The 71,312-nt window shown below is 36.2% G+C and overlaps 5 protein-coding genes and 2 pseudogenes across 7 annotated transcripts; 6 read left to right on the top strand and 1 right to left on the bottom strand.

Moving 5' to 3' along the window:
- The first annotated feature begins 11,105 nt into the window (after positions 1-11,105).
- On the top strand, positions 11,106-16,554 carry LOC137742477 (uncharacterized). 2 transcript variants are annotated; one of them, XM_068482362.1, is made up of 6 exons: positions 11,106-11,254; positions 11,336-11,428; positions 11,885-12,020; positions 14,289-14,426; positions 14,526-14,647; positions 16,253-16,554. In XM_068482362.1, exons 2-6 carry the CDS (start codon positions 11,385-11,387, stop codon positions 16,410-16,412), a joined length of 600 nt encoding a protein of 199 aa, XP_068338463.1. In that variant the 5' UTR covers positions 11,106-11,254; positions 11,336-11,384; the 3' UTR covers positions 16,413-16,554. The 2 variants fall into 2 exon arrangements, with proteins under 2 accessions (XP_068338463.1, XP_068338470.1); XM_068482369.1 differs by having other exon boundaries at positions 11,112-11,216.
- A 6,557-nt stretch (positions 16,555-23,111) lies between these two features.
- LOC137708006 (uncharacterized) lies at positions 23,112-28,969 on the top strand (annotated as a pseudogene).
- A 1,069-nt stretch (positions 28,970-30,038) lies between these two features.
- Positions 30,039-34,683, top strand: LOC137716855 (uncharacterized). Of its 2 annotated transcripts, none has more exons than XM_068456221.1 (14): positions 30,039-30,160; positions 30,272-30,328; positions 30,979-31,098; positions 31,207-31,326; positions 31,623-31,764; positions 31,923-32,093; positions 32,265-32,420; positions 32,722-32,828; positions 32,960-33,050; positions 33,139-33,280; positions 33,394-33,550; positions 33,747-33,863; positions 34,023-34,149; positions 34,431-34,683. In XM_068456221.1, the coding sequence occupies exons 1-14, from the start codon at positions 30,042-30,044 to the stop codon at positions 34,680-34,682; spliced, it is 1,878 nt and encodes a 625-aa protein (XP_068312322.1). In that variant the 5' UTR covers positions 30,039-30,041; the 3' UTR covers position 34,683. The 2 variants fall into 2 exon arrangements, with proteins under 2 accessions (XP_068312322.1, XP_068312329.1); XM_068456228.1 differs by having other exon boundaries at positions 30,045-30,160; positions 33,139-33,350; positions 33,386-33,550.
- A 9,998-nt stretch (positions 34,684-44,681) lies between these two features.
- On the top strand, positions 44,682-51,057 carry LOC137717711 (uncharacterized; annotated as a pseudogene).
- Positions 51,058-51,573: 516 nt separating this feature from the next.
- LOC137709844 (E3 ubiquitin-protein ligase BRE1-like 2) lies at positions 51,574-59,226 on the bottom strand. The gene is made up of 19 exons (XM_068448828.1): positions 58,863-59,226; positions 58,259-58,420; positions 58,063-58,150; positions 57,724-57,954; positions 57,412-57,579; positions 56,958-57,151; positions 56,771-56,854; positions 56,551-56,670; positions 56,287-56,473; positions 56,043-56,203; positions 55,549-55,620; positions 54,789-54,865; positions 54,245-54,439; positions 53,316-53,388; positions 53,097-53,183; positions 52,864-53,001; positions 52,587-52,789; positions 52,120-52,282; positions 51,574-51,998 (listed from the first exon to the last, which is right to left on the bottom strand). Exons 1-19 carry the CDS (start codon positions 58,968-58,970, stop codon positions 51,867-51,869), a joined length of 2,643 nt encoding a protein of 880 aa, XP_068304929.1. The 5' UTR covers positions 58,971-59,226; the 3' UTR covers positions 51,574-51,866.
- Positions 59,227-60,161: 935 nt separating this feature from the next.
- Positions 60,162-62,977, top strand: LOC137714570 (uncharacterized). Its single transcript, XM_068453760.1, has 8 exons — positions 60,162-60,310; positions 60,395-60,482; positions 60,820-60,999; positions 61,098-61,286; positions 61,378-61,551; positions 61,638-61,792; positions 61,901-62,027; positions 62,701-62,977. The coding sequence occupies exons 1-8, from the start codon at positions 60,261-60,263 to the stop codon at positions 62,710-62,712; spliced, it is 975 nt and encodes a 324-aa protein (XP_068309861.1). The 5' UTR covers positions 60,162-60,260; the 3' UTR covers positions 62,713-62,977.
- A 918-nt stretch (positions 62,978-63,895) lies between these two features.
- LOC137711869 (kinesin-like protein KIN-14R) lies at positions 63,896-70,352 on the top strand. The gene is made up of 19 exons (XM_068451029.1): positions 63,896-64,172; positions 64,320-64,618; positions 64,741-64,912; positions 65,011-65,081; positions 65,166-65,349; positions 65,492-65,601; positions 65,689-65,788; positions 65,859-65,945; positions 66,015-66,191; positions 66,319-66,592; positions 66,850-67,011; positions 67,145-67,360; positions 67,440-67,477; positions 67,770-67,933; positions 68,054-68,305; positions 68,399-68,464; positions 68,904-68,978; positions 69,566-69,628; positions 69,718-70,352. The coding sequence occupies exons 1-19, from the start codon at positions 63,977-63,979 to the stop codon at positions 70,192-70,194; spliced, it is 3,183 nt and encodes a 1,060-aa protein (XP_068307130.1). The 5' UTR covers positions 63,896-63,976; the 3' UTR covers positions 70,195-70,352.
- Positions 70,353-71,312: the final 960 nt, after the last annotated feature.

The following is a 71,312-nucleotide window of genomic DNA, read 5'->3' as shown; positions in this document are numbered from 1 at the left end:
AGTAATAGTTGCACACTTGATCGCTACATTGTACCTAAAATACCAAGTGTTAGAGATGCGGAATGAAATAGCAAAATAAAAATTCCAAATGAAACTTTTCAAATATGGACCTCCGACTTTATCTATAAGCATAGCTCATAAATATATGTTTCTTACAATCTCTGTATCATACAGACAATCGAAGAAGACAAGGCGACATCTTTCACTCCTTGCTCGTATACTGCTTCTGTTAAGGAAGTAGGACCGAAAACTTTATCTGCAAACAGAAGAAACCAATGAACCAATTACTTAATGTGAACCATCACATCTAAGAAAACTACAACGCATATAATTTCTATATAAAGAAGAAGAATTTGAGGGGAGCAGATTCTTCCCGTGCCTTTTTTAGTTTGACTTTGCCTCTCCTTAACCTCCTGGTTTTTCCTTTACAATTAGATATTAATCCTCATCCGAACTACAATAATAACTCTCGCTATCCTCACTACTATCATTTTCGGATTTCCATTCGTCCTCATCTTCGTTTGCCTCTTCCGGTGCATTGTATCGTGGCAAATCACCAAGGTCAATTGATATTTCAAATTCGGGAACTCCAGCTACTTCAAATGGTTCTTGGACAACATTAGTATCCCGGAGTGTTTCTTCACCAAATTCTATCAAAGATGAAAACTGTTGGTCAGCGACGTTGTCGTCGTTGTCATCATGATCTAGTTCTGGAATATCATATAACCCTCTTCGATCAATCTTCTGAACAACTTTCCAACCATTGCCGGCTTTAGGGTCGTCTAGATAGAATATTTGTTTCGCCATAGTTGCCAAAATGTATGGGTCTTCATCGTACCAACATCTGGTAGTGTTTACTGATAGTAAACCATGATCTCGCCTAACACTCGTTCGGTTATGTGGGTTTGTATCAAACCAAACACACTTAAACAATATCACTTGACACCTGTCTTTGTAAAGCAATTGTACTACACTAGTTAGTTTGCCATAAAAATCAATGTCTTCACTATCGCCAGCACCCGGGACGTGGACACCACTATTTTGAGTAGACAACTTGTCATCACGTGTTGCCCCTAAGAACTTGATCCCATTGACATGACAACCTGAGAACAATTCAACGTGAAGCGGTCCTCTCGCCAAGTTATATAATTCTTCATCGTAAGAGGGTGAATTCAATTCCTTCAATTTGTTCATCTAATATAACATATACAAAAAGTTAACCTATTAGTGTAACCAAATTTAAAGACGGGCATGAACAATTTAGAAAATATGCTCAATTCAAAACATATACAACTTACATGTTCGTGAAACCACGAAGGAAATAATTCACGGTGCTTCTTGGCATATAAATGCGAAGGATGTTCTCGCTTCATCAACTGTTCATGTTGTTCAAGGTATGGCAAAACCTCGTCACAATTGTTGAGTATAAACCAATGTGCTACCTCCATGTCATTTTTAGTAAACGATTCGCCTTTTACAGAATTGCCAAATGGTCGCGCAATTTGGGCAAAAACAGACAATTTCTCTTTTCTGACACCACCGTCATTATTGCGTTGAGGACGATTGAAAGCTGTCTCAACATCTTGAAGATACATTGCACAAAAAGTAAGTGACTCATATGCGACCCATGCTTCCACAAGTGATCCTTCGGGCTTTGCCCTATTTCGAACACACTTTTTCAACTCACCAAGATATCTGCACAAATAAAAGGGTAGATACAAATTATTCAAAGTGTTCATTGATCATGAATCTGTTATATATATATATATATAGATGCTTAATTAAGTACCTTTCTATTGGATACATCCATCGACAATTGACTGGTCCGGCAAGCAATGCCTCATCTGGCAAGTGAATCATCACGTGAATCATACTTGTAAAGAAAGCTGGAGGAAATATCTGTTCGAACTTGCATAAGACGTTCACAATGTCGTCTTGCAATTGTTTAATATCCGACTTCCGCAAACACCTTGCAGTTAACTGTGAAAAAAATCTCGACAACAACACTATTGGTTTCACCACATCAAGAGGCAATAAGTGTCGAATACCAACCGGTAGAAGGCGTTGGAGTATCACATGACAGTCATGACTCTTCATGTTTGAAAATTTACACCCACTTACGTTCACGCAACGCGAGATATTGGAAGCATACCCATCTGGAAACTTTACAGAAGAAATAAAGTTGAAAAACTCTTTCTTCCCATTCGGCTTAACTGTAAAAAAAGGATGGCCTTTCTTCAATGTACCACCAACTTTCTTCATCCACAAGGATGACCTAATGCCCATTCGTTCCAAATCAAGGCGAGCTTGGACCGTGTCCTTCGTTTTTCCTTCAATGTCTAGAATTGTCCCGACCAAAGTATCAAACACATTTTTCTCAATATGCATAACATCGAGGTTGTGTCTCAATTTTAACTTTGACCAGTACGGGAGCTCAAATAACATACTCTTGTGTGTCCAGTTTAGATGTGTAGTTGGTCTAGGCTTACTGACCCCTTTGCCAAAATGACCAAATTCCAAATGGTTTAACTGATCCAAAATCTCATCTCCGGACCATTCTCTTGGTCTTGGCTGAGTCTCTTTTGTGCCGTGGAAGGCTTTATCATTCTGACGCCACTCGTTGTCCCAAGAGAGCCATCTACGATGACCAAGATAACAAACTTTTCTCGCATGCCAAGACGATGTTACATTCTCCTTGCATATTGGACATGCCAAATAACCCTTAGTCATCCACCCTGAAACCATTGCATACGCTGGAAAATCATTTACTGTCCACATCACTGCTGCTCGCATGGTGAACATCTGCCCAGTAGACTTATCGTATGTACGAACACCGTTTTCCCATAAATCTTTTAGCTCATCAACCAATGGTCGCAAATAAACATCAATGGAATTTCTTGGATCTTCGGTAATTAATAGAGTCAACATCATGTATTCTTTTTTCATGCACTTCCAAGGTGGCAGATTATAAGGAAACATAACGACCGGCCAAGTGCTGTGGATTTGGTTTAGAACCCCGAACGGATTAAATCCGTCGGTGGCAAGTCCCAATCTTATGTTTCGCGGGTCAGCTGCAAAATCAGGGTACATCCGATCGAATTCTTTCCATGCCTCTCCATCTGCAGGATGCCTCATCACATCGTCATTTACCCGTCTTTCTTTATGCCATCTCATATCGGTTGCAGTATGCATCGACATGTACAATCGCTGCAACCTAGGCTTTAATGGAAGATAACGCATTACTTTTTGTGGAATCTTCGTCTTTCTATTCTGTGATGTCATTTTAAACCTCGGCTCATTGCATACAGGGCATTTATCCAACTGTATGTTCTCCTTATAGAACAATATACAATTATTTACACATGCGTGAATTTTTTCATACCCCAATCCAAGACCCTTCAACACTTTTTGGGCACTTTTATGATCTTCAGGTAAACAATTGTCCTTTGGAAGCATCCTCTTGATAACTCCCAAAAAGTAATCAAAACACTTGTTTGACAAACGAAACTTCATCTTGCCATGCATCAACTCCACAATTGCCGTGAGCACCGAAAAGTTCTCGCAACCCGGATATAATTCTTGCTTGGCATTTTTCAATAGTTTTTCATAGTTTTTGAATGCCTCACTGTCCATAGTTGGATGACCGTCATCTCCCCCTTCCTCATTGGTGGTGGTCGAGGTGTATGGATAAACGTCATTTAGAATATCCATAACTTGTTCATTAGGATCCACATTAGATTCAACAGTCTCCACTCGTGTCATGTATGAAGACGAAGCTTGGTCTAATCGTTCTCCATGATGATACCAAGTAGTATAGGTCTCCATCATCCCATTTCTTATTAAATGAAATCGAACATTTTCGAATGTCTCCCTCATTGAGTTGTTACACCTCCTACACGGACATCGGATATGAGTTGAACCTACGTTGTGTCTAGTTGCGAAATCAACGAACTCTTCTATTCCATCCAAGTACTCAACAGCACATCTATTATGATTCTGTATCCACTGTTTGTCCATTTTGTCTGCAATCCTAATAAAAGAACAAGAATTACAACAACTTCAACTATTGTCTTGTCACCTTATTCCTTCGGTAAGGGCCCTATCCCATTCAGGAATGCATAATTATGTGCCGTAATTTATGATTCCAATGGATGAAATTTCGACGCGTGCAAATTTCGGCAGCATTTCCTTACAGTTCTTCAAGTGAACGTCATAGATACATAATATCTACCGTGTACTCGAAGAACATCAGAAAATGTTACCAAAATTTCCACTATCAAAACCTAATCCATGAACCACAAACTACAACACATAACTATGCATTCCCAAACTGTCCAAAAAATGGGACAATTCAAGAATTAATTGGACCACAGTCATGCTTTCGCATCCATGCATGAAATCCAACTAATTCTCAAACGGGAAACTAAGTTTGTCTTGAAAAAAGTATACAAAGTTAAGTAGTATTAACTTCGTACAACACAAAACAATTTTGTACATGATGTACAAAAATTAATAAAGTTTATTTTAACAAAGAAAATACCTTCAATTTCGTTCTTCAATGATACTCGTATACAAAAATCCTGTACAAAAAAAATTTAGTTATTTTAATTTGAATTCTCAATTCAAAGTTACATATACAAAATCAAATCGCTTATTGAATAGGGATAGATCGAGGAAGAGAGAGGAAATGGAGAAGAAGAGAGATGAAAATTTATTGTGTGTGTGTGGTGGGGGAGCTAGATTTTAGTTGGGTAGACTACATAATCATTACTAATTTCAGATGGCCAAGAAAAGGGGTAAATATTGTATATGATCAGTGCGTCGTTCTGCTTTCTTTGTCATGGAAATTGTTTGCTTCTGAATGATTAACGAAGTTGGACAATGCAAAATTACAATTATTAGATGCTAATTGAAGTATTTGTATGCGGGTGCGCGCGCACGTGTGGGGTTCAGCTGAAGGGGGTATGGACTGTGTTGTATGTTCATGGTGAGTAGGCTAGATAGCAAAGCATATAACTCAGACTTTTCGACTGCCAAGAAGATAAGCTGAATATTGTGTAGGATAAAATGGTTATTTGGTTCATTTATAGTGGAATTTGTATACTTAAATTACAGTTCTCATATGTCAATTGAAATGTTTCTACAAATGTTATCTAATTTTTTAGACGGTATAGTTGTTTTGACCAGATAGAACTCAAGTAAAAAATCAGGGACTGGTTAATACAAGCTGAAATCATAAGTATATCGACCAAAAGTTTGTCTATTTCTTGAGTGATGGTTATAATACATATTTTGCAAAATTTCAAGTGTTAATATATGCTTTATGTATCATTTTCCCGTGTTAATATATGCCTTATGTATCATTTTCCCATGTTGATTTTCGCGTTATCAGTGCTTCCCAAAATTGCTTCATATGACAATTTACTTGTACTTGTTTCCTTAGGCCAGAGACAAGATATGCAGGGCAATTCATTATGGTTCTAAATTCTTGAGTAATGGAGAACCTGGAACAACCCAAAACGTGGACAAATCCACTAGAATGTAGGGCAATACATTATACCTTTAAAATTGAGATTGCCTACTTCAATGAATTGACATCCTTTAAACTTGGTAAGCAAACATTTGATGAACATGAAATCAAATTAAACACCTAAAAATTATAAACACAGCATCAAAATTCAAAATTTGGTGGAGGAATAAAACAACTCTTAAGATGAACATGCTAAGGTGATGCTTTTTCATCGATTAGTTATCTGACAGTACAAGATTTTCCATCCTCTCATATGAAAATAATTCATTACTAGCTGTCCTTACCTTTGATGAAGTTCGTTCCATAGCATTTTCTATGGATCCTAATAGTGCTCCTGGTTGGGATGGTTTTGGTGGGCATTTTTTTCGTGCCGCTTGGGATTTTGTTGGTGTTGATGTTGTGAGAGCAGTTCACTCATATTTTTTCTGTCTAGTTATATTTTCCCTGATTTCAATTCTAATTTTGTGGCTTTCATTTCGAAATCACCAGAGGCTAATATTATCTCACAGTTCCATCCAATTGCTTTGGCTAATTTTTCTTTTAAAATTATTACCAAGATACTTGCTAGTCGTCTTGCTCCTATTGCTGCCCGAATTATTATGCCAAACCAGTTTGCTTTTCTCAAAGACAGGAATATTTCAGATTGTATCTTATTAGCTTCAGAAGGTATTAATTTGCTTGATAATAGGAATTATGGTGGGAAAGTGGCCTTGAAAATTTCAGTACCTGATTGAAGATCCAACGTTTGTGCCAAGACAAAGGAAATATTGATGCCAGCTACAGCAAAGGGATATTCCCACTCAGCTCTCGTTCCATCTTGCTTGTGCAACAATCTATGGAATGATTCCTGCAAGAGGATGAAATCAGAAACTTATTACAATAATACTTTGAGAAGAAAATAATACTTTCACACCCATACCCATTAAAGCAGTGAAAGGAAATGTTTGTATGCATTCGCACATGGATGAAATCCAAACAAAATTAGCACCAGTGCCTCTGTAATGTATGCAATAAGCTAGCTACAAGGTTTGAAACAGGTTTACAGGTGTAAAAGTCGTCCACTTTGCGCGACGAACGTGACGTCACGCAAAATAGTTTTGCGCGACGAATAATAGATTCGTCACGCAAAGGTAGTTTGCGCGACACAATTGTACGTCCCGCAAGATTTTGGCGCCAAACCAAGGATAGTTACCGCTTTTTTCCCAACAACGCGTGACAAAGGTCTATGTACGTTGCGTACAACTTTGCGCGATGAAGCATAACGTCGCGCAAAACTGTTTTGCGCGACGAAGAAATACCTTCGTCGCGCAAAACAGTTTTGCGTGACGTTTGATCCTATTTGTCACGCAAATCAGTTTTGCGTGACGAAGTATAACGTCACGCAAAGTTTCGTCACGCAAAGAAGTTTTGCGTGACGCTTTGTTGCCTCCGTCGCGCAAACAAACTTTGCGCGACAAAATTTGCTTCGTCGGGCAAGTTTCCGTCACGCAAAACAGATTTTGTACTAGTGCCAACAATTGAAACTGTGGCTATAATTCTAACCTCTGAACTAAGGTGCAACTAGGGATAGGAGTCATAAGACATTCAAAAGTCTAACCCTGAAGCTAAACTGTATATAAAGTCTGACCTAAACAAATACTTAAATCAAAGTATGATTCAGAATTTAAGATCGATTACCACCCAAACAAATACTCGGCGCCTCAGTGCCTCACGATAGTAGCATTAGCAGTAGCACTGTTCTCTCATCACCCTTATATATATTAGGGTTTAGGGTGTGTACTGTGCGGGTCAGAAGTCAGAACAGACAACGTGGGAAATCGGAAGTGGTATGAAAGACTACGTTTTTTTTCTACAAGGTTACCGAAACAGGAAAGTTGCCAAGACTTCACTTCAGATCACTTTGTTGATGTTGCCAAAGCACCTGAGTGACTTTGATCCCTCTTCCAAATCTGAAATGTGTCCCTCACATGAGGAAACAAGTTCCAAAGTGGGTAGCAACAACTATTTACATTGACCCACATGCACTTTCAGGCCTACCAAATAATCAACACAGTCAACGTTCTTTTTTTGGCCAACCACATTCAACACATTTTTTTTACAAACGATATTATCTACATATTTAACACATTATATATACGACTTATCCATAAGTGCCAAGAATAATGGCTATTTTCTACCACTTAAAATGACCAAGCGTGTAACATATGCATGTGCACATGTATGGTCTACATTTTACTTAATGACATAACGATAAAGGAGCTGTCAGTATCTCTTATCGACTCATTATAAATATAATAATAACTAATTGGCAAATATAATTATCTATAAAGAATTTTCTTTATTGAATCTATTGTCAACATGGCCCCGATAAAAAATTTCTTCAAGAAGCCTAAGGCGTCGCGTTGAGCTTTAATAAGTGAGGCTCACTAGTATGCAACGCATTCTTGATCATGGTAATTAATCATTACAAGATTCATATAAAACCCTAAGAATATGTCTGACATATGAAAAAGTTCTTCCAAAAAAATGCTGAAATGATTTTTGAAATGCCAGAAGTTGGAACCAATCAATCAAAATCTAGAACAAAGACGTGTTCCCGTGTAGAGAAATCCAATTCCAATTATTCCCTTAAACATGCATCTCTCTATCTTGCAGAAGCATACTGTTAGAATGGCCTCAAAATGGATGGATCGAAAAGAATGATTTCTTGCTTCTATATATGAACTTATCAAAGACATTAAAAGTAACTTTTGATGGACGATGGATGGGGATTAATTAGTCAGCATCAAACTAGACGTACCACTACTTTTTCATCTGTCGATCAGGATCTCCAACCTATATTTGTCTTTTTATGTCAAATCTAACTTATGCTTATCAAAGAACATGAAAGGACGTCGAAAAAGCTTCAACCTATAAGGAAAAAGGAGGATATAGAAGGTAATTAAAAGAAGCAAACGAAAAATATGAGTGATTATTACAATTGAAACAAACTTAACCAACTAAGAGCAAACTCCTCTGAAATTCAAAGTATATGTTCAAGGATTTGATCTCACCATGTAACTGAACATGCACAAAACACAATTCTAGGATTGCTACAAAACAAAAACGTAGAGTTGAAAGAAAAAAAAAACAATATATATATATATATATATATATATATATATATATAATTGAAATCCAAAATTGCTATTTTTGTTGTAGCCTATTTTATCTGACAAGGGGAAGCGGGCCGGTGGTAAAGAGAGAGAATAGAAAGAGATGTGTTTGTAGAATTGTGTAGAAGAATGTATACGTTATTCCCACCTACGTAGTGCCTTTATTTATATAAGAGTAGTGAAGTGAAGAAAACCAACATCCGAGTGATAGATAAATTTATGGCAGAAATGAATGACACTTGTCAAGAGATTACATAGTCTGTTATAAGGTAGTTAGGCAGTTAGTTCTTAGCTTAGTGAGAAAGCTAAAAAAAAATTTGGAATGATAAAGAAAGAGTATCACGGTCTAAAAGGGGAAATGGGCCATAAATGACTAATAAATATATAAATTAATCACACCCTATACTCTATACTCTTTTTAATAAATTGTAAATAAAAAAAAGTAAATATATAAATTATAATTATAATTAAAAATAAAATAAATTATTATTATATCATCATACTCTTTTTTATTATATCATTTTTAGTCATTTAACATATTCACAGCACTTTGGTATAAAGGTTTACCAAACATTTAGACATTGGTTTCTTTTTTAAAAAAAAACACTTTTACAAAAACTTTACCAAACAGTGAACTGCTTAATTTTATAGCTGCTTTCACAGCACATCAGAATCAGTTTTTTTTTTTAAAACACAACAATACCAAACTAACCCTAAACCTCACAATTAGTTGTCAATTGTGGTTCAAATTCGCTTTTGGCAAGAATCGAACCTAAGATCTTTCACTTATTTTCATAGCACAGTAGAAGCAGTTTTTTTTTTTTTTTTTTTTTTTTTTTTTTTTTTTTTTTTTTTTTTTTTTTTTTTAAAAAGCACATCAATACCAAACTAGCCATAAACCTCACAATTGGCTGGCAATTGTAGTTCAAATTCGCTTTTGACGAGAATCGAACCTAAGACCTCTCACTTACATGTGAATAAGAATAGCACTGGACCATAGTACTAAATGGTTGATAGGTTATTTTTACCTTCTCACGTTTTCCTTCATTTATTGTTTGTGTATATTCATGTAGTACTGATTGGTACATAACCAATTATAATTATTCTAATCTAAGCGTTTCTCTCGTGCTTTCGATCACAAAAATAACAAGCATTTCGGAGACATCCACCTAGATAAATTTGGCATGCATATCCATATCGGCTAGGTTTATGCCGATTTGAATTAATTGTTTTCACTGGCCTGTTTGGGTTTTGGGCTTACAAATTAGTCTTTAATAGGTTGTTATGGTTATTGAGTTTGGACTTAAATAACAACCTATTTAGTTGTCATGGCCACTTAGTAGATATTGTTAGCTAATTAGGTTTTATCTGATTAAACTTGAAGCTCATTTGGTGCCTCTCGCATGCTGAGAAAAACGTGGTGATAATTTTCTATTCGTATTTCATCTTAATCTTGTAAATTTTTTAGTCATTCTGAAATCTTCTACTGCAACATATATAGATGCATTAGAGTAGGGTTTTTGCTGCCGTTGCCGCGTGCATTGGAATTACACATTCTACTTTTCATTTGCCGTCGTATGCATGCACTGCTAAAAAGAGATTTTTACAGCTTCCTTATGATGTTACATGTTAGTCGACAACCATGCATTAGGAAGAAAAGGAAATCATGTTTCCTTCATTGTCCATTCAAAGACCATCTGCTGCATGCTCTAGTTTTCCACAAGTCTGTATCAGACCTTAGCTTGTCTGTATCAAACCTTCACTCTTCGTTTTTCTCTTATGCTGCATATTCAAGTTTTGTTTCATTATTATATATATTGTTGTATTTTACCTTAGTGTTTGTCTCTTGCATTGAATATATATAGTGCACTTTGCATTTGCTATAATATATTTGCATGCGATATTTTAGCAGCTGAGTGAGGGTTTTAAGACAGTCGGGAGTAGCATGTGTTTTTAAGGGGAAATTCATATTTTTCATGCGTTGTGATTTTCGTAATTAGTTGATTTTCCAAAGATTATTTCATCATACATACATTTTGCACGATCGCATTAGTATCCTGCAAAGAAAGTGATTGATGGCTGCATTAGTGTCGTGCCACTCATTTCGTCACTTGTAATTGAGAGTTTTTATATTCAAATTTCTTGATTTAAGAGTTCGATACCAATTTATTCTTTCTATTTGTTAAGTGTAAATATCTCGTAGTATTGAAAAATTAAAATCAGATCCGCTAGTGTAGAAATATTTCTATTTTATATGATCTCAAAGTCTCGGCGGCCCAGTAGGCTTCAAACGGAGTAAACCCATGCCAGAAGGCCCAACCCGGTTCGATACCGACGATGTCCAGCCAGCTGAGCCCTCTCTCAAATCCCCATAGTCAATACTCATTCTGTTTTATTAGGTTGCAAAAGTTCATTATTTATTTTCCTTCAAACAAAAAATAGTGAAACCGGCTTGTTAGACTTAGACTTTTGCCTCATATATTACTCTTCTGCTCCTTCCCTTTCGTTTGATCAAAAAATTAACAATAATTGTAAGTCTGCCGAAACCCAGAAGCTCTTTTTGCTTTCGGTAATTTTCATCCAACAAATTCTCCTTCTTTTCTCCCCCCAATAATTTCATGTGATTTGTTGCCTAATTTGCTTCCTGCAGATATCTGGTTTCGTTTTTCAAGATATAAGGCTTAATTTTCTGAATCGATATGGCTGTTGCATCTGGAGAAGCAACCACAATATGCAATCACTGGTAATTAATCTTTTTTGGGAGTTTCTGTCTTTGAATTTTGTAATTCTGGTACTATGTTTATGCATGATTTGAGAAATCTGGGGGACTCCAATTAGAGAAAACCATGATTTTAACATAATTATGAAGTGGGTTCTTGTGTTTTTTAATTATTTAGCAGTTGGTCTGAACTTTCTGAGATACCCAATTGATTGATGCCGAAGTTGTTAAAAATTGACATAGTTGGGTGTTTTCTTACCTTGAGCTGAGATCATTTAGGCATTGAGGCAATCCAGCTTGCTTTCCCTCTACAATCTCTTGAATGCGTTACTGTGTGTTCGATTTTACAAGAACGAACACACTCCTTATATGTTCTATGCCTCAAAGTTGTTTACTTTGCTTAATGGTTTGTAAACATCCAGATGCTTCATGACACTAACTGTACTCTCCTAATGGACATATTTTTGTTTTTGTTTCCAGTGACAGAGCTATCCCCTCATCAAATATTGACTTGCACTCTGTTCATTGCTTCCGCAATCTAGAAAAATGTAAAGTCTGTGGTGATATGGTTCCAAAAAAATATGCTGAGGAACATTACTCGAACACCCATGCTCCGGTATGTGTGTTTCCATATTTGCTTTTCTTCCTAGTGCAGTTCATCAAACTTTAAACAAAAGGCAGTTTCTCCTGTTAGTTTTAAGTTAAAACCTACGATTGCCCTGCTTTTGTTTGGCATAAACTTTTCCAGTTTTTACGGAGTATTAAATGTCAGACGTTAGATTACAATATTTGAATTTGGGTTGACTGTTCTCATGCTCTGGGAGTGAAGGATCTCATTAGCTTTTCTGTTATCTTATCAATTGTATTAGTTACTTGTTTGCTGAACACTTCTATAAGAAATTTTTACCTGATTTGCCTAATTTTTTTCATTTAAATTAAACCCTTCAGATGTCACTCCACCATGGTAACTTTCATAAACCTAAATTCTCCAAGTCCTAGGCCGCCATGTTAACATATGTAATCTGGTCTTTAGTTTATTCTAAAAGTATTTGAGCATACAGAGATGCCTTCTCTAGATGATAATTGGAGGCATATGAGAATCCATGTACAGCCGACTGTTATTCTTGTCTTGACACTAAGATTGATTGAGTTTTTTTAATACAATAAGTTGATAGCCACTTTTGTGTAGAACTTTGATGCTTGTAGCCTGTACGTGTGAACATGGTAAGTATCTTATAAACAATGTCTCTTCCAACTGGGATAGTTAAAAGAGAATCCATTTTGTCTGCCTCATTCAGTTCAGGGCTTTGTCAAGTTGACTTATATTATGACTCATTAACTTAATACCCCTATCGTTCATGCAATTTTGTATATCACCCTTATTCTTGTAGAGAGGCACCAACGCCACTAAATCGGCATCTTCTTCGTTTTTTAAAATCTTATGGAAAAGGTTTGTGAGTCGTGCTATACCCGTCTTTCTAAAGACCTTCAACACTTCAATCAGTATATTGTTGAGACCCATTGCTTTTCTATACTTCATCTTTTTCAAAGGCACAACCACTTCCTTTTTCTTGATTCAATGGTAGACGGAGTAATTTCTAAACTGTTCAGAGTTACTCAACTCACCAAAGAAGTACTCATGTCGTGTCCTTCATTGAAAAGATTATGAAATAAGCTCTACATCTGTCAACTGGCATTCTCCGTAGCTGGAATATTTCCATTCTATAGATATCCAACTCTCCTTCTTTATTATCTAATCACTTATACATGTCAAAAGCAGCTAGCTTTGCTTCTCTCATGGTTTTCTTTGCTTCCTTCTTCGCTATTTCATCGGTTCGGTTCTATCCTTGTACTTCTTATCCTTAACCTTCTCATGTACCTCCACTTTCCACCACCAAGATTCCTTTTGATGTGGAGCAAAACCCTTGGACTTTTTTTAATACCCCTTCTGCAACTTTTCGGATACAAATTGCCATGGAATCCCACATTTGGCTAGCTTTCCCCTATGTATCCCAAATGCATTGGGCGTGTACTTTCTCTTTGAAAGTTTTTTTTTTTTTTTTTTTTTTTTTTTGGTCCTTTTAGATTCCACCATCTAGACACATGAAGGATGAAGGTCGTGTTCTTCCTTTTATCTCTTTTGATATGCGCATCCATTACCAACAATCGACGTTGGTTAGCCAAGCTCTCCACTGGTATAACTTTGCAATCCTTACAAGTTATACAGCCTGCCTTCCTCATTAGAAGAAATCTATTTGTGTTTTTGATGACCCACTTTTGAAAGTAATCATATGCTCTTCACTCTTTTTAAAGAAGGTATTGGCTAGAAAGAGTTCATATGCCATTGCAAAATCCAAATTGGCTTCTCCCTCCTCATTTTTCTTCCACCTCTGTAGTTGCCTATCTCCTTATTTACTACTCAGTCATTATGGATACCCTATTGGTAGTACAATGTTGGAAATTATTTACTACTCAGTCATTAATTATTAACTCCTTGTAGGGGCACTAAGTGTCTCAAGTAGCTTTTTAATATGCGATGTATGATATATTATGATTAAAACATGTCTATGATCCTAAATGTTACTTTTGCATTCTGTATCAAGCTCCTTGTCAGTTTACTTAGCAGTCAAATTGAAACGAAAGGTTCATATTATTCGGGAAGCATACAAATCATTAATTATGCCTCTTGCTTGTTCATTTTAATAGAGTGAAAGCTTTTCCATCTATATTGTAGCCTGAGCACACCTTTCTGCACGTGCCCATTTTTTGTCTTATTTTTTTTATTTACTTAACAATGCATTTTGTTTGGTTATTATATTAAATTGGGTAGATATACCATTTAACTGTAAATAGTTTGCATCCGAATTGTCATGTATTATTGCAGGTAGCCTGTTCACTTTGTAGTGAGACAATGGAACGTGAAATATTAGCTACCCACAAAGGTGAAAACTGCCCTCAGAGAATTGTCACATGTGACTTCTGTGAGTTCCCATTGCCTGCAATTGATCTTGCTGAGCATCAGGTAAACACTGAACAAAATTGTAAATTTGATGACATTGGATAATATACATCAGCACCAAATCAGTGTTACTGTTATCTCAGTGCTTCTTTGTAATTGTAGGAAGTATGCGGGAATCGAACAGAACTTTGTCATCTTTGTAACAGATACATCAGACTGCGTGAACACTATAATCATGAAAGTAGGTGTAATGGTATCTCAGATAATACCGCCGGTCCTTCCAGGTTGGTTACTATCATTTAGCATTTTCCATATATTAAATCGTATGTTATAGTATTATACACTATTCTAAAAATCCCCACCTAGCGCCTTATAGGCCACGCCTAGGCACTAGACTGTTGGTCACCGCCCCAATTAATCCATAGGTGTTTGAACATTAAGAAATGGTGCCTATACTTGCTTAGGCGCCCGCCCAAACCTGCCTAGATCATGACTTTCACTTGGAAAATAGATACTTTCATTTTGCATTTTATTTTTTTCAATAAATTGTAAGAGACTTGTTGAATACTTAGATGAACACACATTATATGCTTGTTCCCCATGTTTTTATTATGTTCTAATACTTTATAATATATATGTCATTCTATTTTGCAATTTATTATCCCAATGCAATTCTGTATTTTTTAAGTATAAGCAAGCACTTATTTGTACGATATATAATAAATATGCTTAAATCCTCCTAGTCAGCTAGGCCCCAGCTTGCCGCCCAACTAGTACCTAGTGTCTTTTAGAACCTTGATATTATAGTTGTGTGTAATTGAGCAATTTAATGAAATATCTTGTGAGAAGGCCTAAGAACAAATTTACTTGCCATCTTGTAACTTATTATTGAAGGTCAACTACCTGTGCTTTATAGGTATAGTTATAGATTCTTGGACATGCCTATCTCATATCCCTCCCCCCTACCCCCACTAGTTTCACTTGGTTTGGGAAGAATATGTTGGTCCTCTACGTTCCAACGCTAGTATCAGTAATAGTTACTCATAGTAATATTACAAATTTATCCCTTTTTGCCACTTTTGGTTGTTTCTAAGATTGGATTAAACTAGATAACCCACTAGATTCGATCTATGTTGAAGTAAGAATTGAAGGTCAATTTCTTAATTTTGTCCAAGGATGGAGTAGTCATGAAGGAAAATTCCCTCCAATCCCCACAAAATGGTAGGATTAGAAGGAATTAAGTTTCCTTCATGACTAATCCATATTCTAACCTTCATAAGGGATAAGATTTGGATGTTGACCTTCTTTCCTGACTTCAACATACATTGAGTCTAGTGAGTTATCCAATTGAATCCTAGATACCAAAACTGCGTAAATAATTATTTGGAAAGAAAAAGGTAATGAAAAGTGTCCCCAGTTATTCTATCACACACTAACCCATCAGTCTTAGAAGTCTGTTTCTTTTTAATTTGGGGTTCATTTGTAACTTTTTGTTGTTAGTGCGGTAAAGTAACAAGAGAAGTGAAATTGTGTCAAGATATTGTGATTACTAGCTCATGCTTGCAGTACAAGCTGATTTACATTTTAGTTAGCATGGTGTTACAATCTGATTATGAGTGCATCAGATTCATTAGATTTCTTCGGGTTGGTTGATCTTGTGAAAACCTCCGCTTTTGTAATCCTGCACTGTCAACGTTTCACCGTCTTTGAATGAGCTGGGAAAGAATTTATTTTGTTTACCTTATTTGAAACTGCCTAACCTTTTTAGCACATGTAGTCATTGGTTGACATTAGGGACAGTCTAATCTTAGAATTACGGTGACTGGTTAAGTGTTGCCCCTGTTGTGTTCATCTGTCGTGGGTATTAATTTTTGGATTTTCATCTAAAGGGATGATAGGGCAGCTGAAAGAAGGCAGGGTCCTCCAAGAAGACAGGCGAACGAGTTTTCACGGAAGCGGCTTATGTTCACCATTGCACTAACAGGTATTGCTGTTTTATTAGGGTCTCTTTTTTTCCAGAGAAAGCCAGACGAGAGTCAAGTGCATTAGCAATTGAGAAAATGGACTCATTGGGTTATGTAAATCTTTTTTAAGCTTCAGTTTATATGTATCGTAAATCTTCTGAAGTCGTACCCGCTGTTGTAACCGTATTAAACTCCATTGAGATTGTGATAATACACTAACTGGTTATGCCATACTGCCATATGCTTGTTTTGTACTATTAATTTTGTTATTTTGGATGAATAAATATGACCATTGTAAAGTAAACACGGGAAATACAGCCATTGTCTTCCATACCACATACTTATTTATTCATACAGCCGACTCCACTTAATAGGACAAGGTTTTGTTGTTTTTCTGGGATTGTACTTGTTACGCTTTTTTCTTTTTCGCCTTATTTCCTTGGCATGCCACTTCGTTTGTGGGCACTGTTTTTAACTTTTACGTATTACTGATTAACATTCATGTTTAATCCCCTTTCATTTTCCTTAAAATGAAAACGAGACCTTAAGAGTAAGATCTCAATCGATGGTATAATTTCATGCACTTATGTGAATATTTTGGTTGCTTGGGTCAAGAAATTGAAAATTTAGTTTTGGTAAATCTAAATACTAAGAGAGTGTCACTTAGTACTATAATCTAAGTAGGTTTAGGCGTACTTTTTAAATTTTCAAACGCTCAGAGATTAATCGGAATGGTGGTCAACCGTCTAACGTCTAGGCGAGGATTTTTAGAACAATGATTAGATCCTAACTTTTCAAGTGTATTGTGCAAGATAACGTTACCAACAAATATTTCAGCTCAAGAAAGAATGACAAGGAAGAAATAACACCCAACAATGACAAGACCTCCAAAAGAAAGGCCAACAGTAGTGACCGCTTTCAATTTGGGCAAATTGTTTAAAAGGCGTGTGATATATAGAGGCCTCTCACGTGCGCGGTACAGCGTTTGGAAAGATTAGTAAAAATAAGCATTGAATCATATATTATTTTTTAAAAGAAGAATATATATAATGTGAGGATTTAAGTAAATATATTAGTGGGACATAATATGGTTGGGTCTTAAAAAACTAAAGAACAAAACATTACCCAAACAAAAGGAAGGATAATCTGTATCTATACTTACTATATAAAGTCAGCAGTCCCATTTGGAGTCGTATGCTTCACCAAAAATAATAGAACAAAAATACCCTCAAATAGAAAAGTTCTAAAACAGCCCAAGTTATGCGTCAAATAATACAGGGGTATTTTCGTCATATAAATAGTTTTTTTTTTATAATTAATTTTTTTTTGTGCAGTTTTTTATTTTATTTTTATAATCAATAACTCACAATGGGTTAGCAATAATATGATTCAATCAGTTATTTATTAAATATTATTTTCTCTATTTTTAAACACGTTCAAAGCATCTTAAAAGGCGTAGTGCTGGTTATAAAAAAAGTCTTTCGCACGCGCATAATAATGTGATTTAATTAGTTTTCAAACGATTTTTTTTTAACAAACGATATTATCTACACTAAGGTGGAAGGGGTGGGCTTAGCCTCACAATGGGCTAGCAATAATGTGACTCAAAAAATTGCATAGTCGTGCGTAGCACTATGATTCAAAAAATGCTTTTTGTACGTGCTTAGCAGCCCTATTTGGGGTCACGGGCTTCACAAAAAATAATGGGACAAAAATGCCCACAAACAAAAAAGTTCAAAAGCAGTCCAAAATAATGCAAGGGTATTTTCATCATATAAATAGTTTTTTTTTTTTATAATAAATTTTTTTTTTGTGCAATTTTTATTTTTATTTTTATTTTTATAATCAATACCTCACAATGGGCTAGCAATAATGTGATTCAATTATTTATTTATTAAATATTATTTTCTCTATTTTTAAACATATTCAAAACATCTTTAAGAAGCGTAGTGCTAGTGTGACATCCCACATCGCCCAGGGGAGTGATCCTTAAATGTATATTCTCATCCCTACCTAGCACGAGGCCTTTTGGGAGCTCACTGGCTTCGAGTTCCGTAGGAACTCCGAAGTTAAGCGAGAAGGGGGTTAGAGCAATCCCATGATGGGTGACCCACTGGGAAGTTGCTCGTGAGCTCCCAAAAACAAAACCGTGAGGGAATGGTAAGCCCAAAGCGGACAATATCGTGCTACGGTGGTGGAGCGGGCCCGGGAAGTGATCCGCCCCGGGCCGGGATGTGACAGCTGGTTATAAAAAAATGTTTTTCACACGCGCATAATAATGTGATTTAATTAGTTCTCACAATGGGCTAGTAATAATGTGATTCAATCAGTTTTTTTATTAAAGGTTATTTTCTCTATTTTCAAACACGTTCAAAACATCTTAAGAGACGTAGTGCCGGTTATAAAAAAAGGTCTTTCGCACGCGCATAATAATATGATTCAATTAGTTGTCAAATGATTTTTTTTTTTTGAACAAACAATATTATCTACCCTGAGGGGAGGAAGTAGGCTTAGCCTCACAATGGGCTAGTAATAATGTGATTCAAAAAATGTGTAGTCGCGCATAGCACGCCGTGATTCAAAAAATGTCTTTTGCACGCGTGTGCATGAAGGCTAGTAAAAACAAAAGGCCAAAAGATTATGGGTTAAAAGAAAAGTTGATTAACATGTTTATTTTCTATTAGTGACACGTCACATATTTTACAAATATGGTCTAAAAAGTTGATCTATCTATTATTCAAATCGAAATATCAGGAAAACAAAGACGGTGAGCTCGTTTCAAGGAGAAAAAAGGGGGATAATCATGTAATCAAAATCATTGCAACTTTAGGAAATCGATGCCTTCCTGGTAAAGATAAAACGGTGGTATCTTCTTATCGTGAGTTGCACCAACGGCTTTGCAACAATATTTTTCTTCTTTTTGATTTTGTGACCACTTAGAGGTTAATCACTGCAGTAATAGACAGCCTAGAGTTTGGCTGATTTTTAAAACACTGCCAGGAAGAAGAAAAAAAGCAAATTTGTTTCTAAATTCCGTTGTTACTTTCCAATTACCAAACAAGTTAAGGGGTGCGTATCCTTAAATGGTGTTATTGCTCATCACCTTACTTATTATTATTTGATGAGTGTAAATTTTGAGATTTGTGTCTATCCATTACACAAATCTCGAAATTATAACTCATCCAAGAGTGGTATATTGAGTGGTGATCATCATTCTACTTATTATCACTTCACGATGATGAGCAAAAATATTCAAAAAAAAAAAAAAAAAGACTATGCAAACCTTTGGAAAAACTTTCCACTAATAAATTGGGTAAATTACACTTTACTACCTCAGGTTTGAGGTCTATTACAACCTTATACAACATCTTCAAAACATTTCACTTTCATACCTCACGTACTATTTTATTTCAATATAATACCTCCGTTACATTTTTCATCCATTGCTCCGTTAAGAGCTGACATGGCTGCCACCATTTGTGCCACGTGGCTAAACAATTAATTAAAAAAAGTATAAAATAAAAACAAGCCAGAGAAACCCATTCTCTCCCCCCCTGGACCCACCTCCCTCTCCTCCACTCTTCACCTCACCTCCTATCCAAAAACCCACCCCCACTGCTTGTTCATCTTCTTCTTCCACCTTAAAGCGGTCCCTCGCTCTCATAAGTCTCTCCTTCTTCTTCCTCCCTTCTCCTCTCTCGCTCCCACATCTTCTTCTCCATGTAAGAGGCTTGTTAACTGAAGATGGTGTTATGGAGGTCCCTGAAATTGGGATCCTAATGTTTGAACAAATTGAAGAACGAGAGGTGTCGGGGACGAATGTGCAGAGGCCGTTAGAGCCTCTATGACCCTCGAGGCTTACCATTGTCGAAAACGACGAGAACTTCGCTAAGGGAAGTCGAGTCAGAGATTGGGCTCTTCGATTCGAGGGCTTGGGGTTTGAAAATCACCAAGCGTAGACTTGTGTTTGTTCCACGAGAAACATTGGGTCATTGTGGTGGTCTGACATCAATGAGGAACGACGGTGAAGCCACCGTTGGAGTCGTCTGGGTGCATCGGGAATCATCGGAGAAGACAATGAACGGTGGGGGCAACCACCGGGGAGGTGGGGGGTTGCAGGGGAGGTGGGGATGGGGTGGGGGGGTTGCGGAGGAGGTGGGGGTGGGGTGGGATGGGATGAGGTGGGTTTTTTTTTGTTGGGGGGGGGGAGGAATGGATTTCTGGGTTCTTTCTTTTTTCACAGTTTTTTTAATTAATATTTTTATTTTTTTAATTAATTGTTTAGCCACGTGGCACAAATGTGGCAGCCACATCAGCTCTTAACGGAGCAATGGAATGGAAAATGTAACGGAAATATTATATTAAAATAAAATAGTACGTGAGGTATGAAAGTGAAATGTTTTAAAGATGTTGTATGAGGTTGTAATAGACCTCAAACATGAGGTGGTAAAGTGTAATTTACCCTAATAAATTTGGCTTCAAAGTTCATTCTACCCAACTTTAATTTTTGAATTTGACCATTTTTGTATTTTAATTGGTTAAGAGTTAAAGACCGTGCACCTAAAGTTCCAAGTTTAATTCTCCCTCTCGATATCACTTGTATTAAAAAACTTTCTTAAATTTGTTAAGTTGTAGCCATAATTTTTTTTTTGAAAAAAAATGGGCAATTTGGCATTTGATCAAGATAAATAAAATGATGTTGCTTTACCGCAGTAACAATAAAAAACTAAGTCTATATACCTTAGAGCGAGTTCGATCTTGTCGGCTCTCCGTACTCCTTATCGCTCTACTCAAAATAATAAGGTTTTTATTACAAATGTTCCCTGAAATTTACCCTCGCCATCAAGATGGTCCCTGAATTTGAAAATCAATCAATGTAGTCCTTGAAAATAGGTGTCGCAAATCAGTGTGGTCATTCTGTCACAATTTTGTTAAAAATTTCGTAAAGTGCTGATGTGGCACATAAATGGGGCCCACATGATTTACGGATTTTTATCACAAATGGTTCCTGAAATTGACTCACACCGTCAAGATATTCCTTGAAATTGACCCACCCTATCAAGATGATCCCTAAAATTGAAAATCGATAAATATAGTCCTTCAAAATAGGTGTCACAAATCAATATCATCATTTCGCTACAATTCTGTAAAATTAAATTGTTATGTGCTAATCTGGGTTTAATAATTAATTAAAAAAGTTGTCTAAATACATTTTTGCACAATAGAATTTTTTCTTATAGTAGGACCTACTCCGAAGAGAGATCCCTTCCATAAATTATTGAAGGCACAAGGCTTAACAAAGGCCTAAGAGGGGGTTTGGAAATAGTTTTCAACCAACAATAAATGCACCATGGTTATAACCTCATTATCTCAAAGCAGACCTCGCCGTTTTTTGAGTCACTAGACCACCAGGGAAGTGCTAAACAAGCTCTCCAAGATTAAGGTTTCAAGGATGTTGATCGCGTAAAAGTTAATTGTGATGTCCTAGAAGTTGTTGCCAATCAGCCAAGTCGTCACCAAATGTGATCTCGATTCAGTTTCAATTCAGTGAAGGGTGTCAAAGTGTGTAAAGGTGAGTGTATTGATAATTTTTTTTTTTTAGAGAATAGACAACGAAGAAGGTAGAGGAATGTGGACTACGATTGGTGGTGATTGCAGAACTGGGTTTTTGGGTTCACAACTTTTTATTAACTATTAAATTATTGGCATATTTGTCGATTTGTCCCCTGAACTTGAATGGAGCTACCAATTTCCCCTAGAACTTTAATTTTAGTCGATTACCCCATTGAACTTTTATAGTTAGCCAATTCCCCCTTGAACTTTAATTATAGCCGGTTATCCTCTGAACTTTTATAAATAGCCAATTTCTCCCTTGGTGTTAGATTTTAAAAAAATTCATCTAATTTTCCATCCATCTTGTTCACGAAAACAACACATGACAACCATATGAGGGCAAAAAGGGAAAAAACTGGATGGATGAAAAATTGAATAAAAGTTTTTAAAATCTAATGCCAAGAGGGGAATTGCTATTTATAAAAGTTCATGGAGGAGATCGGCTAGAATTAAAGTTTAAGGGGAAATTGGCTATTTAAAATAGTTCACAAGGGCCATCGCTAAAATTAAAGTTCAGGGGGAAATTGGCAGCTGCATACAAGTTCAAGGCGGCATATCAACAAATACCTCTAAATTATTGAACTTATTTGTAATTTTTTTAATTTAATTAGACTTGTGTAATCCATTTATGTGTCACATCAATAGATACCAAAATTTTTGACAGAATTGTGATGGACATGCTACATTGATTTGGGATACTTACTTGCGGGACTACATTGATTGATTTTCAATTTCAAGGACCATTGTGATGTCGTAGGTCAATTTTAGAGACCATTTTGATGTCGTGGGTCAATTTCAATGGCCATTTATGAGGGAAAAAGACTTATGAGACTCATTTATGTGCCACATCAGCACTTAATGGAATTTTTAACAGAATTGTGACGAAATGACCACATTGATTTGCGACACTTATTTTCAGGGACTACATTAATTGATTTTCAATTTCAGAGACCATCTTGATTGTGAAGGTCAATTTAAGAAACCATTTGTGATAAAAAAAAACCAAATAATAATAATAACTTTGACAAATAATAATAATAATAATAATAACAAATAAATAAATAAATAAGTACATGACAATTTGGCCATAGCAAACCGTCCTCAATTCTCCCAAATGCGCGGCAACGGCAGGTATCAAGTTGTCAACTGTCAAATTAATCATCCTATGCCACCCCCACCCCCCATCACACTCACTCTCACTCAGCCATCAGCCATCACACTTACACCCTCTCACTCACCCACCAACGTTGAGGGAAGAAGACGATAACATCTTCCGGGGCAACTTGGTGATCTCACAAACCCGAGCAAACCCATCTCTCTCGTGTAAGTGATCACAGCTTTAACAAATGCAGATATTGTTTTCATTTCTTAAAAATTTTGATCTTTACATATTAGTACATGTGTTTTTGGTTTTTGGGAAAGAGTCAATTGGATGAAATTGATATTCCATCTGGGTAATTATTGCAAATTACATATTTTCCATGATCGGATTGCGCCACATTTCTTGCACATAGAACATCATAAATTTGGGTTTTTTGTGTGCTTCAGAAATTCATAATCTGGGTTGTTTGTGGCAAACAAGCTCCAATTGATATCAAGTGTCGTACACTATGTCATCTGCCGCGGTGCAGTTGCATATTCAAGGCTCCCATGTGAGTGATCAGCCTTATTGTAGGCTGGAAGTTGCTAAATCGATATAATTTGAATTGATCAATTGATCAGCTTAGATTTTTGTTGAGGAAAAATGAATGTGTTTCGGTTATGTTAATGTTCGCTTTCTGTGCTTGAACTTGCTTCCGTGTGCAGGTGATGATGGATAATGGCATACTCCAAGTCACCTTATCAAACCCAGATGGCATTGTCACTGGAATACGATATAATGGCATTGACAATTTGCTTGAACCTCTTAATAAGGAAACTAACAGAGGGTACATGATCACCGTGTTTAGTTGCTTCTATTTTTGTCCCTCTTCCCCCTTCTCCTTCTTACTCTCGTCTTCTTCGTCATTTAATATAATATATTTGGCCCTTGTTGTCTTTGAAGATTATGACTTTGGATTCCAATGATTGTGTAGTTATTGGGACCTTGTTTGGAGTGCACCAGGAAGTAAGGGAATATTTGATGTGTATGTATTTCCCCTCCTTTCTCTCTAGATGTACTGGAGCAACCTTTTTACTTTATCTGATGGAGTGAAATTATCTGATAACTATACAGGATAAAAGGTACAACTTTTAAGGTTATAGTGGAGAATGAGGAACAGGTTGAGCTCTCATTTTCAAAAACATGGGATCGCTCTCTTGAGGGGAAATACGTTCCCTTAAACATAGACAAAAGGTCACTCCTGAATTCATACACAGTTTCTATTCTTATGAGTACAGCCAATTCCAGTTATACATTAGGATCTTGGCTTATTTAAACTGACTGTAACATTGTGATTCCTGTTATTTCAATGATAGTGTTATCTGTATTTCATTTAGGTTTGTAATGCTCCGTGGTTCCTCAGGCTTCTACTCCTATGCCATTTACGAGCACCTGAAGGATTGGCCTGATTTCGACATTGGTGAAACCAGAATAACCTTTAAACTGAGAAAAGACAAGTAAACAAAACAAACTTCTGCTTTCATATTGTCAAATACTGTTTCTCATTTTGCACAGTGGTTTATACCAAACTAATTATTAGAAGACATGATGTTGCATACGAGACTATACTTTGTATTCATTTTCGGGTAGGTGCAAACTAAGAATTAGTGTTTCGTTTCATTAGAACTCCGGGATTATGGAGTTTGTACTTATTAGAGTTCTCAGGATCAGTTATTTGCAGTATATTGTTTTTCTGTGTTTAACTATTCTGAAATTGCCTATAAATAGATTTTTTTCGTAATGACGTTTCAAACTTGTAGTAAGAAAAAAGTTTGTGTGTGTGTCTTACATTACCTAGTCAGCTTATGCCATGGCACATAACAAAAAGTTAGTAATAAATGTAAGTATTTTAGCTTGCATATGAGTTATTAACAATGGTACAATTTGAGTTGATAGGTTCCAATACATGACTGTATCAGACAACAGGCAGAGATACATGCCCCTACCTGATGATCGGTCATCAGGACGATGTCAAGCCCTTGCCTACCCAGAGGCTGTCCTACTTGTCGATCCCAAGATGAAAGACCTCGCAGGAGAGGTATTTTCTCACAACTTCCTACTGTATATTAATGTGTTGGAGTGTCTTTCTGTTTTGGGGGTGATGGTGGCATGGGACTATTGAGCCAATTTTCAAACATATTCTTCCAAGTTATTTTACTATTGTCATTGGTTTTCTTGGTGGAAACAACCCGTTAGTGGGTCAAGATCTTTCTAAACTAAAGTTGTGAACTTTGAAGGCCATACACATACTAAATAAGACTTTATTCTAACCTCTGTGAGGGTTTTAAGCACTGTTGTAAAAATCCCCACCTAGCGCCGTCTAGGCGCTAGGCAGCTGACCACCGTCCCGATTAATACCTAGGCGTTTGAAAATTAAGAAAGGGCGCCTAGACCTACTAAGGCACACTTCTAGACCTCCTAGGCACCCGCCTAGCCCGCTCAGACCCACCTAGCCACCGGCCTAGGTTGCGACTCACTTAGATAGAAAATAGATAACTTTCATTTTGTATTTTATTTTTTCAATAAATTGTAAGAGACTTTGTTGAATACTTAAACGAACGCACCTTATATGCTTGTTCCCACATTTTCATTATGTTCCAATAACTCATAATAGATATGTCATTCTATTTTGTAGTTTATGATGAAATCATATATATTTTAAGCATAAACACATACTTATTTACACGAAATATAATAGATTTAATTAAATCCGCCTAGTCTGCCTAGGCGCCCACCTAGACCCTGCCTAGCCGCCTAGGCGCTAGGCCCCAGCCGGCCACCCGACTAGCGCCTAGCGTCTTTTAGAACCTTGGTTTTAAGTGCATTTCTTTCGTTATATTTTTGTTATGCATCGGTTCTTTTATTATAATTTTATGAGCTGTAGGTGGATGACAAGTACCAGTACTCATGTGACAACAAAGATAATAAGGTTCATGGGTGGATATGCACCAACCCACCAGTCGGGTTTTGGCAGATCACGCCCAGTGATGAATTTCGATCTGGTGGACCTCTAAAACAGAACCTAACCTCACATGTCGGCCCTACCACTCTTGCTGTATGTGATTATTCTTGTTCATCAGAAATGTTGGTATAACTTTGGGACATTAGTCTGATTATGACCTTTCTGTTGGTGTCATCAGATGTTTCTTAGTAGTCATTATGCGGGACAAGATCTGGTGCCAAAATTTAGGGGTGGCGAACCATGGAAGAAGGTTTTCGGCCCTGTTTTTATCTATCTCAATTCTTCCACAATTAAAGATGATCCGTTTTGGCTATGGGAGGATGCTAAAATACAGGTTTGTCGTAGAAAACAACCCTGCTTTCATTCTAAAGATGGAAAGTCAGGAAAGTAAGTTTTTAATTAAAAACTGCTGACACAAAATGGCATTCAGATGATGACAGAAGTACAAAGCTGGCCATATAGTTTCCCCGCATCTGAGGATTTCCAAAAGTCCGGTCAACGGGGTAATGTGAGTGGTAGACTACTTGTCTTGGACAGGTTCGAATTTAGATACACTAGTTTGTATTATTAGTTTTATCTTTTATGGTCTGTACTATTAATTACTAAATCTGAGTACTATCAGTTTCACTTCTTTTCTATTCTTTTCTATCTTCATTTGAAAACTTCAGTAGAAAATGAGCAATTAATTAACATGAGTGGATGATAAATCAATTTCCAAGTATCAAATTGATGGCTCCCATTGCCAGAAACAAAAATAAGAAAACTAATGGTTGATTATGTCCTCTTTTATTTTCCTGAAATTTTTTGCCGAGTATGCTAAATTGATCTGTCCTTTTAATTACAATGTCCAGGTACATAAGTGAAGAATACACACCTGCAAATGGTGCGTATGTTGGTCTTGCCCCACCAGGAGATGCAGGATCATGGCAAAGAGAATGCAAGGTGAATTTTGTGAACCTCTATATGAATCTTGGGCTGCACAATGTTTGCTGATTAGCTATGTGCTACGTCGAAGAAAATTTATGGTTTTTGATTTTTTAAGATGTTAAGTAATTTGAAATCTACGTAGGGTTCTATTCTTTAATATAGCTGGGCTTCACTACAGGTCACAGTCACCGAGCAGTGGGAAATTATTCCACATTTGTGGTTATTGTGTTAAAGGTCTCACAGTTACCATGAAAAAGTTTCGAGTGATCTACTTTATGGCATAGAATACGCCGTTGATACATGCCCTTTTGATATATCTCTTAATATCGAAATTATATGAAGTAATTAGACTGGTAAAACCATATTATATACTATGTGTAGCGAAACATGATTCAAATTCCATAAGTCAATGTCTAAAGACATCCTTATATGGTTATCACATTTGTTAGGACTATCAATTCTGGACAAGGGTAGATGACCGTGGTTATTTTTCTATTAACAATGTGCGTACTGGCACTTACAATCTTTATGCATGGGTGCCTGGTTTTATTGGAGATTACCGGTATGATGCTGTGATTAACATAACCTCAGGTATATTCTTTAACTCTGGACTTCCTAAATACTAAAGTCAATTGTTTTTTTGTTAAACCTTTTCTAGTTCTTCTTTCCCTTCCTTGCACATTTTGGTTTCATAACTTGAGCTACAGGTTCTTTTATCGAAATGGGTGATCTTGTGTATGAACCTCCAAGACATGGGCCAACATTGTGGGAAATAGGCATTCCTGATCGTTCTGCTGCAGAGTTTTATGTTCCTGATCCTGATCCAAAGTATATCAACAGACTTTTCATAGATCATCCTGACAGGCAAGCCATCATTTGTTGTAATGTTAAAGAGTTGATTGATTGTGGATCTTCATAATGCCGTATTAATGTGATCAAAACTACCCTTCTGTACTCGTAACGTGCAAGTGGTGGAAAATTTTCTGTATCACCTTATATGTGGCTTTTATTCATTTAAAACGATCCATCAGCCAAATTGAGGACCTATGTTTTTCTTTGATGCAAACGATAGTGGGTGAGGGGGGAAACAAACCTAGTTAAGAGTAGGACCTCTATAAAGGATCTATGTTAATGCTTGAGAGGTTGGTAATAATTTCTTTTGTCACAATCTTCACATTGTCCTTCTGGCAGGTTCAGGCAATATGGGCTCTGGAACAGATATGCTGAATTATATCCCGATGAAGACTTGGTTTACATTGTCGGTGTTAGTGATTATGCTAAAGATTGGTTCTTTGCTCAGGTTCCCAGGTATGGTTCTTTACTTCTTTTACATAATGACCTTCATTGTGAAAATCATAATGAAGATGTCACTCGTTTGGTTACCTGGTGCTTAAAGTTCTCGTGTACTGCAGGAAAACAGACAACGGACATGAAGGAACAACATGGCAGATCAAGTTTGAACTAAAAATGTGGATCGGAACGGTAGCTATAAATTGCGAGTTGCAATTGCATCTGCAACTCTTGCTGAATTGCAGGTAATGTACATCATTATTTATTTCATTAGTAGATTATAAATCACACTGATCTATCTTTCCTTTTTTTTCTGTCAGGTTCGGATTAACGATCCAGATTCAAGGCGACCTCTATTTACTAGTGGATTGATAGGGAGGGATAACTCGGTTGCAAGACATGGAATCCATGGGATTTACTGGCTGTACAACATTAACGTACCAGGCGCTCAGCTTCTTGAGGGGAATAATAATTTCTTCTTTAGACAACCAAGATGCACCAGTCCTTTCCAAGGGATTATGTACGATTATATACGGTTTGAAGGTCCCCCACCTTGTAGTTTCAGTTCATCTTAGATTCAAGTGCATATGTTTGTATCAGCGTGTGTAATATTTCATGTACATATATCTACATACATACAGTTGAATAATATTACATACATACATGTAACTATAGTTCAAAATAAAATAAATGTAAGCGCGGTTTGTATGTTAAACGAGTTGAACTTGAACAAAATGTTAGGCTCGTTAGAAAAATGAGATGAGCGTTCAGCTCACAAAACTTGAGAGCAGCTCGTATTTTTTATGTTGGATATGAAGTCATTTTAAAGTACTAACTTATTATTTTGTGCACACTCTTGCAACATTAATATCAACAGTTTTGTTATGTTTATTTTATTAGGTTTTTATGAAAATTAAATCGGACTAAACAAAAGCTTGAGTTTGTTTAAAGAATGAGTTGAGCAAAGCCAATAAAAAATTAGAGCTTCAAAAAATTATCAGAGTTGATCAGCTTGAGCTTGCGATTATGAGCATTTTTCCAAGCTTGAGCATGAATAATATTGGGTAAAGTTATGCTAATCTCGGGATTTTAATTAGTGCAATTTCTAGTTAGACTTCTTGTGTTGTTTTTGTTTTCATCAAAATGTTGGAACACTACTTGTAAATGATTTGATCCCAGAATCCTATCCCTATAAATTAGTTGTCAATCCTTTCAAGTTCAACAAAAGAAGTAAAAGTATTCGTACAACGAAGTTATATGTGATAAGAGCGGTTGCCTAGAAAGCGAAGCGAGTCTTGCACGCCTAACAATTAAGCAATGGTGCCGACTAAGTAACCATATATAACATATAAGTTACACAAATGAAAGCCGGAAAAGCTTTGCTTTGTTTTTAGTCCAAGTAAACTACTCTACTCTCTACGTATGTATTCTTATAATTATCCCTTTATATCTTGCTTTTTAGTAATCACATTATTCTTTATAAATTAATTAATTGATTAATTTCTTTTAGAGGGTCAGTGCTATAAAACTAGATAAAAACTGATATATATTTCCATTGCTGTATTGAAATAAGTTCTAGAAATCAGCTCGATCGATCATCCATCATGGCACCTATTGGGGTTGAATTGCTTGTTCAAGATCACCATGTAAGTTACCTGATAAAATCTGCAGTGCAATTTTTCTTAACTTTCTGCATGTTAGTTTGATAAATCTGTAGGCAGGCATGCATGCATGTTTTGGTTTGGTTTGAAACTTTTTCATGGTGAAATGAATTGCAGGTAATGATGGATAATGGGATTCTCCAAGTGACGCTATCAAAGCCAGAGGGAATCGTGACTGGAATTCGATACAATGGCATCGATAACTTGCTTGAAATTCGTAACGAGCAATCTAACAGAGGGTATTTTCACAACTTACAACAGTCATCACTTAGAATTCTCAGTGTCCTGATTAATTTGATATATGTTTCATTTATTTATTATGTAGTTAATTTGAATGGAAAATATTGTAGGTACTGGGACCTTGTTTGGAACTCAGCTGCTACTGGAACAACAGGAATATTTGATGTGTACGTCCGATATATTGTTACCCTCTATATAGTATAATCAGAACATCATACAATGTATTCTCAATTATGTGTCCTAATATATCATTGTATAATCTCTAATTTTAAAACAACTGAGTATGAAATTACTATGAATTTCACAACGGGCCACTTAATTGCCTTCTTTTTCTTTTTTGATCGAGGAACTTGGGATTAGAATACTTCCAATACCGAGAAAAGATCATACCATTACCACTATCCTCAAGACCTAGTTGGCTGGTACATAGTTTGAAACTTATATAAGCTAATTAATATAACTTATTACATGAAATATATATATATATATATATATATATATATATAGCTCCTCTCTGTAACAAGAGACCTTTGTTAGCAGGGATCTCATTCTACTATAGCAAAAACGGGACAATAAGGCTCTGGTAGAGCAGAAAAGGGAAACACTGAAATATATAATAGGTCCTATATGGTTAATACATAGTCACTACGCGATGGTCCTATACCTATCCCCTTTCTACGACAGAATTCCTGCTAACAAGCTGCTCCCTCGACAACAATATTAAGTTATAATTTGAATTATTATATCCGTATTCTATTTGGACAAACCATACTCTGTTTGAACAAAGTCACACATTATTGAAACAATTTGCATGCAGGATCAAGGGAACAAGCTTTACGATTATAATGGAAACTGAAGAACAGGTGGAGCTCTCTTTCACAAGGACCTGGGATCCCTCCCAAGAGGGCAAACTCGTACCCTTAAATATTGATAAAAGGTCCTCATTGGCCTATACATATTCATTGCCAATGCATTAAGTGTATATAAGATAAGATCTTGAAACTTACAATATCGATTATTATGATGATCATACGTAAATTTGTAGGTTCATTATGCTTCGAGGTTCTTCAGGCTTCTATTCCTACGCCATTTACGAGCACTTGAAGGACTGGCCTGCTTTCGAGCTTGGAGAAACCAGAATTGCCTTCAAACTCAGAAAAGACAAGTACACAAATTCCTCAATTTTTTCTATATAAGAGCTAACCAAGTAATAACTTTATTATGGTGCTAATCAGTCGTACTGTCCCACTCCATAATATTTCTTATAATTTGAAAGGATCAAATTGTAGGTCATCAATGAAAGAATGCAAAAATTCACCAAAATATGAAACTATTTTGTTATCAAATTGTCATCTAATAAATAGGCGAATACAATGTGTTGACAAACAATGAAATGTTCAGAATCGATCTATGATTACAGTTAATCTAATTGACGATTTATGTGGAATTTTGGATAAAAAGGTTTCACTACATGGCCATGGCGGACAATAGGCAAAGATACATGCCCTTGCCTGATGACCGTTCACCACCGAGAGGCCAAGCCCTGGCCTATCCGGAGGCCGTTCTTCTTGTCAATCCTGTGGAGCCTGAGCTTAAAGGAGAAGTAACAATATTTCCTACCTATATATATTTTCTCATTAAATCTTCTATTTTACTTGAGAACAAAAATTATGAAATAAAACTTTTCTTAAGATGACAGTCTAATTATTTATGATGACAATCTAATTATTTACCCAAGTTAATTGATGCTTAATTAATCAGGTGGATGACAAATACCAATATTCATGTGACAACAAGGATAATAAGGTTCATGGGTGGATATGCACCGAGCCACCAGTGGGGTTTTGGCAAATTACCCCTAGCACTGAGTTTCGATCTGGTGGACCCTTTAAGCAGAACCTCACCTCCCACGTTGGCCCCACCACCCTTGCTGTAAGTAGACCCAAAACTCAACCACTGTCGCATTTGTTACAACGTAACGTTATTCACACTCCAAACTTATCAATCTTGAAATTTATTTCAGTATTGATCGAGAAAATCTATCATCATATATAGGTTATAAGGTTTACATAAATTGCTAATAATTTTGAATTGTACGATCAGATGTTTCTAAGCGCACATTATGCTGGAGAAGATTTGGTTCCAAAATTTGCAGCGGGTGAGGAATGGAAGAAAGTTTTTGGACCAGTTTTCATGTATGTTAATTCAGCATATGAAGGAAATGACCCACTTTCGTTATGGGAGGATGCTAAATCACAGGTTTAATTTACATTAATTAACAGCAATATTAACCAAATTTTGTTTAATTTTCTTTCAAACTCCATATACACACATATATAAAACACATGAACGGTGATGAGTGCATATAATTTAGAGTGACATTTCATTAATTTGAATGGAAATGATTTTCACATACCTATTTTCTCTCCTATAAACCCCCTTTTATTCTTGCTTTTTGAATTGAGTAAATCAACGAAGAATGATCAGGGACATAAATACTGCGGGAATCATTCTCCTTTATTTTAACTAATCAAATTGATGAGTAGTATTGCTTTTGCAGATGATGATGGAAGTCCAGTGCTGGCCCTACAGCTTCCCAGCATCTGAGGAATTTCCCAAGTCACACCAACGGGGTAATGTTAGGGGCAGACTACTTATTCAAGATAGGTACATAACTATACATATTAATTATTTTAGTCATGTCTTAATATTTTTTGAAATTAGCTTGTATTCCAAAACTATGGACACTAAACATGTTTCCGTTTTGAATTTTGGTTATTGTGATATCCAACATCAAGATACGTTAGCAACGATTATATACCCGTCAATGGTGCGTATGTTGGGTTAGCCCCCCCAGGAGACATTGGATCGTGGCAAAGAGAATGCAAGGTGATTGAATTCTACATGTTCAAATTAAGTTCAAACATATAATTCTCAACTTAATTTGCTCTTAATCTCACATTTTATTACAAGTCAGGACTATCAATTCTGGACCACAACCGATGAAGATGGCTACTTTTGCATCAATGGGATACGCACGGGCGATTATAATCTGAATGCATCTGTCCCTGGTTTTATTGGAGATTATCATTACGATGTTGTTATGACTATAACCTCAGGTGGTCCAATTAATTCCCTAATGTTAATTTGTAGGGCTTACTTCTTTCGTTTTGCCTATCAGCTACTAAAGTGTAGAAAAGAAAAAAGGAAACTAACAGTGCAAGCAATGCAGGTTGTGACATTGATATGGGTGATCTTGTATATGAGCCTCCCAGAGATGGCCCTACTTTATGGGAAATAGGCATTCCGGATCGTTCTGCTGCAGAGTTTTATGTTCCCGACCCTAATCCAAAGTACATTAACAAACTCTTCGTCAATCATCCTGACAGGTTAGCTTAGTTATATGCTTCTTGCTGTTATTCATACTTATACGCATATATTCTTCAAGTACCAGCAAATTACAATCCGATATGTGTACACAAAAATACTATGAAAAATTACAAGAATGATTTTGTGTCGGACTGTGATTTTGAAGAAATGAGGAACGACTGGATAGAAGATATGAACTAAGATTTCATTTGGCAGGTTTAGGCAGTACGGACTGTGGGAAAGATACTCAGAGTTGTATTCTGATCAAGACTTGGTTTATACCGTTGGTGTCAGTGACTACAGCAAAGACTGGTTCTTTGCTCAGGTTACCAGGTGTCAATTCTTCCATCCCATACTATATATAATCGATTTTTCTTGATCGACAAGCAATTTGTACGGGTATCATATCTAGCACTAGAAGCAAGAATACCGATTGACCAGTATATCGGCGTAAAACTTATGTCATTTTATTGTTGATTACCATGTGTATAGGAAAAAAGATGATAATAAATATCAAGGAACTACTTGGCAAATTAAATTCAATCTTGACAATGTAGACCAAACTGGTTCCTACAAGCTGAGAGTAGCGCTTGCCTCTGCAACTTTTTCTGAATTGCAGGTATATTTCACAACTCACTATTTAATTGTAATTTCATGATTAAAGTACCATGCATGTATATTAATATATAAATATTTTTTATGTGCGGATAATGTTATATCATCAGACTTGTATTACTAGATAGATGCTTAAATTGTAAGTAGGTATCGTGTGTTCAGAACATAATCAACTTTGTTACCAAATCCACACTAATGTTTTGAGGTGGTTTGGCATGAACATTTTTTTTTTTTTTTAATTTTGCTTTAACTAGTGAATATTAATTCTATATGTTATATATATAGGTTCGGGTGAATGATCCAAAGGCAAATCGCCCTCTATTCACGAGCGGGATGATAGGGAGAGATAACTCAATAGCAAGGCATGGAATCCACGGGCTTTATTGGCTTTACAATGTGGACGTACCAAGCTCTCGGCTTGTCGAGGGAGACAATATAATCTATTTGACGCAACCAAGAAGCACAGGCCCTTTCCAGGGCATTATGTATGATTATCTTCGCTTTGAAGGTCCCTCATCTCCAAGCTCCAAATTATAGATTACCTGCACTTTGTAGAATATTAAAACATTTCTTTTATGGTTAATCAGATTGTACTTCTACTTTATAGCATGACCTGAGATAGCTTTATTAAATAGTAAAAAGCATATTTGGATGGTTGTCCATAATTTCCTGGGAACCCAAAAATACGACAATTCCAAATTGAAGCCACAACCAATTTCATCTCGTCCCTCACGAGTTTAAAACACCTAGCCTTGTTACGAATCTCATACCTACTTGTTGGGATCGAAACTCAAGCAGGCCATGAGTTTTTCGACCATTTTCTGGCAACATGGCAAACAATCCAGGGTCGAGACCACCATCACTGGACTCGCATCGAGGGTGGGAACAAAGCCCAGTCATTAATGCTGGTATTTTGTTGGATGATTTTTTTAGGATTTGCTCACTATATGTACACGACATGCACATGATATGCTCATAGATCTCAGCCAATCCAAAAACCCAGAGCTCACAGCTCTCCCTTCGAAATCAGAAAAATGACATCATCACTTGTCCATATACACTATGTGCACACCACATGCACATCATATGTACAGTACATGCACAAAACTGGAGATCGAGCAACAAGCTGCTTTTCGCATTAATAAGAAACTTTAACGGCAACCTATTGGTATAGTGGATACAATTAAAATATAATTGTTACGTATATAAGGCTACAGTGGCAGTTTGAAAAGTCTTGTTACGTATATCAATCACCACTTAACCATGCACATGGAAAACATGATACTCGTCGTTATTTCATGGACATGCATGATCCTTAATATCCTCTAAACTTTTTCTTAATTTAGTTTTTCGCCGAGGCCAACTAGGTTGTGGTCATACTCTCTAAATTTCAGGGCACAATATATGTGCATCATAACTGGTGAACATTCTCGCTTCTCATATTAAGATGCCATGCACATCATATGCATATTACGGAAAAATTTCCACAAATTTTTGCAATTGGACACTTGAACCATAAATTGTTCTATCCTAGTTTTGTAGCACGTCAAAACCCGAAATTTATTCCACAACCCATATGCCCTAACATGAAACACAAACCCTAATTTAACTTCTAAGTATTAATTCATCTTACAAACAACCCATTTATAATCCTTGATGAAGGAACTTAGAACTAATCCCTAATTTAACTTTCCAGCCAAAACAGAAAATATGGTACAAAACCTAGCTTACTCTTCTCACACCTCTCTCTCATCTCTTTGTTCTAAATCAGAGTATGAGGTCAAGTCAAAACCTAACTCACTATTCTCATCTCTCTTTAGACTTCCCTCCCTTCGAAAGAGAAGCTCAAAGATCTGAGCCCAACCCAGAAACCCATAGCTCATAAAGCTCTCTCAACATCCCTCTCTTCCAAATGAGAAAAATGATGCAATGGACTTCTAATTTTTAGTATTTATATGTGGGTATTTTAGTAATTCTGTTTTGTGCATGGTGTGCATGGCTGATTTGTTCGAGATTAAGAAATTGTCCCATTTTGGGGTATTTTCCTAATTTCTTTGCTTTTCCCATCTCAATTCCATTTCCTTTGTTTCTTGGTTCAAATCCCTTGCTATGCTTCTCCATAATTCTCTCTTGCCTTTGTTTCATTAACTTAATGTTTGTTTCATTAGTAGGTTAAGTTGTTAGTTATTAAGGGGAGAGGGATCAGTATGATCGATCCCGCACCAGAGTGCATAGGCATTATTATTTTCTACTTATAATCAAAGCATGCAATAAATCAAGTCCATTTAAATCTTTCTTGGAGAAATCGACTATTAAGTCATCCTCTGTAAAGGAACTCTTAGTGAATATTTGGGCTACCATCGTAGCCTGCTAGATCTTTGCTTCTTCTCACCATTGGTAACGCTACGAGCCTCTGGTCTAGCCAATATCTTGTTAATCCTGATCGTCTTTTGTGAATGTTCATTCCCTGCATCCTAATCTTTGATATTTTAAATGGCCTTTTTGGCCCATACTTTATGCAATGGCCTTTCTTCTCATAAAGATGGTTGCACCAATAAATGAACTTACCAGTATTATCACTATATGATGCATGAATGCACTATACTTTTTTTTCTTCTGTTTGTTTGGATCACTCTTCATCGATGACAGCCTTCTGAGCCAAGGCGTGTCCTTCACTTCTTGAAGTATTTGGCAGATAAGGATGGTGAACTCCATTTGCTTCTTCTTGGAAAGATATTCATTTGGAAATGCGCGCCTTGTATTTTTCTCCTCTGTGGATATTCCCACCAGAAGTCTTCTGTCTAGCTCCATATAGTGAGGTCCATGCAAACTTCTTCGCAAGGTCAATTGCCTTAACTACTTGCTTAGCATTAGCCATAACAAAAACATCTTCCAAAAATAAGCTTTGATTTATGGCAAGATCTTTGTAGAGAGTGATCAGCTAGTAGGCCACCTTTGAATGTGACTGATGCAATGTTACAATCACATCCCACAATTTTGGCATTTTCTTCTTTAAATCATTTAATGTAACCATGAAGCGATTTGATAGATTTCTTTTGGACAATGACGAGATGGTTTGACAGCTTTTTGACGACCTTGTAAAAGGAATATTCCTTCATAAAATTGAGGATAATATCCTCAAAGTTATTAATCGAACGGGGTTCTGAAGTATGGAACCAGTTTTGTGAAGCTCGTTGCAAAGTCGTTGCATAGACTTTGTGCATCAAAGCATCGTCATCCTAAAGTGTTCCAACTGTCTCCTTGGATCTGAGTCCCCCTAAAACAGTGTAAAGGTGGGAGTTGAAAATCTTCTTATAGGAGCCGTCTGCTCATTCTCATAAGAGAATAGTGAGACAGTCACTCAATCAACTTCCTTGTGTGGGGTATTGATGCGTTATTTTATACGCACACAAACTAAACCCTATTTGTGACAATTGTAGTAATGATGTAAGTAGGGATCGTTCTAACCGGGGATTAACTAGGGGTGCTAATCTAATTTGAAATGACTTTAAAACACAAAAACTAAATGTAAATACTCTTAACAAGACTACTATGACTCAGAATGGCTTTGAAAAACTCAAATTGCCTAAAACAATCAAACTGACTCAAATAGAAACTAGAACTTGATTTAGACGAATTTGAAACTGTTTATGACTCCAAAAGCTTAAAGATACAAAAATAAAACAAATACGAATGATTAAGACTCAACGAAATATGGGGGAAATGTGTTTGGACGATATTAAATTAAATGGACAGAATATAATTAAAGGCAAAATGTAAATATGAATGTGATGAAAATATGGATGATGGAATAGCCAAGGGGTTCTTCTCCACACATGTTATACTTGCATACAATATTGATTCTCAGTTGGTCTTTCGATAAGTTGTGAAACTCAATGCTCCAAGTTAATTAGGTCCGCTTAAATTAACTTTCAGATTTCCCTAAATTCGTTGGATTGAATGGAATACGCATTACAACCAAATTATTCTTAATCAAAGTCCCTAACTATGGAATACGCATGATAGAGACATTCAACAAAGATCATTAAGTTCAATGAAAATTATAAGTGTTGACGAGGCATTCGTTACTATGGAATACGCATGAAACTTATGCCAAGAATTCGTTTAACGCGATTGTTTATAAGCAACCTCCACTACTTGTGAATATAAGTTCATAACGATTAGGTGAAACTCACTTATATTCTAGCGTCATATTCATGCATGAAAATTAAGCTTGCAATCTCAATGAACATACATAAATAAGTTATCAATCAAACAGCTAAACGAATTGAATCCACAACTTATGAAATTCCAACCAAAAGTAATCAATTCATATTGCAAATATAAACATAGTTTCGAATCACCCCCTAGCTAAATGGGGTTTAGTTCCTCATAACCTTGAAATCAAAGAAACAACTAAACATTCCAACAACTCAAACTTGAATTGTATGAACGTTTAGGCACTCTTCTCTTCCATTACAAAACAAAGAAAATTGAATTCAAACATTGAAATCAAAGAAACACCTAAACATTCCAACAACTCAAACTTGAATTGTATGAACGTTTAGGCACTCTTCTCTTCCTCGTTGTTGTGGCACAAGGTCTAAGGTGAGCTTTGGGGATTATGTGAAGTGTTTTGGAGGGATGGGAAGTGGTTGGATAGTGGCTGAAATGGAGGATAAAAACTGCACAGATTGGAAGGATATGCACGTCAATGGATGTGTATTTGTGTGGTGTATTGTGTTGTGAATGAGATCAGATGTCCCTAGGTGATGGGAATGCAAGGGTATTTATAGGAGGAGTGGAGATGTATATGGCTGTTTGTTTAAGGTGTTTGTGGCTGCAATGATGAAGAGTTAGAGCTGGAAATGAAAGGGAAAGCTGGAATGTGGAATGGTGCCCACGGCAAAGTGTTTTGGTGCATGTGTTGGCTGTTTTGTTTGTTGGTTAAAGCTTGTGTTTGCATGTGAATGTTGTTTGTGTGAAGTGTGTGTGAATGCATGTGGATTAAAGAGTGAATGGTGGCTGAAATAATGATGGAAAACAGCTAGGAGAAGTATGGAATGCATGTGAAATGTAAAGGGAAAAGCTGGAAATGGCTAGGAAGGTCACGGCATAGACTTGTTTGTTTGATGATGATGCATGTGATGGGTGGGAACAAAGGGGGAAACATGGCACAAGGGTGCTTGAGTGAATGATTGAATGTGCATGTGGGGTTAGGAAATAAAATCATAACTTAAATGGGGATGATTAAAGGGTGTTGAAAGGTTTTGCATGGCTTTGAAGTGATTGTGGATTGGGCTAGAGTTTAAGTACATGAAATGGACCCAAATTGCTCATCCTTGCATGGCAAGGAATGGTGTTTGTGTTAAGCCCATGGCAAGGTGTTATGTGATTGGGTTAGGGCCATTGTTTTGTGTCTTCAAGTGCATACAAGGCCTTCAATTTCATCCAACACTTGGGCTCCAAGTATAAGCTATCCATCCTTAGCCCAATAGTGCTCCAAAACACTCCACAATTTATCCTTTCGTCAAACACGTCTTATTATCCTGAAAACACACAAAAGAAGCATAAAGGACTAAAATAACTAAAGAAACACAACGTAAATGCACGAGAACAAGCAAAGTAAGTCGCCTAAATATGCTCCTATCAGGTATGCTCAAATTTTTCTTATGTCTAGATGCTCTACGACTTGACGTGGGAGCTAAGGTGCCTGACATCACTCAAAGATACTGAGCGTTCCTTTTGCTGAGGAGGTGAATTTATAGAATTTGCCTCAAAGTGATTTTCTAAGAAATAAGTTTCAGAGTTTCTTAAAATTACCAATAGACTATAGGACCAGAGAGTGGAACCAATCCTCAGCTCCCTTCAGTAATGTTTCAGGTGCCGGTCTAGGTCCAAATCTCTCTTAAACAGCGTGAAGGATGATTGAGAACCTTTGGAGAGGTCGCATCTGCACGATCTCGTCTATGAATGGTAAAACATTTACAGTGGTCGATTGTTTGTGTAGCACTACCTCCAAGTTTTTTTCTGGCCTGAAGTCTCTGATTCATTAATTGAGCAACAATTGTATGTCTTACCAGGATATGATAGATATTCACCTGCTACCATTACTGCTCCATAATTTCACGATGGTCTGTGATCCGCTTCCTACAATTATTAAACTAGAGAATTGGTGGAGCTTACTTCTGACGAACCATCGTGTTATTTCTCCTCGTAGATGGTGCGCTAACGTGATTCTTAGAGCACCCCTAAAACCAAGGTGGGAGTGAATGATATGCCTGAGCTCTGTCCATTATGAAAACTTCACTAGGGACCGAGTCAAGTATGAAAACTGGCCCTAGACCCAATGCGAGAAGGCACGTCGAAGCAAAGGCCTAGCCTAGAATGAACACTCCTTAATGCTTCACTCATCAATATGTGATCTTTATCCCTTTCTGCTAGATGGTCTCTAAGCTCCTGACTCTGCTGCTAATAGGTGGGAATTATGTTGCCTATGACTTCTTTTCCTAGCCGTCTATGAAATAGTGACTCCCGCTCGATCTCCCTTTGATTTTACAAGCCAAGATCAAAGTCACGAATGAGATTGGTATGAGTAAGGAGTTAATTAAGCATCCTTATCTACTAACTGAGCGTCATGGTAAAGTCTGTAAAATGAATAGTGTTAGGCCATACTCATAAACCATCTCAAACCGAATGTGCTACACATAGTCCCCTCGATAATTTATTAGTTTTAAGTTTATATTTTAAATTTATTGGTTAATTTAATTAAACTACTTTTGGATGTTTTCAATATAACAATATAATTCCTTTTGAAAATGTATATTAATAAATGTCAAGTGTATGTATATATATATATATATATAGGGAATTGTTATTAGCACTCCAAAAATCTCATTCTACACTCCTCACAAGTGTATTTTTCTTTCTAATTATAGAAAGTTTGGAGTGCCAAATGAGATTTTTGGAGTGCTAATAACAATTCCCTATATATATATGTGTGTATATATATATATATATATTGTTATGAATGATGAAATAGTTGTTACAATTTGATGCAAACAAAAAAAGGTTTTTATCACAAATGATCCTTGAGATTGATCAAACTCATCATTTTAGTCCCTCACTTTCAAAATCAATCAATATTGTTCTTGACATTCTCTACCCCACATCAATTTGGTCATTCCGTTAGTTTGTATATGTGAGACCCACAAATCCAATGAAATGGTGACACATGGACTACACAAAATAAGGGTTGTTATCGCAAATAGTCCCTGACATCAATCCAACTCCTCATTTTGGTCCTTGAGTTTCAAACATCAATAAATTTGGTTCTTGACTTTCACTACCGCACATCAAGTTAAAATTTCATCAATATTTTTTGTTTATGTGCTGATGTGATCCCACTAATTCAATCATATGACTCCACATGGATTAACTAGAAGAAACTATTTTTTTTAAGAGTAAACCAAATGACGAGTATTCTGTGTTGACATTTTTTTGGCATCCTACAACCCCAATAAGAAAAAATTCAATCTAAATTCAATAAAATCGAATCCAAATTGAATTCAAATTTGATAGGACTATAACCAACTAGAGAGAAAGAGGAGTGAGTTCAGGGGACCAAGTACTTCAGTGGTGTCATGGTGCATTCTTTTTCTTTTTTAGCATACCTAATGAAGACGACAATGACTTTTATTTTCTTTTAATTTGGTTTTTAGTTTCTTATTTTACTGTTAGTTTTAAATCTTATAAAAAAAATAGTTTCTTATAGTTAATTCACGTGGCGCCATATGATTGGATTAGTGGGACAAAAAATATTGACAAAACTTTAAAAGAAGGATTAAATTGACGTGCGGTATTGAAAATCAGGGACAAAATTTTTCGATTTTTGAAACTCAGGGACTAAAATGAGGAGTTGGATCAATGTCATGAACCATTTGCGATAAAAACCCTTATTTTGGGCAATCCACGTGTCACCATTCCATTGGATTTGTGGGTCCCACATACAAACTAACAAAATAATTGACAAAATCTTTACGGAATGACCAAATTGATGTGGGATACTGAATGTCAAGAATGACATTGATTGATTTTGAAAGTGAGGGACCAAAATGATGAATTTGACGAAAATTGGTAGATTTTATACAAAAAAAAATGGGTACATTTTATACATTAAAAAAATGGGTACATTTTATATGTAAAAAAAGCGGGTACATTTTATATAGAAATCAATGTGTACATTATATATAAACAACAATGAATACATTTTAGATTAAAAAATAAATAGATTTTACATTAAAAAATAGATGCATTTTACATATAACTAGTACACTTTTTAAGAAATATGGGTACATTATAAATAAAGTATGGGTACAAACAAAAGGTGAAAAAAAATATGAGTACAAACAAAAAATTTTAAAATATGGGAGCAAAATATTAATATATGGGTACAAATTAAAACTATAAAGAAAATTGGTACAAATTAAAAATGAGTACAAACTAAAAATAAAAATACATGATACAAAGTTTAGTCATAAATATAAATATATCAAATGTGACGTTTCTAACACTAAATGAATATATTTAAAAATAAAATTTAATTATTTTGACATGTAAAAAGACGTTTAAAATCTAAGAACTTTGACCAAAAGTTGAAAACAAAAAAAGTTTTAATCAATGAAGTAGAAAAAGGAAAAAGAAATGAAACCTGAGATATAAACTTAGCATCACACACTTCCTTCCCCACAATCGGCCATAAGGCTAAAGTTGGGTCTTGTGTTAAATTAAGTCATTTAAATGGCTTAAGTTAATTCTATTGGATTGGACTTAACAACCTCAGTCAAACCCGAACCATTTTGAAGCCGAACCACTCTATTTATCCTTTATAATAATTAATTAAAGTCTTAATTATGTATTTCCCTTTTCGTATGTATCATTTTCTAATCTTTTAACACAAGAATAGAGTGTGTGATGAATTAGGTATAATCAATATGCTGTGAAAAAGATTCAGAATCCTTTGATTATTTTAACGGATTGAGCGACTCCTAAATGTATTTCATAGTCAACAAGTTGATATACAATTACAAAGGAGAATCTATTTCATTGTATTTATTATGTAGTATGATCCTTCTCTAATACAATGGTTCTAATCACTTTAAATAGACCAATATCATGTCACTTGCCTAAGTGATATTTTTCATGATTACATAATGAGGTCACTCTAACCAAAGACTTCGGAATCATTCACTTGAGCATTTGCCTCCCAGTTCGGAGGTTAGTGATCTCTTGTTGAGTATTCGTTTGTCTCCATAAATGTCTCAATCAATTGCAACGATGTCTTGATTATACCCTGATTAGAGCACAACATTTAACAAATGCAAAGATGAATCTATTCACTAGACAACTACAAAACCTTAGGTCTAAGGATTAATGCTACACTATGCTTTAAAATATTTTACTAACATGAATATATGTGTAACAAACATCTATATAAGATCTTCTTTTATCGATCGCATTCAGTAAACAATCTCTATTGAGCACTACATATCTACATTAGTGTCACTACACAACGATAATGAAACACACAATCATATATCAAATAAATACTAGTTTTTAGCTGGTGGTTAATGCTCAATTGAAAACCAATGAATATGAACATTTTAGAATATCATTATTAGGTTGTTGGTTCATCAATCCGTCCCATAGATTGCATTCCGATTACTGCTTCTTTTTTTTTTGGACTAATTGTTATATTAATAATATGAACAATTACTTTGCCCGATAATTATATTAGAGCTGAATATTATGAGATAAAATACATAAACTAATTACAACTTAATTGGCCTTATCGGCTATGTATAACACAATTCAATACTACGAGAGAGTCTAACAGAATAATCTTTCAGTATGATTCCCACTTTAACAATAGTCATCACAAGAGATCTTATTTCATTTAACCTAACTTTTGACTCCATGATTTTTATCCATTGTAGCAAATAAATAAACTTCCTAAAAGTCAAAATATGAATATGATTAGATACATTATTCCAAATTTTTGGGGGCATTAACTTTTGTTTTTTTTTTTTTTTTTGGTCAATTGTCCATTAACTTTCATGTCAAACGTAAACAAGTTCCATAGTTTCCCCTTAAAAAATACAATAAATTAATTTGAAAGCAAATCAAAGCAACGAAAGAAAAATGCATCTCTCTCTAAATCGGATCCACACAACGGTTTTCCTAACATGTACAGCATAAATGACTTTTACTGATTGGATCTTCTTTATTAATATAGACGTTTCTTCCCCAAACCATCTTTAAACATATATATACACACACATATTATATATATATATATATGCATATACTGATATACATACACAATCATATAAATATTTATGTATGTATGTGTGTGTGTGTGTGTGTGTGTGTGTGTGTGTGTGTGTGTGTGTGTGTGTGTGTGTGTGTTAAGAATGTTTATGAGTTTATGAGTAGGAGAGGGTTTGTATACTTTTTCCACCAACGACTAGTTAGTGCATGCTCGTTTGGTTCACCAAACACAGAGTGGAGGCGAGGCGACAAAGTAAAGAAATCACAAGAGAATATATTGTTCACGGAAACTCGGCCACAAATTGACGTCCCGATCACGGGCCGGCGTTTCACGGTTCACATGTCGACCTTTCATGTCAGATTAGGCTGGGTACCAACCGGCAACGTTTTTTGGGCTTCCGAATCGACATGTCACTGTTTGGCAAAATTGTGCACCATCATTCTGTTCATCCAAGCCATGAATTTCCTAGCTGCTGCACAAAATAGTACGAGCGGCCTACAGTTGCATATCCGTGATAAAGAGGTGAGTTTATATTTTTTCAGAATATTGAATTTTGTATACCCTTCTGACTAACGGTGTCGTTACTTTTCTATTATTATTATTATTCATTTGGCAGGTGGTGCTGGAAAATGGGATTCTCCAGATGACGCTATCAAAACCAGGAGGGGTGGTCACCGGACTACAATATAACGGCGTCGACAATTTGCTTGAAGTTCTTAACGAGGCTCCCAATAGAGGGTATGGCGGTCTCTTGCTACAAATATATGGTCTTTCTTGCATTGGTGATTTCATACATTTTTATTAGGGATTTTTTAAATAAAAAATTAATTTAAATATACTACAGTTTTTTTTTTTTTAGTTTTTTTTTATGAATATGCATTTGTAACTTTCTTCATTCAATGAATGAAATGTCGTAATTCAAACAATAATAATTTCTTGATAGACCATGGTATTAATTATTATGTATATTATTTATTCTGTAGGTACTGGGACCTGGTTTGGACCGCACCAGGAATTACAAGAAAGAAAGGAGCATTTGATAGGTACGTTTACTTATTTGTAAAGTATTTATGGTCACTCAATAAAGCTTAATAGTAACAATATCGCTTATAATTTGGAAATGGAAATTATTTCTGGATCTGATTTGCTTGATAATGCATGTATATATGCTATAATATATTACAATATATTACCAAAAGTAAATAGAAGAATGTTCAATTGGTCTTGATTATTTATTTGGTCCCTTCAGAGATATCGGATAAAATTGGAACGATCCTGATTATTTATTTGTGTTATGAATTATTTAAAAAAAATACGATTATTGGCAGGATTGAAGGAACCAATTTTTCAGTTATAGTGGAAACTGAGGACCAGATAGAGCTTTCATTCACCAGAATGTGGGATCCCTCTCTAGAGGGCAAGCTTGTTCCTTTAAACATAGACATAAGGTCAGTTTTAAAGGGAAGAAAAATAAAATAAAAGGAATAGCTAGTGAATTTTTTAATTATTTGATTATTTTGTGACAAAATAATTTCTATTTTAAGGTTTGTTATGCTTCGCAACTCGTCAGGCTTCTACACTTACGCTATTTATGAACACTTGAAGGAATGGCCTGCTTTCAACTTGACCAACACGAGGACAGTGTTTAAGCTCAGAAAAGATAAGTAAGTTTCACTTTTAATTATAATCAAATAATATATGACTGACCAAAATAAAAAAAAACGTCAAATCGATATGCACACATGAAATTAGCTATGAAATTAGCCAAGTTTGTCTAGAATAGTGTACACTCTAATCTCTGCCTTTCATGTTTAAATCTTCCTCATCTAGTTTAGATTACAATGTTCGCTTGTATCATAAAAAATAAAAATAAAATCCAATCATATATTGGATAATTTATACTCTTTATTTCACTTTTTTTTGTTAACTATAGTGACTTGATTTCTGCCTAAACTTCTAATATAATTGGCCCATTTTTATTCTCGTTCTTTAATATTATAAGTGCAAGGGTCACAAATTGAAATGTGTTAAGTCTAATAAAGTAAGCGAAATTCTTTCTAAGGAGTAAACATAATTTAAAAGTAGGTGAGTTGATAACTAAGAACTAATTTGATTTGACTAAGAAACAAACATGCCATACATAGTTTGATCATTTTTCAAAGAACATATCATATTTTATGAATTTATAAACTGTAGTCTGATCGAAAAGACGAATGTGCCTTCCCGTGAACAGACCTGAAGATGATTATAGCACCAATATGGAGGCATTAGGTAGTCTCTAGGTCAACATATAATTCGCACCGAGTTGGTGGAATTTAGTTAGGTTTATCATGAATTGACAACTACTTAACAAAGCATATTGCCCAAGTGTAACCCGTTGATAATTACATGACTCGAAATTTTTATTATTTTAGGGCTTGTTTGGAAAGACTTTTAAAATTACTGAAAGCGTTTTTTGTAAAAATATTTTTGAAACTAATACTTAACAAAAATCCAAGTGCATCTTGAAAATACTTTTACGTGCTTCCTGCACACTAGTGTTTTTACATCCCAAAATCAATTTTACCAAAAACAATTTATGTCATTCTAAAAACACTTCCAAACAAACTCTTAATTAATTAGTTAATGGTCATTTATGCAAAATTCACCTAGCATAAAACTAATTTTATTTCATTATTTTGTTTTCATTTTCTTATTAATCTTTGCGTAGGTTTCATTACATGGCAATATCAGACAAAAGGCAAAGATACATGCCACTTCCAGATGATCGGTTGCAAGGAAGAGGCCAAGCCTTGGCTTACCCAGAGGCAGTCTTGCTTGTCAATCCCGTGGAGCCACAGTTCAAAGGAGAAGTATTAATTTCTTCTAACAATCATTTTTCCTATTGCCACTTAAAAAACCAACTTCCCTACAAGTCCAACAATTAGAACAAAAAAAGAAAACAATTTTTTTCTACTTGCTATTTGAGTCTCATTCTCTTACCCATTTGTTGATTAAGAATTTATAGTCACTCACTCTTAAATTTAATATTAATGGTCAAAATTAAAACATTAAAACACGTCATATTATTCTCCACTTTTGATATTATACTAAAATGGATAGCCATGCATGTAACAGTTACTTATGCAAAAAATCTACTGTCAGCAAGGTATATACTTGTATGGGACGCTATATTAGTCGATTTTTATTGTGTTATAGCATACATGTCAAGTTGTTAGACAAGAAAGCATCTTCAATCACATAATTAACAATTCACGGAGTTTCTATATCTGTTGGATTGATTGTCTTTCTCTGTTTGATTTAGGGATTTGATTTGGTCTATTTTTACAGGTAGATGATAAGTATCAATACTCAATTGAGAATAAGGACAATAGGGTTCATGGATGGATATCCACTGAACCACCCGTGGGATTCTGGCAGATTACTCCTAGTCAAGAGTTCAAATCTGGTGGGCCCTTCAAACAATGCCTTACTTCCCATGTTGGGCCAACCACCCTAGCTGTAAGTACGCTTCTTTTTCTTCATTTTTATTTTAAAGCAAACTTGACTCCTGCCTTTTAAATTCATTCATACATATTCTTCAACTATGGCTACATTGTATAATTTTTTCCATATATTATAACATAAATGATGTTATAAAATAGTCAAAATGAGAGAACGTTTGTTAGAGATTGAAGTGGAATGAGAGTGTTGTATATTGTATTACGGCTATACAACACATGCCGCTTTACTATGTGGACTATCCAGAATTAATAGTACAACACTACTTCTTGACCCTTAGTTTATAAAAAGTGGAAAAAAATCCTACAGAAGAAAAAGGTTACAACTTTATTTGGATCATTGAGATAGTGTTAAATGCGTTTATGTTGATTCATTAAAACCTTAATAAGAAAACCTCAAATGAAAAAATCTTAGTCGAAGAAATAAAAGTACAACATGCATATATCTTGGATGATCTCCCTAGTATCTCTCCTTGATTTTCGCATTCTTATTACATATTTAACATATTAGACTGTCTAATTAATTGACAAAGAAACACTTTAGAAGAAAGAAGAAAACATTCCTCACAACTCTATTAGCAATACTGATCATCTGTTTGTCACGGAATCATCAGATATTTCATAGCACCCATTACTCTGGAGCGGAGTTGATAATAGAATTTAAGCCCAGTGAGCCATGGAAGAAAGTTCTTGGCCCCATTTTTATCTATCTTAATTCTTTGGTGACTGAAGATGACCCACCTCAGCAGCTATGGGAGGACGCTAAGCAGCAGGTTAATATCACAAGAAAAAGCAAATTAAGTATATACAGTTTTTTTTTTGTATTTCTAAAAAACATTAATGGATTGAACTGTGAATTTGCAACATTTTTCAGATGGAAACTGAGGTTCAAAGCTGGCCATACGACTTCCCAAGTTCAGAAGACTTTCTATCATCGAATCAACGCGGTACTGTTACCGGCAGATTACTTGTACGCGACGGGTAAATGACTGTTGCATATTAACCTTACTAATCACCATTTAATTTTTTAGGGTGTCTGTCTCTAATTAAGGAAAATTTAACTTAACATCAATATGTTTGTGTAGGTATATCAGTACTGAAGACATATTCGGAAATGGTACACTGGTAGGGTTGGCAGCTCCAGGAGATGCTGGATCATGGCAACTAGAATGCAAGGTATATATTTAATTCTCAAATTTCCATACGATATTAACACCTTGATATATAGGTTGATATTCAGAGTCCCCTCATTCCAAAATATTATAATATTTTGTCTCTCTATGATATAGCAATCTCAGCAATGATAATATTCTTACAGGGTTACCAATTTTGGACCAAAGCAAACGATAAAGGCTTCTTCTCTATAAGTGGAATACGTCCAGGGATCTATAATGTTTATGCATGGGTTCCTGGTTTTATTGGTGACTATCGACATGATGCTGAAGTAACTATAACTCCAGGTCTTGTTTTACTCTTGTTTCATTTCTATTCAATAATATGTTCTTGTTTTTGCTTTTTGTTTTTGGTGTGCAAAATATATAGATACGTGTAATATTATTTTCTACACATTTTCTGTTTTCACGTAATTAGGTTAACTCTAGTAGTTATATATGCATCCTATACGTACAAAGAAAAATATATTGTCATTTGTGAGTTGGGTTGAGAACGTCGTGAGGCAGTTTGATTAGTATCTACCGTTTGTGTATTGATCAATGATCATAGTTTTATAAATTCACTATGTATGGTATCTAAAATGTAAATAAAGCTGCAGGTTGTAATGTTGATGTGGGTACACTTGTATATGAACCTCCAAGAAGTGGCCCAACTTTCTGGGAAATAGGCATCCCAGACCGAACTGCAGCGGAGTTTTATATTCCTGATCCTAATCCAAACTACATTAACAAACTCTACGTCAATCACACTGACAGGTTTGCATCTTCTTGCAAATAATTTTCTTCTCAAACCTAAAATTTCTAGTTTTAATCACAAGCTAGCTATATATATTATGAAATTCAGATTTCTCTGTGGTACTTGACAGGTTTAGGCAATATGGATTATGGGAAAGATATGCAGAACTGTATCCTTACAATGATTTGGTTTACACAGTGGGTGTTAACGATTATCGAAAAGATTTTTACTTCGCTCAGGTTACTAGGTAATTAATTTACTCACAAATTATGTATATGTCGCAGCATTAGGGCATGTTATGTTATCAGAAAGTTTAATATGTTCTTTTAGTTTTTTTTTTTTACAAGAAGCGATAGAAAAATGTAATCTTCCTCTTTTTAACATCGAGATTTTCATTTGCTAATTTCTAATATTCAGCTAATTAAGATCTTATGTTTTTCCTCCAGGAAGACAGGTAATAACACATACCAAGGATCAACATGGCAGATTAAGTTCACACTTGACACTGTGGGCAAGAACAATACCTACACATTACGAATAGCACTGGCAACAGCACATGTTTCTGAATTACAAGTAGTACTTGCTCACTCTTACAACTTCATAACCATTAACAGAAATGCCATTATATTTTTACTGAGAAAATTTTGTTTGATTATCTCGTCGTCAAGGTTCGGATCAACGACCTAGAAGCGAGCAATCCTCTATTTTCTACAGGACAAATTGGAAACGACAATACGATAGCAAGGCATGGAATTCATGGGCTGTATGGGTTGTACAGTGTCGGCATTCCAGGTGCTCAGCTGCTGGAAGGGAACAATACCATTTTTCTAACTCGAGCATTGAGTATAAGTCCTTTCCAAGGAATTATGTACGACTATATTCGTTTAGAAGGTCCCGCTTCTTCCAACAACGAAAGTCTGGGAACCAGTTCTTCGGAATATAAATAAAAAAATATAAATCATTCATTTTCTTGGAACCCTAATATAAATCAAAATTTCCCTAAAATGTTGGGAACTTGGAGGCTTTTTCCTGTGGTTCTTTTTCGGGTGCCTTTGTTTTAGTGAGAGGCGACATTTTTCTTGGTTGAAACAGACAAAACAATGTCGTCTTCCAGATTGGTGCAGAAGATTTGAACTCTCCAGATTGAAGGGTTCGAATAAGAAAGGCATCCAGATCCAGCTCTCTGGAGGATCCACTCTCTGAGTCTCTCTGCTGTCTTATGTTGCTGCAGACCTGGTTAAAGGATCGTTAGGTTAGAGGTAACAAATCAACCCATTAATAATTACCAATCTCACTCATATATTATAATGATACCAAATTAAATGTGTCTTAACAAATACTCTTTAACAACTCAATGAATTGATTTGTCACCGCCACATGAGGTCATGTACTATAATAACTACTTGCCATTCACTAGAAGTACAGAGAAAATTCACACAAAACATTGAGAAAAAGTAAAATTTTTGCATTTGATAACCACTTTGTCTCTTGCTTGGTAACTATTTTTAGTTTTTCATGTAACAAGAAGTGAAAAGAATAGTTATCAAACAGTTTCTTAGTTTGTAACGCAGTCGTGATAAGTTGGCTCGTTAAAATCATTCAATCAAACTTGAAAAAATTGGAGATGGAAACTGAACACGGTTGGAACATTGTCAAAATATTTCAAGTCTCGGCGTGAGCAATTAACCAAAGGGGGAAGAATTTCTGGCATGTGAAATTAACATTAAACCATTTCTCTTCACTTCTGTCTTATTTTTCAACTACATTATTTGGAAAATAATAGATAAAACGCTAAAACAAGCAAAGAAAGGAAACTCATTTACAAAACAAAACCTATACAACAAAAACCAGAGTTCCGATGTCAGCCTACTGCAACAAGAAAAACTACAAGCTATGCTATTTGTACAAGATACTTAGCAATCAAAAAAGGGCCGGCGGGCCGGGAGGAGGCCATAAGTACAGGATATCGGGAACTCTCTCTCTTCATATCTTTACAAACCGAATGTCATTTTGACCAAACGGAGTTCCACAGGCAGGACACTTACGATGACGGATCTCTAGATTTTTCTGAACACAGTAATTGCAAAATAGATGATAGCACTTCACAATTACAACCTGCCAATCAAATAATTAAAACCAACATCCATCAGTTCATCGGAAAATTTAGGAAATGATGACAAATTTGTATATCAAACACTGGTTAGACAACGGAATAGGCGGCAAATATTTTCCTTACCTCCTTTGGCCTATCAGTACAAACACTGCACTGCAAAATATTCTTGCAGAATTTAATTTCAGTTTGGAGTTTCTGTATTGCAGCCTCTCCAGTTTCAGAACTCATCTCAGCAACCACGCTGTTCAATTCCCCAAGTTCTTCCTCAAGGTTCTTCCTCGAGCTTCTGCACAAGAATCCAACTTGTTAGAGATACATTTATGACCCAGTATTACAACTAATAGCTGCAACCTGCATAAAGAATTTCCAAACTTGCAAAATCTGATCAAGCGCTCATGAATTCCTGACAAACTCACCTGAGGCGTGTAATTCTAGTGTACATCTACAATAAGTGAAACCAGAAATGGGATCTTACATGCCAAAACTGTATCCGCATAAAGTTGTACTAGCTTCCTAGCTTGTTTATACGATTGGCTATAGAATAAGAAATTCCACGAAATCCATTGTAATCAAAACAAACAAAACATTACCTTTCATTGTCTAATTCCAATTGGACATCATCAATATCCTTTTGAATGTGCGTATGTTCCTTCTCAGAAGAAGCAAAGGCAGATTTCAACCACTGCAACTCCTTCTCAGAATCAGCCAATTCCCACTTGGCAGTTTCTACGTCGACTGCAAGGCGCCTATCTTCCTCAGTAGTTTTTATGGCATCTGTCAGGAGAGCCTTCATCTACAGGATTAAAATACTCAGCTTGATAAAGGTCAACAGATGAAAACAAATTATCTGCATGGGAGTCACCATACCTGCTCTTCACCATAGGAAACTCTCATGTTTAGAGATTCTAATGATGTGTTTACTTGTTGAAGTTGTTTCGCCAATGCCTGCTTATCAGAGAGTACATAGCTCTGTGCTTGCTTTGTCTTCACACTCTCCGAAACGAGCTGCACCACCAAGGACAATGAGCTGCCATTCCACCGCACCATAAACCTAGTAATAATGTGGATGAAAATAAAGCAACAAAAATATTAATAGAGACCTTGATATTGTAGTCATCCCTCTCAGTCACCTGCTGCAACAGATGCTGGTTTTGTGTCTGCATATCTTCATATGCCTGACCAATGGTCTGCAGGAACACAATTAAGTTTTTCAAAAGATATGAGTAGGTGAAACAGAAAAGCGAGACCAACATTTCGTGTCAATTATTGAGGAACAAAACCTGCAGATATGAACTACGAGATAAGTATAAATACGGCACCTCAATTTCAGATATATAAGCCTCTGCCTCCTTGTCTTTAATTCCAATAGCCTCAGTAAGCTCCATAACATCCCTGCAGATAAGGTTAAGCATAGCATTACTATGCTTTCAAGCATATTTGCATACACGGGTTTTATTTTAGTGAAAGAAAACTAACTGATTATCTAACAGCTGAGAAACAGAATAGTAATGTATTAATCAAAAGAAACAAATATTACTAAGTGAAAATGACACTAATATAAATATTAATCAAAAGAAACAAATATTACGTTTCCATAACGTTTGTTGGTAACAGGGGGAAAGAACGACACTAATATAAATATAGAATAATAACATATTCCTACCACTATTGTGTCATCTACTACCGGCCTGTTTGGTTTTTTACTAAAAAATGCGACATGCTTCTAAATTTCTAATAAAAGCTATTCTTGCAAAAGCACTTATGAGCAAAAGTGCTTCCTACAGATGTAGTCCCATACAGGCCCTAACTTTCAAACCAAAAGCACCCAAGTTTGCCTTGATTAACCAATTTTAGTTAAATACATACACTGTTCAACTGAGCTCAGTGTATATCAAGTTAGACATCTCAACATTCCTATGCTACATATATCGGTTATCAAAAGCCCATCTAACTTACACAGGCAACAAATTACTGGTCCTTTAGATTGATTAACCTACTGACAAATGGTTAGTAATGTTTTCCAAAATATGCATGTCTGGTGAAAACACTGCATCTAGATAATGAATAACATACTGCTACCCTTCTCTATGTAAAGGACACGATTACGTTGAAGAGCAAAGAAAAGACACAAAGATTGCCCAACCCAAGCCAACAAAAAACAAGAAAGCTCAGGAAAAAAAATAATAAAAAGAAAAAACGACCAGTATGCTACCATATTCAAAACTCAAATGGAACCAAGAAAACTAACCGCTCTGATGCATCAAGTTTGGCACTGAATTCAGTTATTTCAGCTTCAGTAGCAGAAAGCCTTTGCTGACAAGCAGCCTCCGCTTCATTGGCTGCTTTCACCCTCAATTCTAGACTATGTTCATCCAATGCATTCTTGAACATTTCAGCTTGAGAGTAAGCTCTGCGCTCTGATTCTTTGACTTCCATCAAGTCTCTGAAATTTAAAATCAAATCTTAAATGTACTGACAGAAAATACCCTAGATCCATTTATATGGGATAGAGAACGCGAGAAGCAGATAAGGAAACGTAAAGATGTTCATAATCTCAATTAGATAACTGAAAGCCAAAATAGTTCCTAATAGAACTGCCACACGATTTAGTCAAATCCACAAATCATATAATGATGAAATTACTGCATTCTATGTCTACCCCAAAAGAAAACAATTCAAAACCTCCAAAATGTATGAGAACAAGAAAAACAAATAAGCATACATATATAAGCTTATACTTTTATACAAAATCCCTACATTGCCCCCACGTAGCAGTCAGGAAACAAATTTACCTGTTTTCATAGCTTTCCTGTGCATACATGTCTAAGAAGATCTGCAGTTCCAGTTTTTCTTTCTGCAACTTCTCAATCTGCAGTAAGTACATCTTCATCAATTACATACATGGGCCCAGTTATAGTACATTCCATGTGTCTTCGAACTAAAATGTTATTAAATGGTTACCAATATCTACATATTTTCTTTTCTAACTATTTTCTTGTTAGGCCATAAGTACATACATATTTTTTTAATACATTTATTACCTTTGGCCTTTTAAATAAGTAATTCCATGGTAGAAACCAAAAAAAAGAGTAATTTCTAAAACAAATTGGACAAAACTACCCTCAAGGATATAAACAAATAATTCCGCCACAGCATTATTGCCTTGAAGATCAAACTGAAGCATTACGTTGAAACTTCCAAAAACACTCATGAGGCTTTAAAATAAACAAAAATTCTTAACCGAAAAAAATTTATACAAAACTTTATTTGACTGAGAAACACAGTTTACAAGATAATTTATAAGGCTCATACAGTCAAAAGTGAATCTTAAAATCTCAAATTGGATAGAATTAAAATCAAACATCAGGCACAGATATACAAAGGACCTACCTGTAGAAGAGTTGATATAAACCGAAACATAGAAAGGTATAAATCAAAGGCATTGATAAAGCTTAAAAAAGAAAATCCTATATTTAAATGGTCAAAAAATCGAAAAACATGGATCCAATAGAAGTGAAGGCAACGGTAATCAAGACTAATATAGAATCTCACCGATGCCTTAAGAGACTTTATCTCTATCACCTGTTTGCCACACTTGTCCACAAGGCTCTTTTGCTCATTTGTCTTTGAAAAACAAAAAATTCGAGAAATTCAGAGAACATTCCACAATTAAATACTAATCAACAGTAACAACTAAAAAGTAGAAGTCATAAAACTATTAGAAACCCAATCAGTTACTATTAATATGAAATCTTTTACTCTAAGATCAGAAAGAAGTTCTCCCAAAAAACCAACTTGCAGAAAGAAAATAAAAAAACTGGATTACATTGCATGTTTATGCATACAGTATACATGTGTGTGTGTGTGTGTTTGTGTGAGTTGATTCTTGCAACACAATCATAAAGATCATTGTATCCCTTTCTTTCCAAATTGCACGAGTACCCTTGATCTGTATTCATCACCTCCAAAAAATAAACGGAAAAAAGAGCAGTACAACTGGTATGAGTATGACTGCATAAGAGAGTTAACTGGGAATGGAAGTAGACCTTTGTACTTAATGAAGCTTTTAATGATTGGGCTTTGTCACGTAAAGAAAGTGTTTCATGAGCTGTTTCCTTCCACCGCTTCAACTGAGTTTCCACCATTCCCATTTCTTTAGACAACGATGAGGCCATCACACGGAACTCTGCTATAATGTCCTTTCGTCCTGCAGAAAAGAGCATTTTAAGTGCTACAAGCTTGGGTAAATTCACAGTAACTATCAACAAATATCAAACTTATCACTTTTACCTGAATCCTGTACAGCTTCTTCCATGTTTATCTCAAAGTCATTTTTTTCAATTACACACTTCTGCAGCTGAAGCTCTAGTTCTTCAATCCTAGAATCAGAATTGTCAATGACATTCCTAACTGCATCTACTGACTCTAATTTGAAATTTAGTTCCTTTTCCCTTCTCACAACAAGAGCCCTGTCAGCCTGAAATTAAACTTTTAAAATACAAAAAATATAGGGCAAGCATTCCAAGCATCTGCAAATAAACCAAGCAATTTAACCTGCAAAGAATCAATCATTGCTTTGTATTGGTCCAATTCTGCATTCCAATGTTGGAGTTGATCATTTAGCATAGTGTACAGTCTCGATGAATGTACATATTTGTCATCCTCCACTTCATCCTGGGACAAACATACAGGTTTTTTTATCAAAGAAGTAAACAGACAATGAAATCTTTTAAAAAAATGAATAACTATCAAACTTGAATTTAAAATTAGAAACCTGAAATTCTTGCAATTGTTTTGACAGCACTAAATTTTCTTCATGTGCCTCTTGATACTCAGAAAGGCGGTCAGCTTCTAGTATCTGCAATATATGCTCAAACACATCGAGATGAATGTGCGTGAGAGCGAGAGAGAGAGAAGAGAAAGGAAGCCAGTGGGATGGAGGTTTGGAAACACATCTATACCTTTGTTTCCTCGATTGAATTTCTAAGTTCTCGCAAGCTGATTGTCCTTTCTGTTGATTTTTCAGGTGACAGGGTTCCATTAAGTGCACTAGAAGTATGGTTCTGCACCCCAGATGCAACATCCTTTTGCATTTTCAGATTCACTAGTTTCCTTCTCTTCAACTCTAGGTCAGCCATTTTGTCATCCAGCTCACCTGTCACCCGTAACAAAAAATTTACGCATTCAACAGACACTCCAAAGGCAGCGTGGCAAAACTTGGTAAATTTTGATACTTGCTCTGTCACAAATTGAACATGGTTCCTAAAATTTATACGTATCAAATATGATGATGTTTTGCCCAAAAAAAAAAAATAATAAATGACAGGGTATCTCTACATGTGCTGCCATCAGCTTTACTTCAAGTGACATGTGCATAAAAAAACAAAGGTTTGTCGTAATAACAATCTCAGGAACCTGTAATGCGCCTAATTTCAGACTGATCTCTTGAATGGCTGCTGAGGTAAGTCCGAATTATGCCAGCATACTCTTTATGCTTCAGGTGAAGAATATCAATCGCTTCACGTAGATTTTTAACCTCCCTCTCCATCATATCATCAATTTTAGAAAACTGGATGACAGCATCTGAGAATTGCAAGAAAGCAAAGACAGTCTATGTTCAATACATATTTCCTAGTGCACTTACTCCTTCAAAACATGTTAGAAAATGCAACTGTGATCCTATGAAATTGGTTTGTACAACCACAAATATAAAGTTGAACCTCTGACCTTCTGAAGATATCTTTCCATCCAAAGTGTGGGATATGTTCTTTGTTTTTTCCCTATGAGCATAAATTGGCTGTTCTAAGAGTTCTAACAAGTCCATAGTAGACGTATGCCGCAAAGCCAGAGTTTCTTCAACATATTTAACAATTTCATCATTGCCATTAGCTTCTAAAGAATCTTGTTGTAAGAGTCTAAAAAGAAACATCTCTTCTGCAGAACATGATGGAATTGAACCTACAAAGAACTTCAGGTTAATCCGATTTACATGATGAGACCCAAAAAAAAAAAAAAAAAACTAAAACTTGGATTTAGTAGCATAAATTTGGATCTGGTCGAAAATACCACGAGAATAATCAGCACCATCCAAAACTTCTAAAGCATTTTGGGCTCCTCCAGTACATAGTCCAAGCAGAATTAGATCATCAACCAACTAAATAGCAAAATAATGAAATCTCTGTCAGCAAGAAGTGCATGTAATCCTGGTGTACATAATACAGACTATAAAAAGGAAGGAAACCAACCAAACATTCAAAATAACCTGATTCCATAGTTTATTCACTGTGATTAAGAAATCATCATAAGAACCTTGCTTATCCTTCAGTTCCTGAATTTTCGCTTCAAGATCTTGCAAGTCAAGCTTCTGTTTGTCTACCAGCTGATTAAGTTGCTGGTTCTGTATCTGGAGAACTGATGCATCGACCTGGACGGACATACATACACAAAATACACATACAAATATTTTCAATCTGCTTTCTATTTCAAATCAAAATTAATGTGTACTCGAGAAACATCGAACCATAAACGGCTGCATAAAAGAAACAGGAATGGCAGCATAAAAGAAATTAACCGCGAAACCGTGCTGCTGTTACCCCAAATTACAACATTATTAAACAGATACCCTTTTATCCTAATCCCAAAATTGTAATTCGATTCCCCTTTTCGTACACTTCCTCCACAACCCAACAGAGAAGAGCAGAAATTGTAACATTCTCAAAAGAAAAAGCAAATCCAAATCAGAAATTAAACACACCCAATGAATCCCCTCACCCTTCGATCACATACCTTTGATCTCAAACCCAAAAATTTAATAGAAAAGCAAACAAGCAGACAGTAAAGACTAAAGAGAGAGAGAGAGGGATTACGCTGTGGTTATTGGGCGGAGAGGTGGAGGAGCTACGGGCCATGGTGGGGGAAAGGGAGTTCAAATGAGGCCTCTTCTTCTCTGGCTCGTCAGAGTCCGAGTTTTCCATTGACTGTCAATTATGGAGCTGATTACGGAATCCACCACACCATTACAACTCTCTCAGAGCTTCAGTTCAGAGCTTTTCTGTCTCAAACCCTAGAAAAAATTAGACTTCCGCTGTTCCGCAGAGTGCTTGGAGAGGGAGAGAGATTACTTGGTAATATAAACTCCCACAGCATCTCCAATAATATTAGCTAAATTTTTGGTATTGTAGTTAGCAAAACGATCCAAATGTTAATTTTGCTAATCACCACTTCCGATAATAGTTATTGTTTTTTGAGTTCAAATACAATATTCGTTTATAAGAATTTGATATTTGTACGGTACATAGAGGTCGTGATGCAAAATAAAGGGTCTCGATAAAATTTTTGCCTGAAATTTTAACTCGATTGAAGAAAAAAAAATATCTTGCACCTTAGTTATAAGGGTAAATTATTCTCCATAAAGAGATCTGTCATGATATAAGGGGGTCTTCAAATCCCACTCTTCTTTGCTCACTTGAAATTCCCAAATGTGGCGATCAATGAGTCATTGGTTATTTTAACTTAGGTTAAAATTTAACTTACTTTTGTCATTCAATAATACGGTCTAGTGATATTCCTCTTCACTTGTAAGTGAGAGGTTTTTAGGTCCGATTCTCGTCAAAGACGAATTTGAATCATATTATTACTAGCCCAACCCCTCCCGTGTAGATACTATCGTTTGTTAAAAAAATATATATATTCAACTTACTTTTTAACTTATAAATACTAGTCATTTAGATAGCTGGTTAAAGCAAGTGTCCATCTACTACAATGATAAGGAGTGCTGCCTTTGCACCATGACGTAGGTTCAAATTTCTAATCTAGTATCTAATCTAACAAATTTATTGTTTGACAAAAAAAAAAAAAAAAAAAGCTGATTAAAGATTGATTTTTCTATTTAAGGGAGTGTTCTGTTCACATTACACCCCTCTTTTTTACTTCATATATAGCCTTTTAATTTGCCATCATCGGATCAAATGAATTAAAAAATATCAAATGATAAAAATTAATAAGGAATGTATGAAAAGTAAAAAATGGTGTGCTATAGACACACCTAGCATACCCTTTTTTTTTTTTTAATTAAAAAGCCAAAAACCTAATTTATCTAGGCTCTAAAACCTCAAAAAAAAAAAAAAAAAAAAACCAAACGTAAAACCTCAATTTGAACAGCAGCCTCCTCTCTTCCTCTCCTTTTCTTCTGTTTCATCTTCTCTCTCATCAAGCTTTACGTCTTGAACGACCTTTAGGGTTTTGAAATCTGAAGCTTCACAAGCATGGAAGACGCTTCAAATTCAAACGCAATCCCCGACGAAAGAGTAAAGCAGTGAGTTCAATTGCAATTATGCTAATTGGGTTTCGATATTCGAATTCTGTATGATATTTACTTCCTGTTGCTTTCGTTTTCCAGAGAAGCTCCCCAGCTTGCTGCTTTGTTGAGAGAAATGAAGGAAGGATTAGATACAGTGACGGCAAAAGTCCAAGCTTTAACTGCAATGGTAAAAGAGTTCCCTCTTCTGGGGTCGTTTTAGTTTCGCTATCGCTTCGTTTGTTTCGGTCAAAAAATCTTGTTTCGAAATTGTTCTGCCAGTTTGTAGATTGTAGGAAAACTGTTTCTAGACTGATAGTTTACTTCCTTGAGGTTTAATAATAATGAGGGATAAAAACCGTTCGACTATAAAGCTATGTCTTTTTCGTGAAATATTCCAATTTTTGCAGCAATCTTTTAATAATTGGAGATTATAGGAATCCCATTGGCATGTTAGTATAACAAGCATGATTTGCATCAAAAGGCACATGTTTCATTTGTTATCTTCTCCATGTCAAATGTATCAGGTGAAAGCAAATAATTATCCGACAGCAGACGGGATAAGCTATCTTGAAGCCAAGCATTTGCTGCTTCTAAACTATTGCCAGTCACTTGTCTATTACTTACTTCGTAAGGCTAAAGGGTTTTCAATAAATGGGCATCCCGTTGTTCGTAGCCTTGTGGAGATAAGGTTGTTTCTGGAAAAGGTCTGGGCCTCTGGTGATCCTTTTTTTTCTTTTTCTTTGTCATTCTAGTAACTGTGTATTCAGTATCAATCGATTCTCACCTTTTTCTTTTGCAACAGATTCGACCCATTGACAAGAAGCTCCAATACCAAGTTGAGAAGCTCACGAAGGTTACTTCAAGCACAACTGAAGATGTAGGGCCACGTGGAAAGGAACCACAATCCAATGTGCCTCGGCCAACAGATGATTTGTTAAGATACCGCCCTAACCCTGAAATGCTTGTTAGCAAAACAGATGTGAATTCTAAGGTGAAATGCGCATCAGTACAATGTTTGAATTCCTCTTTTGTCACCTGCCAAACAATATTTGAGGTTTCATCTTCTATTTTGTATATTGTAGGATCGTAATGATGTGTATCGACCCCCCAAATTTGCCCCGACTTCAATGGAGGAAGATAAGTTGTCAAAGCAGGACAAAAATGCATTGAGAAGGGATAAGAATACTCTACGACAAGCTAAGCAGAGTGCTTTTGTGAGGGAACTGGTGGATGATTTGGAGGGTAGGCCTGAAGAGGTATGTTGTGGCCTGTTTTTGTAGGGGTAACAGGCATGACGGCTGGATTTACTGTTCTCGTAACTGCTTTTTGTTGATATTTACAGATTGTAGAAAGTGTTGGAGCTGAAAGTATAGAACTAGCCCGATACAGGGCAAAGAGGGATGAACGTGAACGACAAGAAGAGGAACTTTTTACGCGTGCTCCTATTACAAAGAAGGAGAAACAGAGAGAGAAACACTTAAAGAAGTCAAGAAATGGGTATGTACACTTACGAATTTATTTTATGATTTTCTTATTCAATTATTCCAAATTTATTTTTCTGTAAGATTTGTTGATGGATGACTGTTCTGAACTTGTTTCTCTCAGATTGCTTGGTTTGACGGACAATTTCTATGATGAAATCAAGGGTTTACCCTTGGACGATGAGAATGATGAGCAGGTAGCAAGCTTCAGTACTGGTAGGGGTGGAATGGGGAGGCATAAGAAGCGCAAGGTATGTCATGTAAAGTATAATGTATGATATCTTGAAAAAGGAGCAAGTTTACTTTATGAAATATGTGCTCCTCTATACTCTGAGCCAACTGCATTCTTGTTCTGTTTCACTTGGTCGTTGTCTAACGTGCAACGACTGCTCTTGATGTATGATTCTGTGATAACTGCCTTATATTCCCTTGACGTTGTTGCTTTGTACTAAATATGTGGGTATAAATTTAGGACATGCATGGCCATGTTTTAGAAGCCTATTGGAAAACTGGAAAGCATGTCCCGTTCTCATGGGCATGCTTGTAGACTTCGTATGCAAACCATTTAGGGATAAATGTGTCTTTATATTGAATACTCGAGCCTCTGTATAATCTGGAAAGGACTGTTTCAGTATCTGAATTAAGAGACTACTGATTCAGAACTTCTCATTGTTTTTCTCTAGCAAGCGGCAGGTATATTTCTTTTTTGGACGAAGCAGCTGGAATATACTGCCATACAAGTGTTCCAAATTATCCAGCTGGCTACTACGAATTTGTCGTGTGCATTAGCATGTAGTATCCAATGCGTTTGTTTTTCTATGGTTTTCATCGGGCATTTTTTGTTTATCATAATATCGTGCAAAGATTTATTGTCCAAGCGCTGTATATGGTGAAGGTATTGACACTTTCTAACCGCTTGTGCAGATGAGGCATTGATAGACAAAGATACGCCAAGCCTGACAACTCCCAACAGTTTCTTTTCCAGTTTGAGGTCCAATTGCTCCAGTAGCATGAAATAGCTTTCTTCAAACCTCAAGTTGTTTTTCTTTTGGCGGCAGTGGGCATGCGCGCTGATTATAAGGTTGGAGGGAGCCAACAAGTAGGCAACAAATTTTGCTGTTTGGACTCGATTAGAATGCTTGTTCAATTCTTTTTCTTCTAACCCTCCACCAAAGGTCACCTAACTATGATATTTACTTGATTTATCTCGGCTCAATCGTATATGCAGTTACCATTGAAACTCCATAATTGGTGGTTAAGGGTTAATCAAAGCTTTAATCTCACCACGTCCCCACAAGTTTTACGTTCGATTCTGGTTCAACTTTACCCGTTTGAATGAGTTAAAGTCTTGAGCGTCTGCGGTTAAACTCGGGCAGGGTGAGGACGGAAAGAAACGAGTTGTATTAGAAAACAAAGATATAGACGAGGACATCAATCACATAAGTGACCAATGCGCATCGGAACATATGGCTGAGGCATCGGAAATCTTCACTACATGCAAGCGTGGCGTGAAAGAGAAGGAATGAACCGCAGAGGAAATTTTTACTACATTCACCATCCCTCTGTCCTCCTCCTTCGAACCCCATCTTCATAATTTAAACCCCCATCTGGGCCTTGAAAATTGGCCCAAAAAAGCCCCGTCTAACTCCCAACCCGACCTGAAATCCAAACACATTTCGGTATTCTCAAATTTTGGAATTCCAAAACTTTCGGTTTGAAATCCGGACGGAAATTTCCAATCGATAATTGCGGTTCGGGCTTTGGGATTGGGTTTCCAAGGAATTGGATCCACCATGGACCACACATTTGTATGGAAAAGAAATCGCAGTCGTTAATGGGAACCGTCAGATTCAATTTGTGTGATTCAGATTTATGAATTCCTGAGCTCAGACACTAAGATCCGAAGGAGATACAATTTCAGTTTTTAGTTCGGGGCCCAAACCGAAACCATCCCTAGAGAAGGTTCTGTTCTATAGCAAAAACTACTAGGCCCACCCACCAAATTTTTCGTTTTTCCTCGTTTAGGGAAAAAAAAAGCCTAATGAGCGAGCTTAATAATAAACGGTCAATTATTTCAAATTTCAAATTTGTGAAGCAGTAAAAGGAAGGAGACGGAGATTTCAAACCCTCAAACGGTCGATTAATTTCAGATTTCAAATTTGTGGAGCAGTGAAAGGAAGCATACTGAAATCTCTCTCTCATGGCAGAGGCACAGCCCACCGATTCCCATGCCGAATTCCCTGGTTCTTGGTCTTGCAACGTTCTTGGCCTCGAAACACACCCCAAACCGATCGACAGTGGCCATGTCGCTGACGACGAAGACTCGACCCTCTCCGCGCTCTGTGTGCCAGGTTCGAGATTGGTCCGAACTGGGTTTGTTCACTCCACTTGCTCAGGTCTGTAACCATCGCAGCTCGCTCATTTCTTGGAAACTAATCAAACAAATTGACCACAATTTGTACAATTAGGGTTTGATAATTTTGCATTGGGTTGGTCTTTGTTTCTTGGTGTATAATTCCACACTGATTTGTCTCCTTAATCAGATAGCATTGTGCTATTTGTGAATGCCGGAGGGGAGGCTGTAACGGAAAATATAAATCCCGGGATTCGAGTTGAGCCTGACGGGTTTTTTCAAGGAGGCGATGTTCTAAGAACTAACGAGACCATTGACGGCAGTGATGTGCCATCCGTTTATCAATCTGCAAGGTTTGGGGATTTTTCGTACCGTTTTGAGAACCTATCCCCCGGAGATTACTTCGTGGATCTTCACTTTGCGGAAATTGTATACACGAATGGTCCGAAAGGAATGAGAGTGTTTGATGTCTTCATGCAGGAAGAGAAGGCAAGTAAATCTAATTAAAACAGTTTGCTAACACATTTATTGGGTACATGAATTTTGATTCGCGTATATTCCGGTTACTAGTAATTTCTGAAAGTGGTCTGTTTTTGGGTTTGTGATAACAGGTTCTATCAGGAATTGATATCTATTCTATCGTTGGAGCTAATAAGGCGCTACAGTTAGTAGATGTTGCAGTTTCGGTGGGGGAGGATGGGGCAATTTTGATAAGGTTTGATGGAGTTAATGGAAGTCCAATTGTTGGGGGAATTTGTATAAAGCGGGAAGCTACGTTACCTGGTATATTCATATTTCTACTTTTAGTTGGCCACATGAGATGTATTTGTATGTAACTTACTCTCGAGACTCATGCCTTGTGTTATATAACTTGAATGCAGCATCAAAGATGAAACTTGGACATCTTGTATGTAACAATTGTGCTGCTGAGATAGAAATTTCATCTGCTCAGGTTAGATTTAGCTTCAATTGATATAAGAAGATTGGAATGCTTGATTTTTCTTTTACATTGCCTCTGAATTGATGAAAATTGCAGGACAAATATATGAGGTTGGAATTTACAACCAAGTATGAAAAGAAGATAGAGGATCTGAAGACACAGTTCCAGCTTAAGACAGATGAATGCCATGAGGCCTGGATGTCACTGACATCTGCAAACAAACAGTTACAGAATATCACCATGGAACTCGATAACAAGTTGTATGAAAGTCATTGCTTAGGTAAGGCAAGATCCAACTATGAAATAGTGTTTAATACTTTACTTTTGAGTATCATCAGGGAGCTATGGTCAATCTGATGGTTTTGCAACATTTATATATTGGATCACAGATAGTCTTATGGTTATCATTTGTTCCTTTTCAGATCATGCTAGAGACGAAGCAGAAGCAAAATTGAGAGATATTTCTACTAGATATGAGTATGATAAGGGGTTGTGGTCCGCAGTTGCTGACAATTTAGAAAGTAAAGTCAAGGTAGGTACACTATTTTCATTTATTATTTCCAAATTCATGTAGTGACCCTTTGGTAGATAGAACTGAAAATGATTGACCCATTTGCAGTTGATGAAGGAAGACTATTCTCAACTCTATTCTGAAGTGCACAAATTTACTGATGTAATTCCAGAATTCAACAATATGGTACTTGCAATTCAAACGATGGGTAAGTTTGTATCAGTGTTAAATAAGATTTATCTGAAACCATATATCTAATTAAACTATTGATATTTTAGTTGCACAGTCTGATGAACTTAAGCTTAAGTTCAATGAGGAGCAGGCAAAGAGGAAGATACTTTATAACCAAATGCAGGAGGCAAAAGGTACAATATTTTTCTTAGTAGTTGTGAATCAAATTGGTTGGTGCTCTTACCTTGAACTGTACATTTCAGGGAACATTCGGGTGTTTTGTCGGTGTCGCCCGTTGCGGAAAGATGAGTTATTAGCTGGGCATGCAACAGTTGTAAAATTTGACGCAGCTAAGGATGGAGAACTTGGGATACTTACTAGTGGGTCCACTAAAAAGATGTTCAGATTTGACAGAGTTTACACACCAGAGGATGATCAAGGTATTGTGCATACACCACAGTGAAAACTTTCTACCTTACTTAACCTGGTGTATTAGTTGATATTGGGGAACTGGTCAGTCAATGATTTTACACACGAAAATTTGTTGACTTAAGGTTCTTGTTACAGTTGATGTATTTGCAGATGCTTCACCAATGATAACCTCAGTGTTAGATGGTTATAATGTTTGCATATTTGCCTATGGGCAAACGGGGACTGGAAAAACTTTCACGATGGAAGGTTCTGAAACTAATCGAGGGGTCAATTACAGGACCTTGGAACAGTTGTTTAAAACCGCTGAGGAAAGGAAAGAAATCTTTAAATATAGCATATCTGTTAGCGTGCTTGAAGTTTATAATGAGCAAATCAGAGACTTGCTAGCAGCCTCTCCGACATCGAAAAGGTAAGTTTTAGTCATACAATTTAGTGCAAGTCAGAGATCTCACCTGAGCAATAGCTTGTTGTTAGCCATTAAATTTGGATTATTAGTGTAGTGTGCATGCCGCTTGGTTTGTTTGTAACTCAGAGGTCTCACCTGAGCATCAGTTTTCCGTTACCCTGTAAATTTTTGGATTATTAGCATAGTGTAGATGCGGCTTGGTTTGTTCTTATAATATGCAGAGACTGTCGATTTGACAAGAAATTTTCTTTTCATTATAGGTTGGAGATGAGGCAAGCTCCTGAAGGTGCTCATCACATACCTGGAATTGTTGAAGCCAATGTTGAGAGCATTAAAGAGGTTTGGAATGTTCTGCAAGCTGGAAGCAGTGCAAGGGCAGTTGGATCAAACAATGTGAACGAGCATAGCAGCCGATCTCATTGGTAATTGACCTCAGTTTAATCTACACATATTGGTCTGACCTTTTGATCCATACAGAAAGAGGGTGTGCTTGTGTTGGCTTTTATAATATTGCTTCTTATATTTGTTGATGTTCTTCATTCCATCTTCTGTCAGCATACTCTGCATCATGGTAAAAGCTCAGAATTTGATCACTGGTGAGTCCACAATGAGCAAGCTTTGGCTTGTGGATTTGGCTGGCAGTGAGAGACTAGCAAAAACTGAAGTTCAAGGGGAACGCCTTAAGGAAGCTCAAAACATCAATAGATCTCTTTCAGCTCTGGGGGATGTCATCTCAGCTTTGGCAACAAAAAGAAGCCACATTCCATACAGGTTTATTTCTATTTTTTCTTGTATCAACATTTGTCTATCCCATTCTTTTATAATCTGATGTGTGTGTTGGTGTTTGCAGGAATTCCAAGCTCACGCATTTACTTCAAGACTCCTTGGGTAAGCATGAAAATGAATGTTGCTTGCAGCTTGAATGCTCCGTTATTATGCCAGGAAACGGAAGCATTTGTACATCACAATCTTTATACATCACAACCTTATTATAACTTCAGAGTAGGAAGTGGGAAACAACTTTTATTATGGTCTCACTAATGCGAGGATTAATATGTTAAAGACTTGGTGTGTCAACTGATAACTGATAAAAGAATTTTAAAACAAGCATCAAGTTGGAATTTCTTCTTTATATAGAGATCAGTGTGTAATATCATATATTTCTTTTGGCATGTCACAGGTGGTGATGCTAAAACTCTAATGTTTGTCCAAATAAGCCCGTCTGAGCAGGATGTAAGTGAGACTCTAAGTTCTCTTAACTTTGCAACACGGGTTCGAGGTGTTGAATTGGGTCCTGCAAGGAAGCAAATAGATATGGGTGAGATTCAAAAGTTAAAACTAACGGTAAGTTTTGGGAAGGCCAAAGATGGTGCTCTTCACAAGTTAGAAGAGAACTTTCAACTAAAGAAGCAACTAACAGATGGTGGATTTTACTAATTTCCACTTTTTTATTTTGTTTTGAAGCTTGACAAGCTAAAGCAAGAGTTGAAATCCAAAGATGATGATTTACATAAATTAGAAGAGAACTTGCAGAATCTAGAAGGTAAAGCAAAACGGGAGTTTCAACTGTCTAGAAGTCGACAAGAAAAGATTAATGAACTTGAAGACCAGATTGCTGTGAAGACCGATGTGTGCAGACGACTGGAAAATCAGTTGTTGGAACTTTCAGATGAAGCAAATGGAAAGAAAGAATCATGCTTGAATCTTCACAAAAAGGTTGCTTGGCAGATGATTTATGTTAATTTCCTGTTCTTTTGTTGTGCACAGTTTAATTATGTTGGCTAACATTTGCTTCTGTTTTACCCAAAGGTCAAAGAGCTTGAGGACAAGTTGAAAGAACGGGAACATGCAGATTCCATGGTTCTTCAAAACAAGGTATGTGAAGTGAAATCTACCTAAAACTATAATTTTGACGTAGCTGTTTTCTTTGACAACCCCGAATATCATAGACTAAATAAGGCTTTTATGATCTGTGACTTTCATTTGATAGAATGCTCTAGCTACACCACTTGCATATTGTGGGAAGGGAAGCTCTAATAACACTTCTAGTGTGATTGCAGCGCTCTGTCCTGTAATGTGGCTCCGTTATTCGGAGTGATATGAGTTGTACTACTTATTAGTCATCTTCACACTTAGGAGAAGCAACTGTAGCTCTGTCTGAACTATTGGTTGTCATCAACTAAGAATTAGTTCCTGTGTCAGATGCTAAACGAGTAGGAATTTCATTAAAGAAAAATGCCGACTGATCTGTGTCTAACAGAAGTTTGGCTCTTGTAACTCTGTTGAGCTTTGACTTCTCGCTCATGCTACACAGGTCAGGGACCTCGAGAACAAGTTAAAGGAAAGAAAGCAAGAGTATGAGCACAATACGGCCGCAATTCAGCAGAAGGTAATTTTCAAAAATTCCAAGGGTAACCTTCAGTTTATTTTTCTCTAATGCAAATTATCAAAAAATTATCAAGCCAACCTAAAATTAGGGTGCAATGTAGTTACCAAAAAATTATCACACGTCCCCTTTTTCTCTGTCAATTTCAAGCCAACCTAAAATTAGGGTGCAATGTAGTTATAAAATTTCACAGAGAAGTTTATCCAGCCAAATGGTCTTTCTCTTCTAGACTACTTACTTCTGTAGCTAAATGGATAAGTCCCACGTTTTTATTTACTGTTTTGCGGTTATTTTTTCGCGATTAGCAGTGATACAATATCATATAGTCTCATAATGGGTAGGTACTTCGTAATGTAGATATGCAGTAGCAGTACACTAGGCTTTGATTTATTTATGTGTATATGCTGATGTGTACTAGTTGGAATGACGCGCAGATGCGACTGAGAAAATCAGAAAATGTCATATTTTGTTCATATCTCGGGGGTTCAATGCTATAGTTCTGTTCGACCAAAAAAATCAGAAAATGTCATATTTTGTTCACATCTGCAAATTGACCACATTTTTAATTTACTGCTTTTTTATTGTGGCAGGTTCAAGAACTCGAGAAAAGGCTGATAACGGAGGAAAACAGCAGGGGAGCTCTGCAACTGAAGGTTCTTTATATGAGTTTCATTCTGCAATTAAAAGTGCTTGACAGATTGATATACCAGTGAGTAATGTTTTCCTCCTAAAATATTGCCAGGTTAAAGAGCTTGAAGAGAAATTGAGACAGAAAGAACAAGAACATGTGATATTGACACTTTGTGGCGACAAGTCAGGTGCCCCAACCCCCAATGACAGAAAATCCTGGCCGAGAAGAGAGACTATTGGCGACATAGACCCCTTGAGGCTAAGTAACTTGAGCGATAGTAACCAAATGAAAAGCCAGGAGTCCGTCCTACTCAAGGGAACCGACTCCCTTCGCGAGTTGAGGAGACGAAGAGAGTTGCACAGCAAAGGTCATGAGAATGTGATGTTGCCAGCTACTTTGGCTGACAGGAAGATGTCATCAGCCGAATCCAGCACTGACAAGTCTGGCGACCAAAAACCACTGTCCAGGATCACAAGAAGTTTAACAAGACCGGCAGCCACTGGTCAAAAACCAGGCCCTTCAAACCCGGGCAACAAAAACTATAGAGATCAGGTTCCAGGTTCCAGGTCAAGGACTTGGTTACGATAAAGACAAGGCATCCTTAAAAATGTTCCATGACCATATTCTGACAGCCTCCAGATGTTTGAGATGTTACATATGAGCAGTACAGGTTTGAGACTAGTAGAGAATGTAAATCCGCACGTTTGAGTTACAAAGATCAATGAATTGTTGCACTGTATCAATTGTCCAAGCAATCTTTGGAATGGAAGTTCGGTTTTTTCTCCGATGCTCATAACCCTTAACTTGAGATTTATAACTTTACGTTCTTTCAATTAGTACAACGATATTCTTCTCTAAGAGGTCCACCTTTTGAAGTAGTCATGTGCATCTTCTCTATCTAGTTTTTGGGTCAACTACATAAAATCCCCCAAACTAATCCCTATTCACACGTTGGCACAGGTGTTAAGTGCGTAAGTGGCAAATCGAACAAAATATGTTATATACTTTTCATGTGGGATAATTAGATCCTAACATTCCACCATGCTTTTTTATCCAACATTTTCGTTGGCTCACGCCACTTACACGTTAGGATCTAATTCTCTCACATGAATAATGTGTGCGTTTATTACATATTTTGTTTCAATTAGTAATGTGTGCATGACACGCCCCGATCTCGATGTCCAAAGGACATTGGGATGGCCACGTGCTAGTCGACACCCGAGGGTGACGCAAGCCATTTAATGAATGCATATGCTGAGAATATGTAAATCATGCGTATAAATTTTGTTCTAACTACATAAAATAATATACTAAAATTCAACTACCAACAATGATAAAGATAGTGATAGTGCATGACATGTTCAGAGCATACATCTAATTCATAATACAACAGAAGGTGTTATTACAATGATGTCAAAGCAGAGATGAAGGCACAATATCACTAGTAGGGGAATGCCTCGTCGCTCGAATTGTAAGCCTAGTTCCTATATCCTGAGGGGGCGCAAAACAAACATAAGTGGACCAAGTTGATATATATATATATATATAATACTGAAACAATTATTCAACAACGTACTAACCCCCAAAGTTTTATGGAAACTTAATAGCATAATATGTAATAGGTTTACCGAAAGCCCTAGCATGCCATAAAACCTTCATAAAACATACATCATATATAGTGTGCTAAGTAGTGGTATCAAATAGCC

The sequence above is a fragment of the Pyrus communis genome, chromosome 1 (genome assembly GCF_963583255.1).
Source record: "Pyrus communis chromosome 1, drPyrComm1.1, whole genome shotgun sequence".
Taxonomy (NCBI): Eukaryota; Viridiplantae; Streptophyta; class Magnoliopsida; order Rosales; family Rosaceae; genus Pyrus; species Pyrus communis.
The sequence above is the reverse complement of the archived record's forward strand: the minus strand, read 5'-3'. Positions and strand labels throughout refer to the sequence as shown.

Coding starts and splice junctions, on each gene's coding strand:
- LOC137709844 (XM_068448828.1), bottom strand. CDS start 58,970: ATGGAAAACTCGGACTCTGACGAGCCAGAGAAGAAGAGGCCTCATTTG. Junction 58,421..58,862: donor CTCCGCCCAATAACCACAGC/GTAATCCCTCTC, acceptor ATGTCCGTCCAG/GTCGATGCATCAGTTCTCCA. Junction 52,790..52,863: donor TTTCCTATGGTGAAGAGCAG/GTATGGTGACTC, acceptor TTAATCCTGTAG/ATGAAGGCTCTCCTGACAGA.
- LOC137742477 (XM_068482362.1), top strand. CDS start 11,385: ATGGCTGTTGCATCTGGAGAAGCAACCACAATATGCAATCACTG. Junction 11,429..11,884: donor ACCACAATATGCAATCACTG/GTAATTAATCTT, acceptor TTTTGTTTCCAG/TGACAGAGCTATCCCCTCAT. Junction 14,648..16,252: donor AATACCGCCGGTCCTTCCAG/GTTGGTTACTAT, acceptor TTTCATCTAAAG/GGATGATAGGGCAGCTGAAA.
- LOC137714570 (XM_068453760.1), top strand. CDS start 60,261: ATGGAAGACGCTTCAAATTCAAACGCAATCCCCGACGAAAGAGTAAAG. Junction 60,311..60,394: donor CCCGACGAAAGAGTAAAGCA/GTGAGTTCAATT, acceptor TTCGTTTTCCAG/AGAAGCTCCCCAGCTTGCTG. Junction 61,793..61,900: donor TTAAAGAAGTCAAGAAATGG/GTATGTACACTT, acceptor TGTTTCTCTCAG/ATTGCTTGGTTTGACGGACA.
- LOC137711869 (XM_068451029.1), top strand. CDS start 63,977: ATGGCAGAGGCACAGCCCACCGATTCCCATGCCGAATTCCCTGGTTCT. Junction 67,478..67,769: donor TTTACTTCAAGACTCCTTGG/GTAAGCATGAAA, acceptor GGCATGTCACAG/GTGGTGATGCTAAAACTCTA. Junction 69,629..69,717: donor GGGGAGCTCTGCAACTGAAG/GTTCTTTATATG, acceptor AAATATTGCCAG/GTTAAAGAGCTTGAAGAGAA.
- LOC137716855 (XM_068456228.1), top strand. CDS start 30,045: ATGGATAATGGGATTCTCCAAGTGACGCTATCAAAGCCAGAGGGAATC. Junction 31,099..31,206: donor CCCTTAAATATTGATAAAAG/GTCCTCATTGGC, acceptor GTAAATTTGTAG/GTTCATTATGCTTCGAGGTT. Junction 31,327..31,622: donor TTCAAACTCAGAAAAGACAA/GTACACAAATTC, acceptor TTGGATAAAAAG/GTTTCACTACATGGCCATGG.